Below are 60948 nucleotides of genomic sequence, written 5' to 3' on the forward strand. Positions count from 1 at the left end.
AATTTTAAGACAATTAAAGGAACTGGTATGTTTCAAAACTATTTCTTTAACCTTCAATATGTTCACAAACACTATAACTGTCTGGCTACCATTCTCTTGCTTTTTATAGTGCTGAGGATCAAATGAACCCAGGACCTCTTTATGTCAGGCAAGCAGTAGCTGCACCCCTAACCCCAACCTCCTTTTTTTGGGAGGGTGGGGAGTGGATATTGAACCCCAGAGCACTTAACCACTGAGCCACATTCCCAGCGTCCCCTTTTTAAATATTTTTTAGTTGTCAATTAATCTTTTATTTATTTATTTTTATGCGGTGCTGAGGATTGAACCCAGGGACTCATGCATGCTGGCAAGTGCTTTACCACTGAGCCACAACCCCAGCCCCCTTAGCCCTTTTTTGTATTTTATTTAAACAGTGTCTCACTGAGTTGCTCAGGGCCTTGCTAAGTTGCTGAGGCTGGCTTTGAACTCACGATTCTCCTGACTCCTTCCACTCCTCCTTCTCAAGATAAATTTACACTTTTGTGTGTGTATTTATGTGTGTGTATGTGTGTGTGGTGCTGGGAATTGAACCCAGGGCCTTGTGCATGCAAAGCAAGCACTCTACAATTAAGCTATATCCTCAGCCCAAATTTACACACTTTTGACAGATAAAAACCATAACTGCTTAAAATGAAAGGACAGAGTCAAAGAACTTTGTATACAGTTAATATGCCAACAAACCAAGGTATATCAAGAACAGGTACAAGGGGATGGGGCTGTGGCTCAGTGGTGGAACGCTTGCCTAGCCATGTGTGAGGCACTGGGTTTGATCCTCAGCACCACATAAAAAATAAATAAAATAAAGGTATTATATCAAAACTACAACTGAAAAATGTTTTTTAAAAAAGAACAGGTATTGGGCTAGGGATGTGGCTCAAGAGGTAGCGCGCTCACTTGGCATGCGGGCGGCCCGGGTTCAATCCTCAGCACCACATACAAACAAAGATGTTGTGTCCACAAAAAATTTAAAAAATAAACATTAAAAAATTCTCTCTCTCTCTCTCACACACACTCTCTCTTTAAAAAAAAAAAAAAAGAACAGGTATCATAGATTAGTGACTGCCAGGGTAAAACGGATGGGGGAATGACTGCTAAGAGATTTCTTTTGGAGATGATGAAATGTTCTGGAATTAGTGGTACAACACTATGAATACCCTAAAACCCATAGAACTGTTTTTTGTTTGTTTGTTTTAGTATTTTGTTTTTCAGTTGTAGTTGGACACAATACTTTTCATTTTTATGTGGTGCAGAGGATCGAACCCAGCACCCCACATGTGCTAGGCAAGCACTTTACCGCTGAGCCACAACCTCAGTCCCCAGAACTGTTCTCTTTAAAATGATTAATTCTATGATATGTGGATTATATCTTTGAAAAAAAAGGGGGAGGTACTGGAGATGTAGTTCGCTGGTAGAGTGATTGCCTAGCATGCACAAGGCCTGGAGATTCCCAACAATGCCCCTGCCCCCCCACCACCACCACCACCGAAAAAGGATAGCAGGCTAAACACTGGATATAAAGTTATAAGGAAAATTCAAGGAGGACTGGAGTTGTAGCTCAGGAGAGTGTTTGCCTAGCATGTGTGAGGCAGTGGGTTCAATCCTCAGCATCACATTAAAATAAAGGTGCTGTGCCCATCTACTATATATACTTATTTATATATGAAAGAAAATTCGAAGAGTAAAAGGGATAGTTCAGATGACTTAAGAGCTTTTCCAACACCCAGACTCAATGTATTCAATGAGCAGTAACTACTTTTTTGTATTCAGTGATAAATAATCATTTGATAAATATTACTACATCCACAGGAAGCATTCAGATACTTACATAACATACTTGCCTATTATACACTTACACACACACACACACACACAATCTCTGGAATGATACATGGAAAACCTAATAGTTGTTGCCTCTGGAGAAGAAAAATGGTGGCAGGAAGGTTCAAGACTCAGAGATTGATCTGCACACAAATTCTCTACTGATTAATTTTTTTTCAGTGTATGTATTGCCTATTCAATGAATTTCAAAATATAATAATGATAAAAGATCAGAACTTAAACATTTGCTGAAACTAAGAACTGCCAATCTAACCTAATGTGAAAAAGCTCAGGCTAACTAAACTTAATCTAGCCAAATCACCAAACTGCTTCAAACTATCCTGTCACATCATCAATAACCAAGAGTAATGTAAAGTGTATTAATCCCCAGAAGTGAAAACTTGATGCTCTGAGAAATCACTCAGAACCAAGTAAAAGTCTCCAGAATAAACACAAAAGGCAGACAGAGGCCAGTGTTCCTCACTGTCAACACTAAGTAGATGGCCGTAAAGGATGATTTTAACCACTGAGGCCCAAAGCGCACTAGTGGAAGTGAAATAGGGCGCAGCCACTGCACTGCAGGCACTTCACAGCCCTTTCCTCTCTGACCTGGACCACCTTCTAGAGCAGGCCAAACACAAAAGGGTGCAGAGTCGATTTCATTATAATGCTATAAGGAGGCAGCAGACTGTGGGGGTCAGAATGGAGACTTCTGTACCTACTAGATGTGTGAACTTGATCAAAGTACTTCACTTCCCTATCTCCATATGCATGTCCTTAGCACATCAGCACAGAGCTATGGCATGGGCGCTGTGCTTCTTCAAAATAGGGCAACTGTACTTTTGGGGTCAGAGTGGCTAAGAGGGTATCTGAGCTGAAACCTAAACCAGGAGGCAGCCCTGAGGTGAGGATTCCAAACAGCAAGTACAAGAGCCCGACTTGAGAGCCTGCTTATGCGGTCCAGCACCAGAACACAGAGCCCAGGAAGCCAGGGCACTGGGGAAGAGATGGGATGGGGAAGGCAGGTGGGGCGGAAGCTCAAGGATGAACCCTGTGCTTCACCTAAGACTTAATACACGGCAGCGAAAAAGGAAGGGAACGCGGCTCTCACAGCTCCCAAGTCCTTAAAATTAGGCGCCACTCCCCTGCCCCATCAACGAAACCTCCCGTTTATAGGGGGTTCCAAGGTTAAAAGAGCGGGCCCTGCGGGGGAAAATACCCATCTCAGATGTAGGACAAGGACATAAAAACCAGGGCACTGGGTCAGAGCGGCAGCGAGAGAAAACCCGTTCTTGGGAAGGAGCCGGGAGGGGAGGATTCAGCCCAGCGATGCGACAATCGCTTTATCCTGCAACAGAAGCCTCAGGAAACCCTTCGCTCCCAACTTGTGGGAAAGCGCCGCCAGCGTGGACCTCGGCCTCCGCCTTCCATTCTCCGGAGCCAGCGCTCGCCACATCCTCGGCGGAAGCGCACCGCGGCGCCGGCCCCCGGGACACTACTCGCGTTCCCGCGTCGGCTGTCAGCGGAGGCCGCGGCTGACCGAGGATCCCGCCAGAATACCGCCTCGGCCCCGGCTCCCAAACCGCCGCCGCTCTCCTCAGGCCAGGCCGCTCCCCGCCTCAACTCACGGGTTGTTATTACTCATTGTAAGTAGCAAGCTGCTGAGAAGCCGCACGTTGGAGTGTAGCCCCGCGGCCGCCATGTCCCGCACATGGTCTATCACATTCATTCTGCCCGGCAAAACCGCAGGCAGTTGCGGCTGTAGCGGCGCGAAAAGCCGGCAGACAATTTTTCCTTTCCGAAGACTCCAAAATGGCGGCGCCGCCGGGGTCCATCGGGTCCACACGCGGCACCGCCCCCAAGGAAATAGGTAACTGCGGAGGTGCCTGAGTAAAAAGCAGCTCAGCGGCTCGCTACTCCCGGGAGCTGGGGGGTAGGAGGGTTCGTTGTTTTTACGCAAAATTACATCATCGTCCTAAACTGCAAACTTTGCGGTGGGCGTACAATGGGACGAAAGGCACCTCAGTAAGGATATTGAAGTGAGTCTGGGGGAGTCTGTGTATCTCCGAAATTTAAAATATATTGGCATTTATCATAATAAAAGCAAATGGAGTGCGGGAAAACTTTGGAATAGGCGCCAAGGGCGGACCTAACTGCTTTTGCAGTCGCGCGTGCGCACCAGCCGAAGGCGCCACACCCCCTCCGCCCGCCACACCCCCGAGACTTTTGTGTGTCTGACAGTTTCAGGCTTCTCGCCTTGAATCCAGAGCCTGATACCCGGTGAAATGACTCACTGGATTAGTGTGAATAAAATATAGGCCCAAGCATGAGTTGGTAGCCCTTTTAACCAGAGTTTGTCTCGTACAGTTAACATTTCACAAAAAGTTTTGCACTAGTGATTGCATCGGATGCTCATAAACAAGCCACAGAGTTGAAACTGACATTCCGTCTTTGCAGATGAAGAAACCGAAGATGCCTGCTTGAATTTTGGGCTCAGGTTTGTAAATGGTTGGACTTGGAGTGAGATGTTCTGACTTCAGATTCCTAAATTACACAGATAAACCTACTGCATCGAAAACTCAAGTGTATATAAGGACCAAGTAGGTAATTGAATGAGGCCCCTTATTTCAATTTTTTAAAAATCGGAATTTTTTTCACTATTACTACCTGCGTTCAACTATAATGGTTTGTCACCCATTTCTTGAAGGAAACACATATCTTAGTCTATGTTTCATTTGATTCCAAAGAAACAGGTGCAAAGAAACACATATACCCATTGGGTGTGGTGGTGCACACTTATAATCCCAGAGATTCCGAGGCTGAGGCAGGAGGATCACACGTTCCAGGCCAGCATGGGCAATTTAACAAGACCCTGTCTCAAAATAAAAATAAAATGAATGTAAAGGAGTCCGGGGTGTAGCTCAGAGGTAGTATGTCACAGAGTTCAATCCCCAGTACTGTGCAAAAAGAAGAAGAAAAAGAAATACAGTGGCTGCGGTTGGGGCTCGGTGGTAGAGTACTTGCCTAGCATGTGGTAGGCACTGGGTTCTATTCTCAGTACCAAATATAAATAAATAAATAAAGGTCCATTAACAACTAAAAAAAAATTTTTTAAATACATATACAGGGCTGGGGCTGTAGCTCAGTGGCAAAGCGCTTGCCTAGCATTTGTGAGGTACTGGATTAGATCCTCAGCACCACATAAAAATTAACAAATAAAATAAAGGCATTCTGTCCATCTACAACTATAAAAATTTTTTAAAAATACATATATAGGGCTGGGGTTGTGGCTCAGTGGTAGAGTGATCGCCTCGCATGTGTGGATTCGGTCCTCAGCACCGCATAAAAAAATAAATAAAGATATTGTGTCCATCTACAACTAAAAAATAAAAATAATAAAAAAAAAACATATACAGGGATGGTGCTGAGGTTGTGGCTCAGTAGCAGAGCACTTGCCTATCATGTGTGAGGCACTGGGTTCAATTCTCAGCACCACATGTCAATGAATAAAGGTCCATCAACAACTAATAAAATATTTTTAAAAAATGAAGGTCTTGCTAAATTGCCTCAGCTGATCTTGAATTTACAATCCTCCTGCCTCAGCCCCTCAAGTAGCTGGGATTACCAGCCAGCAGGAGTATCCCTTTTCTAAAGGGGCAGCAGCAAGTCAACTTCATTTTTCAGTCTCTTGGTCTCATGTGGAAATGACCCATATCTTTTGACTTTTCAAGAGAAGTCATAATCATGGAAAAGTGTAATTTAGCTTACGTGGTGGTATGTGTCACTGGGGCTTTCGCTCAGCACCTTTTGATCTACCAGTGGCCACAGGCTACTCCATGAGGGCAGTTGGGAGAGGAAGTCAACAAAGAAACAAATAAAATTTGCTGGAGGGGCTGTAGCTGTGGCTCAGTTGAAGAACCCTCACCTAGCATGATGAGGCAGTGGGTTTGAGCCTCAGCACCATATAAAAATAAATTCAAGATATTGTGTCCATCTATAAGTAAAAAAAATAAAAATAAAAATAAAGATTCTCTGGAGAGCAGCCTAGGCCAGAATCTCCAAGTTATTCCAACCCTTTGTCCGTCCCCACACATCCAAAGGCAAACCAGGTTAGAGACACTGTAAACTCACACACAAGACACGCTCTGAGCCTTGATAGGATAATGAAAAATGGCTTTGGCAGAACCCAATATTCCTGACCCGCAGGACAGGTGATTAGGAGCCACCTAGGCTGTGAATCCTGTCACCTGAGTCCTGTAGAATGGCAGCTTGCACTAAGTGCCTTTATTTAGCTGACAGGTATCCATTATCCTCCAGAAAGAAAGAAAGAGACAAAAAGATGCATCTCAGAAAGATGTGGGTTGTGGAGGAGCACCCATCTGAAACCGGTCTTGAAAATCTGGATCAGGTCTCCATTCCCCTGGTGTTGAAGATTGAACTGAGAAACACCAAGGCAAGAGCAAAAAATTTTATATAAATAGTATGGAGAGAGGGAGGTGCAGGGAAGGGACAGAGGGAAAGAGGGAGAGTCCTCTGGAGAGGAGGGGGGTCCAGAGCTGGTGCCCCAGGGAATGGGGGTGTCCTACTCCTTTTATAGATTTTTGGTTTCCTTTCTTCTTATGTCCCAGATGGAAAAGTCCACATAATCTCTGACTCCATTTACATGAAAGATCCAGGAGAGATAAGCCCACAGGGACAGAAAGTAAATTAGTAACCATTGGCTCTTGCCATGGCTGGCTTCTGGCTTTGGCACTTCACTTTTCCTGGGGGATCCCACCAGCAGGAGGTCAGAAAGGAAAACCAGCAGCAGAGGATGAGAGGGAATAGCCAATGGTGTGGGACAAAAGGAGAGGGTGGTGTGCTGGAGGCCAAATGAAGGCTCTGGGTCCAAAAAAGGAGGAGTAGCCAGTCATGCCGCACCGGGCAGAGGTCAAGGAAGGGGAGAGTGGCCCTAGGATCTAGCAACACGGAGGTCACTGGTAACCTCGAAAATGACATTTTTGGTAGAGAGGTGGTCAAGATAGGATGGGAGGAGACACAGCTGAGACGGAACAGATGGATAACTCCTTTGAGTTTTGCTGCAGAGTGGTGCTTCTCCACTAGGGGTGATCATTTCCCCCAGGGGACATTTGACAATGTCTTGTTAACAAAATATCAATAGAGTCGCGCTGAGGCCCGAGGTGGAGGAGCCCAGAGCCCACCTATGCTGTGGGGGTAGCGCCCTGGCGGCGGGGCTGCAGGTCCCCGCTGGCGGGTCCGGGCTCGCAGGGTCCAGGAGGCAGAGAAGGGTCCTGTTCAGGATGTGGTGGCCTCAGCCTGGGACCCGGACTTCTGAGGCGAAGAGATGGCTCGACCAGCAGGCCCCCTCCAGAGTGGGAGGGCGACGGATGAGCAAAGTGTGACCTGGGGAGAGGGAGGCCGGTTTAAAAGACCTGGGATGTGGTAAAAATTGCTGTGATCATAATGGCTCTCAAAGGATGCTTCAACTTCAAAACATCAGAGGAACAAGAAATGGCCCCAGCTTAATTTTCATCCAAAAAAATTCTGAGACTTCTATTTTTGACAAAATGCTTTTGTTTCCATTTTTAAATGATATATTGTTAGAAACTTGCATGAAATATCAAAAGGCGCTAAGTCACAAAAACTGGGTTAAAAAGATCCATTGAAATAAAGCACAACAGGGGGGGCTGGGGTTGTGGCTCAGAGGAAAAGTGCTTGCCTAGCATGGGTGAGGCACTGGGTCCGATTCCTAGCACCACATAAAAATTAAATAAAGGTATTGTGTCCACCTACAACTAAAGAATAAATGTTAAAAAAAAAAAAAGAAAAGAAATAAAGCACAACAGAAACTGCATCGTGTAAGGGACTGTGAGATTCCTAAGGGAAGCACGTTGGGTTTCTTGTACATGTGTGGCAATGGTGGTCAGTAGTCTTCATAATTGACACTGGCTCCATGCCTAAAGCTATGGGGGCTCCGGGGTCCAATGGCAGAGTCTTCATCATAGTGACATTGGTAGTAATCGCCATAGTAGTCATGTCCATTTCGATCTCTATTTAACCAATAGGTGATGTCATCTCCAAATTTCTGGAGGAAAAGAGAAAGAATGATGGAGAATGGATTTAAAGACACACAGTCCCCTAAAAATCACATCTTACCAGTGGATTTTCTCGATGGTGGATTTTCTTCAATGATTAACAACCCTTACTATAAATAACTGTCTCCTTCTAATGTTCTTATACACAGATGTCAACATGACCAGATACCAAAAAGGGGTATTTTCCCTCAAAAGATTCTATGTCTACACCTTTTGTTGTACTAGTTGTAAATATACCAAGACCCAGCAATAGAAAATAGACTAAACCAAAAAAAAAATTTTTTTTCAATAAATACAGATCACTTCCCCCCCACACACTTTTTGTTGATACTGGGAATTGAACTCAGGAGGCTCTCTATCACTGAGCTACATCCCCAGCCCTCTACCTCGGCAACTTAGCAAGATTCTGTCTCAAAATTTTAAAAAAGAGTTGGGGTGTAGCTTAATAATAGAGCACTCCTGGGTTCAATCCCCTGCAATAAACAAATACATAAAAAGATCCAGTTGGTTTTTATTAGTAATTAATGAATTGAGCAGCCTCTGTTCTAAAGATTTGGAAAGGTGCTCTGCTGAGCTGAGCAGCGGAGTGTGGTTTTATCAGCAGAATAGGGATGGAGAAATAGAAATAAAGAACAAAATGTGGATTGAGAGCTGTGAGTGTAGCTACATGGTAGAGTACTTGCGTACCATTCATGAGGTCCTGCTCTGTACCAAAAAAAAAAAAAAAAAAAAAAAAAAAAACAGAGAGAGAGAGAAAGTATATAGGTCAGTTCAAAGTTTCTTTCCTTAAAATACTGGCTTAGGTAAATTGGGTCCCTTCTGGTTCATTGCTGTGAGTCTTCTGTTTTTTTTTTTTTTTAAAGTGGACCCTTTCAAAGTTCAGTCTGAATTCATGGCACCTAGCATGAGTGATTCTATTCTGATTTGATCTTATCTTTTAGACCTCGTGCAGGATTTCCATCCCAAACAATGGCTCACCATAAATTCATTTAACAATCCACAGAATGTGGGGAGTGGGGAGGTTGCTACCTGCATCCAGAGGTAGCAACAAAGAATGCTGCTAAACATCCCATAATACACAGAGAAGCCACCCTTCCACCACAACACTGGGCAGGAATTCAAATTTATAAACTTAAATGTCAAATCCAAAAAGCCAAAGTGTCAAGGTTGAGAAGCTCCTTTGCAAAAAGAAGGAGGCAATGGATGGGTGCTAGCAGGTAGGAGAAATAGGATTGTTTTTAAAGATGGGGAAAATAATATGTTTATGTGCAGATGGGAATGAAAGAAAGCAATATCACTGGCTAATGGTAGGAGAAAAGTTGATCATTCTTATACAGACAGTGTAAAACATATGGGATTGATAAACTCCCACAAAAAATGTATGATGGAAAATTATCAGAAAAGATATATAGCAGCAAGGAAGGATTCACCTCCTCTAGATATTTTTTTTATATTCACCTTGAAAATCAATTAACCAGCCAAGTGTGGTGGCTCACACCTATAATCCCAGTGGCTCAGGAGACTGAGACAGGAGAATCGAAAGTTCAGTTCAGCAAAAATGCAAAAGGCACTAAGCAACTCAGTGAGACCCTGTCTCTAAATAAAATACAAAATAGGGCTGGGATGTGGCTCAGTGGTCCAGTGCCCCTGAGTTCAATCCCCAGTACCACCCCCCCAAAAAAAAGAAAAAAAAAAGAAAAGAAAGAAAGAAAAAGAAGAATAAAGAAAATCAATTAACCAAAAAGAGGATAATGTCTATGGTTGAGTCCCACTAAGCTAAAGCAAGTCAGAGCACTCTGATTTTAGTATTATTTGAAGGGCACAAATGGCATTAAATTGACTCAGGAAATCCAAGAAAAATATCCAAGGAGACAAAGTCTCCTCTTCCTCATGAGATATCTTCTAAAATGATACTTTCAGAGCCAAGTGAAGATTTTAGGGGGCACTTCATTTTTACTCTTTTATCGTGAAGAAACTGAGGCCCTGGGATGGTCACTGACCCCGAGCTTTTAGGTAAGCCAAGTCACACATGCATAATGACATGGATCCTATGGAGTGTTGAACTATTAGAGGAACTATTTATAAATGTGAATGTTCTGCTCCACTTTGGTTCATCTCTAAATGTCCAACAGCCTCCTGAGAATGAAAAGCTTTCCCAGATGCATTAGATATTTTTTCTTAGATCTGTCTTTTGTACAAGGGGAAAAACACAACCGCTTATAAATTGCTCTAAGGGAAACATTATTAATATCCCTTAAGTGTCTCCTGGCAGTGACAGTCTTCCATAGGGGAAAAGTAACTCCAGGACAAGGAATTTGCCTGAACACCTGGGAATAAATTCTATCATCTTTCCAATCAATTCCCCCTCTTTGGAGTAAATGGGCCGGTAAGGTTCTAAGATGTCAGGAGGTTCTAAAATGTCCTGATTGGCCTCTTGCATATGATAGACTAGTAAGGCTCGCACGAAGTCTCAGACACAAATGCAAAAGCGCTTGCCCCAGCCAGAGTTCAACTGCCACAAAATACAGTGGTGGCACACATCTGTAATTCTGGTGACATGGGAGGCTGAGCCCAGAGAATTGAAAGTTTGAGGTTAGTCACAGCAATTTAGCGAGGCCCTGAACAACTTAGTGAGAACTTGTCTTAAAATAAAAACTAAAATGGACTGGGGATGTGCTTCAGTGGTTAAGCACCCCTGGGTTCAATGCCTGGTCCCTGGGTTCAATGCCTCCCCATATACATACATACATACATACATATGTATATATATGATGTACATGCATACCCATACATATATTTATATTAGATATCTCAATCTTTAGAAACTCCTCTGTGACTCACATGTTTGACTAATCAAGTTCTTATTTCTCAGACTATGCTGATTTCTTCTATCTTCCTGATTTGTTTCAGGGATCACATTCAATCTCCTAAGTCCTAGGACTTCCTGTCTCTCCAGTCCAGACTATTGAACTTGGGACCTCACACATAATAGGTAAGCACTCTCCATGAGAGCTGCATCCCTAGCCTTCACACAGATTTCTGTTTGCTTGTGGATACCATGTAGGCCATCAGTTGCCCTCTCAAACTCAATGTCATTAGCACTAAACCCTTCTCCCCTCCTCTCCCAATGGACTTCAAGCCTGGGCTGGGGCTGTAGCTCAGTGGTTCAGCACTTGCCTAGCATGTACCAGGCCCTGGGTTCAATCCCCAGTACTAGATTTAACAGCTGGGACTCCAAGCCCAAGCACTTATTTCTAGAAATTTCTTGAACAATCTCAGGGTATTCCTGCTGTCCTAACAGAACTAATGCATAATTAATCATAGAACACTCATATTCAAGAGTTTGGGTGAATGGGAAAGACCCTGAGTTTGATCCCCAGCACCTCCCCCCCCCCCGAAAAAAGAGTTTGTGTGACAGATTACATGATCACTCCACCTATTCCCAGGCACTGTCATTTTCCAAGTTAGCTTGACTCAGAACCTCAACCTAACCTTCCCCTGTTAAATCCAATGTAGTAGAATCTTTTAGATTGTCTCTCAAATCTCTTCCTTATTTTTACATTTTTAAATAACATCATCTAGGTCCTTACATCTGGATCACTAATGAAGCTCATTTCTCCCTGACACCTCTGACTCCTACCTCTCTAACCTCCAACCTGTCAGGTACACTTTATGCACCTCCATCATATGAAAAATCTTGATTTTTAGCCTGTTGCCCCTCTGCTTGAAAATATAAATGTAATAACTCAGTGAACATTTACTAGATACTGTAGTTACTAGGTAAGAAGTACTCCTTCCTAGATCTTGAAAAACTCCATCCATTCAATATCTATGAGTGCCTACTGTATGCACCTCACTGTCCAACCACGGGGGCTACCATGATCAAAACACACTACCATTTAAGCACTTTACCATGAGAGCTGCATCCCCAGCTCTCTATGTACATATCTTAACCAGCAACACAAAACACCCAGGTAATTGCTCAGGGCACATTTCAAGGGTACATGTAATGAAATGATAATAGGTGTTTTTTTTGGGGGGGGGTGGAGGGATGTGAGATTAAACCCCCCAGGGCACTTTACCACTGCATTATATCTCCAACCCCCTTTTTTTAAATTTAAAAAACAATTTATTTGGATACAAGATCTCACAAAGTTGCTGAAGCTGGCCTCAAATTTGCAATCCTCCTGCTTCTGCCTTCTAAATTGCTGGGATTACAGGCTGTGCTATCACACCCAACCAAGGGGATGGTTTTTCAAAAGCACAATGAAGGCAGAAATCGGAACAGTTACTTGTATGGCCACGTTCATTGCAGCACTGTTCAGAATGGCCAAAAGGTAGGAACAACCCAAGTGTCCATCAACAGAAGAATGGACAAAACACCCAGGTAATGTGGTCTATTCAAATGATGGGATATTATTCAGCAATAAAACTGAATGATGTTCCACTGCATGTTTCAACATGGGTGAACCTCAAAAACATGTAAAGTGAAAGAAGCCAGACACAAAGGGCAAATATTATATGATAATACTTACATGAAACATCTAGAATAGGCAAATCCATAGAGAGAATGTAGACTAGAATTTACAGAGACCAGAGGGTTTAGAGGGGCTGGGGAGTCATTTTTGTATCAGTACAGTTTCTGTTTGGGGTAAAGAAAACTTCTGAAAATAATGATGGTTGCATAATATATATAAATATATATACATATATATATTAATACCTTTATTTTGTTTATTTTTATGTGGTGCTGAGGATCAAACCCAGTGCCTCACACGTGCAAGGCAAGCACTCTACCCCTCAGCCTCAGCCCCAGCCCGCATAATATTATCAATATAACTAATTCCAACTTAATTATATGAAAAAAAATTTAAACTAGGGAGTGAACTCAGGGATACTTTACCACTGAGCTACATCTCTAGTCCATTTTTGTTATTAACTTTTCATTTTGAGATAGTGTCTAACTAAGTTGCTTCGGGCCTCACTAAGTTGCCAAGGTTGGCCTCAAAATTGTGATGCTTCTGCTTCAGCTTCCCGAGTTACAGCCCTGTGCCACCACGACTGGCCTTGAGCTTGAGGGTTTTGTTTTTTTTTTTTTTGGGGGGGGTGTGGGTGGGTGCTGTCTCTGCCACACGAGGTTAAATAGGATTTTAAAATGTAGTGTTAGTGTTGAAGGTAGAGCTCAGTGGTAGACTGCTTGTTTAGCATGCATGAGGCCCTGGGTTCAATCCCAGCACTGCAGAATGAGAAGTCACGTGTTTTGCACAGATCACCTGTAAACTGAGATGTAGAGTTAAAGCAAAGTGGAAGTCATGAAGGATGGTTCCTCTCAACATTAACACAGACCAGATGCGGTCCTAAAATTATACTCTCCTAATGGAATGGTTTTCCAAACATCTATAAACAAAAAGGAAGGGAGAAACAAACCAAATGGCTTTTGGTTTAATGGTGTTAGATCCCTTTTTGGACATAGTTTCCATTTTTTTTTTTTATTAAAGTCTTTAACACTGGCCTCAACTTTCTTTTTTATTAAGGTCTTTAGCACTAATAATTTTAGGAACAAGTAAAATTCAGAGTAAGACTGCTCACATAAATCTCATTCAAATATTTCATATACTGTAATCTTTCTACCCATGTGATAACAGTAATTAGTGGTATATTAAAATGATGAATGCAGGATGCTTGAGAAAAGAGAATAAGGTGACTGACTTTACTGGACTGTTTGGCTAATTTTATTTTTTTATAAAATTCTTTTCTACCGATCTCATTTTATTTTATTTATTTATTTATTTATTTATTTAAGGAAACCAGGGATTCCATTCAGGGGCACTCAAACACTGAGCCACATCCCCAGCCCTATTTTGTGTTTTATTTTGATACAGGGTTTTAGTGCCTTGCTTTTGCTGAGGCTGGCTTTGAACTCTCTATCCTCCTGCCTCAGCCTCTCAAGCCACTGAGATTACAGGCGTGTGCCACCGTGCCTGGCTCAATCTCATTTAAAAAAGTAGTTCTTTGTTTTGTTTTGGATGGAGAGAATTGAACCCAGGGCCTCTAGCAAGCTAAGCAAGTGCTCTTACTACTAAGCTATACCCCCAATCCACCCTGCCAAAAGCAGCCTCTTCCCCTACTATCTAGAAAATTATTGAATCTTATTGAATTATAGACATGTACAACTCAGAATATACAAGTCTTGTTAATCTCTCCTCCCCCAAGATAATCACTGTTGAAAGTTTGGGGTATGTGCTCCCAGTTTTTCCTGGAGTACAATTAAATAAACAAGAATGAGATCATACTTTAACATTGGCCTCAATTTTCTTTATTTTTTTATACATTCATATATATTTTAGTTGTAGGTGGACACAATACCTTTATTTTATTTTATTTTTTATTATTTATTTTTTTAGTTTTCGGCGGACACAACATCTTTGTTTGTATGTGGTGCTGAGGATCAAACCCAGGCCGCACACATGCCAGGTGAGCGTGCTACCGCTTGAGCCACATCCCCAGCCCCCTTTATTTTATTTTTATGTGGTGCTGAGTATCCAACCCAGTGCCTCACAATTTTCCATGACAAGACAGAAAAAGGTCATTATTATTTTTAGTGGCTGCATCATATTATCATATTAAAATTTATGGAGGTACCAAAATTTATTCAATTTCCTATTGAGAGATGAGTGGATTATTTCCAGGTGTGCATATGTTTTCTCAGCACTGAATAGAGATTAAATTGAGTTGCTGCATCTAAGAGAGTGAATATTTAAAAATCTGATAGGGACTAGAGTGTAGTTCAGTGGTAGACCTGGGTTAAATCCCAGCACATATAAAATTTTAAAAAAACTTGATAGCTATTTCTAAATTGCTTTCCCTAAAAAACTACACCTTGGGCTGGGGTTGTAGCTCAGTGGTAGAATGCTTGCCTCTCACATGTGAGGCCCTGGGTTCCATCCTCAGCACCATATAAAAATAAATAAAAATATTGTGTCCATCTACAATTAAATAAAAACTACACCTTATAATAATCTTCTTTTAATGTCAGCATTACATTTTGATTAAAGCTGTATTTCTAAACCCATAATATTATACTTCATGTAAAATCTATTCCTAATCCTTTGCAAACCCATATTAAAAAAACAACACTCAATTCAGCCCCAAAGGGGTTGCAAGGATCCAGCTTCTGTTGCCTGTGCGCCCCCTGCTGGCACTCACAGAACAGGATCGCAGTAAGTGGTTTTTCTATCACACTCCAAAAAAAAAAAAAAAAATTTTGTAAAAAAAAATTTTATTTTTTATGCCAATTGCTTTTATAAAAAAAATCTTAGATGTTGATGGACCTTTATTTTATTCATTTATTTATATGTGGTGCTGAGAATCGAACCCAGCGCCTCACACATGCTACACAAGCGCTTTACTACTGAGCCAAAACCCTGGCCTCCAAACTTTTATTCTTGAAATGAATCACTGAGCCTTTCTTTCCTTCTTTCTTTTTAACATGTCTCTGAGTCTGTAGCAGAAGTTTTGACGCAAACATCAAGAATTTGAATTTTTGGGGCAGGGGTTGTGGCTCAGAGGTAGAGCGCTGGCCTAGCACATGCAGGGCCCTGGGCTCCATCCTCAGCACCACATAAAAATAAATAAATAAAGATATTGTGTCCAACTACAACTAAAAAATAAACATTAAAAAAAAAGAATCTGAATTTTGGTAAGAATTTTATTTGGGAGGAAACAAAACAAAAAACAACTAATAACAACCCAAGAACAATACTCTTTGGATTTAAGACTGACCTTTCATGGATCTGCCCAGTAAGAGTTCTGTTGCTCCTTCTTTTTTGGTACTGGGGATTCATGCATGCTGGGGGCTTAAATTTCACCACCTCCAACCCCTGGTGTAAGTTTTATGTCTCTGTACTTTCAAGGTATGTGGAATGTGGTACTTAACTAAGTCTATAATTCAGGTCTTCAGTGAACAGATTCAAGAGCATTGAACTTGCATAATAAAATTACATATTTATCCATAAAACCAAAATGGAAATAGTCTAGTTTCTCAAGTAACAACACAAAGCTTCGTTTTGTTCTTGTTCTGCGAACTGGATTGAACCCTGGGGCACTACCTCTGATCCACATCCCCAGCCCCTTTTACAGGGTCTAAGTTGTTGCAGCTGGACTCAAACTTGTGCTCCTTCTGCCTCAGGCTCCTGAGTAGCTGGGGACACAGATGTATGCCAGCTCGGTTAAAGTTCTGGTTTTAACAAAATTTAAACTTAGTTTTGTACATATATAGTTTGTTCCTAACAGTACAACACAAATAATTAAAGCAGCAAGTTGCCTAGTTTTCTTTTCCCCTTCCCATACTCCCTTGCTGTTAGAAGCCAAGGAGACACACGTCCAAGTCTCCAGACAGGCTTTCTGGGAAGGGGGAAAGGCAATCCTCTGCTGGGGTGCCCCTCTGGCTCTGTTCCCCTGCATCCTGCCAAGACTGGAGTTACAAGAGCCACCTGGCAACTAAGGTTAAGAGCCACACGTAAAGCAAAGTGGAGCAGGAAAATATGAGGAGCTGGGGTCCACTGACATCTTCAAGTGGCTCCATTCTGGGACTAAAGGAAACGGAGATTTGTAAAATCCTCAGAGAATAAGGGAGCTCAGGAATCTGACCCATTACAATCTTACTTATCTGTCAAAATCCCCCTGCCCTCGAAAGTAAGCCCACCAAAAGTAACTGACCAACTCCTCCCATGACCTGGACCTGCTAAACTCTGTAAACTCAGACCCTTATTGTGCCCCTCAGATGCTTGCATCACTGACCCATTGAGGTCTCCCTTTCTTATTCTTTTTGTATTCTCTTTCATTTGCTTTCAGGGACTACTTCCAGACTCAAAAGAGAGGAAAAAACCCCAAGCATGACCACCTGGTTTTTCTGTACTTGTGGGCAAATATAATTCCAACATAGATACTAAAACAACTGCCACTTGAGCCAAATACTCAAAGGTATAACGTGGGTGGCAGTGCAATAACTTTATGCCCAAAAGACTCAACACACTTCCTGAACTATCTAATTTAAAACCTTGGGCTAGGGATGTGGTAGAGTGCTTGTCTTCCATGCATGAGGCCCTGGGTTAGATCCTCGGCACACATGCACACACACAAAACACCTTCATATACCAGGAAATACTGGTCCCATGAATTTTTGGAAAAACTCAAATAACTACTCCTGTCAAATAATGAAAATCTTTTAAATGAATAAAACTGGCCAAATATAAAAGTGAATGTCACTAAAGGATAGACAATCTAGACTCCAGAAATAAACCCATGTATTTATGATAATTGATTATTTGAGTAGTGGGGATTGAACCCATGAGTGCTGTACTACTGAGCTGCACCCCCAGCCCTTTTTAATTTTTTTCATGGGGTCTTGCTAAATTGCTCAGATTGGTCTCCTGCACTCCTGCCTCAGCCTCTCAAGTAGCTGGGATTATGGGTACGCACCATTGTGCCTGTCTTGGTAATTTCTTCTTCTTTTTTTTTTTTTGGCACTGGGGATTAAACTCAGGGTGCTTAATGACTGAACCATATTCCCAGCCCACATTTTGGAGAGAGGGTCTTGCTAAGTTGTTTAGGACCTCATTAGTTGCTGAGGCTGGCTTTGAACTTGAGATCCTCTTGCCTCAGGCTCCCAAGTTGGGCGTGCACCATCACGCCCACCTTGGTAACTGATTTTTGACGTGGAAGCCAAGATAATTCAATAGGGAAATAATAGTCTTTTTGACAAATGGTGCTGGGTCAATTGGATAACCTCATGCAAAAAGATGAATATAGATCCTATCTTACTTCATATACAAAAATTAACTCAAAATGGATCAAAGACCTCAATGTAAGAGTTGAAAGTATAAAATGCTTAGGAGAAAACATAAGGCTAAAAAAACATAAGTTGACACAATCAGCTAAAGAAAAAAATAGACAAATGGGACTTTACCAAAATTATTATTATTTTTTTGTACCAGGGATTGAACTCAGGGGCACTTGAACATTCAGTCACATCCCAAGTCCATTTTATTTAGAGACAGGGTCTCACCAAGTTGCTTAGCGCCTTGCTGAGGCTGGCTTTGAACCAGTGATCCTCCTGTCTCAGCCTCCCGAGCCGCTGGGATTACAGGTGTGCACCACTGTGCCCAACCAAAATTTATGTGCTTTAAAGGACACATCAAGAAAAAAAAAAAAAAGACCTCAGTGTTGAGGCAGGAGGATTTCAAGTTTGAGGCCAGCCTCGGCACCTCAAGGAGATGCTGTCTCAAAAAAAAAAAAAAAAAAAAAAAAAAAAAGCCAGGAGCGGTGGCCTGGGAGGCTGAGGCAGGAGGATCTCGAGTTCAAAGCCAGCCTCAGCAAAAGCAAGCCATTAAGCAACTCAGTGAGACTCTATCTCTAAATAAAATACAAAATAGGGCTGGGGATATGGCATAGTAGTTAAGTGCCCCTGAGTTCAATCACCGGTATCCCCCCCACCCTCCAAAAAAGTAAAAAACATCCACACAAATTCTGAAAAAATTTTTTACAAATTACATATCTGATAAAGGTCTACTGTTTTGAATATATAAAGAACTCCTAAATTATACAACAAAAAGGCAAGTCAAGTGAAATGGATAAAGGATTTGAATAAAAATTTTTTCAGAGAAGATGCAAGTGACCAGTAGTCACATGAAAAAATTTTCATTATTAGTCATTAAATACAAATCAAAACCACAATGAAGGGGTTGAGGCTGTGGCTCAGCAGTAGAGTGCTTGCCTACCATGTGTGAGGCCCTGGGTTCAATCCCCAGCACCACATAAAAATAAGTAAAATAAAGGCATTGAGTCCAACTAAAAAATAAATAAATAAATAAATAAAAACCACAATGAGGGACTGGGGTTGTGGCTCAGTGGTAGAGCACTTGCCTAGCATGTGTGAGGCACTGGGTTCGATTCTCAGCACCACGTATAAATAAATGAATAAAATAAAGGTCTAACAATATCTAAAGACATATTAAAAAAAAAACAGTGAGATTTTATTTCACATCCACTGGGGTAGGAAGGAACAAGTGTCAGTGAGGATGTGGGAAACGCAAAATAGCACAGCTGCTATGGAAAAACGGTCTGGCAGTTCTTAAGAAAGTCAAACATAGTTATGACTCAGCAATTCCACTCCTAGGGTCATAATCAAAGAGAAATTAACATGTCCATATAAAAATTTGTACATGAATGTTTTGGCAGCAGTTATAAATAGCCAAAAAATGGATACAAAGCAACTGTTCACGCACTGATGGATAAACACAATGTGTTCTATCCTCACAATGGAATATTACTGAGCCATAGAAAGGAATGGAATCCTATTATATTCTCAACATGGGTAAACTTTGAAGACATTATGCTAAGTTAAGGCAGGCAGATACAAAAGGATAAATGTTTGATTCCCCTTACATGAGTGTTACCCTCAACAGGTAAATTCAGAGACCAAAAGTAAATTAGAGGTCATGAGAGGCCTAATGGTTATAGTTTCCATTTTATGCAATGAAAGTTTTGAAAATATCCTGTGCTAGTTGTACAACACTGTAGATGTAAGTAGTGACTCTATACATACTGTGTTATATACATCTCTCTCATACACACACACAGAAAGGAAAAAAAAATGAAGCAAAAAGAAGTATTGATACATGTTATAGCACAGGTTAACTTTGAAAACATGCTGTGAAAGAAACCAGACACAAAAGGTCATATATTGGGGCTGGGACTGGGGCTGAGTGGTAAAGCACTCACCTAGCATGTGCGAGGCACTGGGTTCAATCCTTAGCACCACATAAAAATAAATAAATAAAATAAAGGCATCGTGTCCAACTATAACTAAAAAAAAAATTAAAAGGCCACATATTGTATGACTCCATTTATATGAAACATTCAGAATAAGCAAATCTAGAGACTAAGTAGATTAATTCTGGTGGAGGGTAGGAAGAGTGGTTGGGCAGAAATGAGGGAGGGTGATGGATAAAAAGTACAGGTACAACTTTTTGGGGTGATGAAATGATCTGGAGTTAGTGGCAATGGATGCAAAACTTTAGGTATCTACTATAAGCCTCTAAATTGTATACACTTTAAAAGGGTGAAGAGTATGGAACATGAATTTTATCTCAAAAATTTTTTAATTGAATGTCAAAGATAGGCAATAAAGTTTTTCTGACATGAAACGTTAGAAAGTTCTTTATTATTCATTCTTATTAAGCACCAGCTTAATACTGCATAAAATTTCAAGTTATCCTTCAACAACTCACCCCCAACCCCCAAATTTTTGATCAAGAGCTTTTCAAGTACAGTCATGCTCTTTTCTTGCTTCTGTATAAAACTTTAAGAGATAAAGGCAAAGGGTCGTATACATCTTGCTGTGAAATGCTGCCCAAGGTGCTGGAGACTGGCTGCCCAGGCGCCCTTCATTGTCCAGGTCCTGAAAGACTCTTGTTCATGAACTGTCTCTTCACAAAGCAAGTCCACCACTAACAAGGGAAGACAAGACAGAATGGACACATGACAGTGCAATTTCAAGGTAAGTCAGAATTCAAATTAATTAAATAATAAAATTTAATATTGGTCCAGTATCTCTTACATTATAAATTCCTTAAAGGCACATGTAAACTTTTCTGGTCACTCAAAATATGATGAAGTATATCAATTTGATATCGTGGATTCTGCATCCAAGGATTCAACCAACCATGGATAGAAAATATTAGGGGAAAAAAACTATACCTATACTGAACACATTAGACATTTTCCTTGTCACTTTCCCTAAGCAACAGAGTATATCGGCTACTTATATAACATTTATATTTTATTAGGGATTATAAATAACCCAGAGATGATTTAAAGCATACTGGAGGAGTGCATAGATTATATGCAAATATCATGCTATTGTATACACAAGGGACCTGAACAGGCACAGATTGTGGTCCCTGAAGGTACTGAGAGGTGACTATATATCCAAGATATCAGACAAATCAAACCTGTTCTGTGGATTTACAATGCCCCAACGTAAGAACACACAACTAAAACTTCCTTATTAGATGCAATTCATTGTTGTGGTCTAGTCAACTATTATGTACCAAGTACATACTTCGGCAACACAAAAATTACGTGTTCTTGAAATGGAAGATTTTAGTGTGTTCAGCAGAGGTAAAAGATGATTTACATTGAAACAGGCAAAAAATAGGGTCCTACCTTGCTGGGTTTATCATTCTGAGGGTCAAAAACTTTCTCACAAAGTCTCAGTCCAGTCTCTTGCCTTAGCTGCTGTAGGTAGGCTCGCATGACTTCTAAAAAAGAATTTAAAACTGGGCTGTAATTTTTGTGTGAGTGTGTGGTACTGGGGATTGAACCCACAGCCATGTACACGCTAGGCAAATGCTCTACCACTAAGCTTCAGTCCCAGCCCTCAGAATTTAAAAAAGTATTTGAAAATATGCCCAAATGTACTGGCCACTGGTCTAGATATCAACTCTGGCAATATGTTCTTTTCCTTCCCCCTTTTCTCCTTTCTCCCTCCCCCCTTCCCTCCTTCCTTTCTTTCTGTTACCAGGGACTGAACCCAGGGATGGTTTACCACTGAGCCACATCCCCAGCCCTTTTTTATATCTTATTTAGAGACAGGGTCTCACTAAATTGCTTAGGGCCTCGCCAAGTTACTGAGGCTGGCTTTGAACTCACAATCCTCCTGCCTCAGACTCCCAAGCTGCTGGGACTACAGGTGTGCGCCACTGCGCCCAGCAGCAATATATTTCTATATATTCAATATGAGATAAGAAAAATAAATGACAGTTCAAATGGCTTTGTCCTATATTAATTTTGGCTCAAAAGATTCTCTGTATGTCATATTTGTTAGCAAGAATTTTTTGTGAAAGTTACTTATAAGATAATGTACTTATGCTGAGTGCAGTGGCACATGCCTATAACCCCACTACTTAGGAAGCTGAGGCAGAAGGATTGCAAGTCTGAGGACAGCCTAGGCAACTTAGCAAGACCCTGTGTCAAAATAAAAAAGAGAAAAGGCTGGGGGTGTAGCTCAGTGATAAAGCACTGCTGGGTTCACTTTTAGTACTGTAAAAAATTAAATGAAGAAATAAATAAAAGATGGGCTAGGAGTCAGGCTTGGTGGCACACGCCTGTAATCCCAGTGGCTTGGGAGGTTGAGGCAAGAGGATCTCGAGTTCAAAGCCAGCCTTAGTAAAAGTGAGGTTGTTAAGTAACTCAGTGAGACCCTGTCTCTAAATAAAACACAAAATAGGGCCAGGGATGTGGCTCAGTGGTTGAGTGCCCCCTGAGTTCAATTGCCAGTATCTTTTTTTTTTTTTTTTAAATATTTATTTTTTTAGTTTTAGGTGGACACAATATCTTTATTTTATTTTATGGGTGTTGAGGATCGAACCCAGTGCCTTACACATACCAGGTAGGCACGCTACCACTTGAGCCATATCCCCAGCCGATTTTGCCAGTATCTTAAAAAAAAAAAAAAAAAAAAAAAGATGGCCTGGGGTTGTAGCTTAGTGGTAGAGCACTTGCCTAGCACATGTGAGGCACTGGGTTCGATCCTCAGTACCACATAAAAATAAATAAATAAAATAAAGGTAGTGTGTCCATCTGCAACTAAAATAAAAGATAATGTAAGTCCCAATGAGTCCACTCTTAATCTGTATACTGATAAAGGCAAGAGAAGGAGGAAGGTAGAATGTCAGATAGGACAGAGATCCTGTTCTTACCGTCTTCCTGTTTGTTCGCAGGTTTGGCGTAAATTGCATTAAGTGGAAAACCAGGCTCTCCAGGAATGGGAAAATTAGTGATTCCCAGGGTATACATTTCTTTCTCACCTTGGCTTTTGGAATTGCACTAAAAACAATAACAAAATCACACACACATTTAAGAAGGAATAGGATAATAATGTCCAAACTATAATTTTTTTAGTTTAAGCAGCTAAGGGAGGGGCATAATGTTTTTTGTGTCTTTTGTAGTCTGGTAAATCCTGTGGGCCCCTTCTCAGAGAAATGTTTCAAATGAACAAAACAAAGTAACATAATTAACATAAGAGAAACCAATTATTATTATTATTATTAATTTGGTACCAAAGATGGAACCCAGAGGCATTTAACCACTGAATCACATCTCCAGCCCTTTTTATTTTTTATTTTGAGACAGGATCTAAGTTGCTTAGTGCCTCACTAAACTGCTGAGGCTGGCCTTGAACTTGTAATCCTCCTGCCTCAGCCTCCCCAGCTGCTAGGATTACAGGCTTGTGCCACTATGCCCAGCTTCAAGAGAAAACAATTATAATGAAACACAATAAAATATCTAAAATCACTTTTTTTTTTTTTTTTTTTAATTTTTGGTACCAGAGACTGAACTCAGGGGTACTCGACCACTAAGCCACATCCCCATCCCTATTTAGTGTTTCATTTAGAGACAGGTTCTCACTGGGTTGCTTAGCACCTCGCCATTGCTGAGGCTGGCTTTGAACTCGCAATTCTCCTGTCTCAGCCTCCCCAGCCGCTAGGATTATAGATGTGCGCCACTGTGCCTGGCTAAAATCACACATTTTTAAAAAGTGCACAAAACAGTAAGATCTAATAGCTAAGATGAGTGAGATAAACTTTGAAATATCTTCAACACCAATATAATATGAAAATATCATGAATTCTATAGAAGAAAAAGTAATAGGCATTGCTAATACTACTGTGGATAGCCTATGTTAATAACTAAAATAAATGCTAAATTTTAGTTATAGGAAAGAAAAATGAAATTTTTGCCACTTAACCTCACAGACCTTTGTATTCTATCCTTGGACTCCAGGGTCAAGAACTCCTGAGCCAAGCGAAATTCTTTGTCAAGATTTTTGTCTTCCACGTGCAAAGCCTTTTGAAATCACCACTATCTTTTTTTTTTTTTGGGGGGGGGGTAATGTTAGTCAACCACATTATGAATTCAAAGAACTACATTCAGATTTTCCTCTTAAGTAAATGCTCTAAGTCAGAGGAAATATGATTATCCAAGTTTAATTACCTTTTGGAGTTTCTTTAGACACTCAGAAATGTAGAGGGTGATATATATCAAGGTCCTATCAGCTTCATTCTATGGGGGGAAAACAAAATCTTCAATAAAACAACAAAAAAAACATAACAACCACGTATATACAGCCTTTGCCTTTTGATTATCTACTGAAAATCCTGACAATATAGTTACCATAGCATCAAAAAGTGTCATTTTCCAAATACATGCATGGTCTTTCAAGCTCCCTTGGGCAGGAGCCACTGGCTTCCATCCTGAGCTGTGGGGCTACCCTTGTTTTTCTCAGCTGCTACGGCTGACGGCCTAGGTTCCTGAGGAGCTGTGCCAACAGCCCCTCACTCTGCGTAGGAAGGAGGATTAACAAAGCTGCCTAGAAAACCTGAGGCACACCATATGGTTGGCTAATTGTTTAAAAGCCTTTCACTTGAGGATTTCTGCCGAGGACAGAAACACTCATTACTCAAAAGAAGGAAGCAATTATTTCACATCTGACATGTTCTTGAAGAACTCCAGAAGCCTAACATCTTGACCTAACCGAGAAGAAAATGTGAAGACAACAGCTATTGATCAAATGTGGCATGTACTGTAGGCCCAACTTCACAAAGATTTATTAAAACAACAACAAGACTAAAGCTATATATTTCCCTTTTTTTAAGACCGTATATTTGATGATAAAATATGCGAAATGTGGCAGAATTACAATATTTATTCATACCTCGTAAAAATACAATACTTAGTCGTACATTAGATATAGAAAATACATCGCAATATCACAGCATGTTCAGACAATTTGTATGTAGATCAAGAGCCCATAAAAGATTCCATATCCTGTTTGATTCAAAAAGTAAAAGTTTGGCAAGAGGTTAAAGTTACATATTTTAGGACACTACCAGGAAAATTCCTCACCATTTTTTGTAACTTGCTCAGGAACTGCCCCCACCTCTGACTCTCGCCCCTGTATTGGGGATTAAACCCAGGGCCCCCTACCACTGAGCTACATCCTAGCCTTTTCTATTTCATTTTTGAGACAGGGTCTCTCTAAGTTGCCCAGGCTGGCCTCAAATCTGTAATCCTCCTGCCTCAGCCAACTGAGTGTCTGGGATTACCATGTACCATCAAGCCCAGCTATAAAATTTTTTAAAATTTCCCCTCTTCTTTTCTTCTACTCCTCTCTACCTTTTTCTTGACCATCCTCTTCATGGGAACTGAGAGCAGAAAAGGAGAGAAGAGGGGTCAGGAAAGTAGGCAAGGGTTATTCAAGTTTCTTTACTTCTCAATATCAAGTCTATGACACAAAAACCCAAGTTAAGCGTCCTTTATCAAAAATGTTTGGGCCCAGAAAAGTAGTTTCATATTCTGGAGTGTTTGGAATTTTGTAATATTTGCAGACTTTACCAGTTGAGCATTCCTAATCTAAAAACCCCAAATCTGAAATGCTCAACCTGTATATAAAAAAATAATAGGCTGTAATAACTTGTAATCTCAAGTGACTCAGGAGGCCAGAAACTTAGTGAGGCCCTAAGCAACTTAATAAGACCCTGTCTCAAAATTAAAAAAAAAATTAAAAACAGAGCTGGGGATGTAGCTCAATGGCAAAGCATCCCTGTGTTCAATCCCCAGTACCAAAAAAAAAAAAAAGCATTTAAGCATTTAAGGCCTTTTGATTGTGGATGGGTCCTACACAAATATAGGGCTGGCACATAACAGATCCTTAATTAATGATGAATAAAAAAGATAAGTCCAGACCAGGGGTTGGCAAGTCTTTTCTGAAAAGGTCAGATAGTAAACATTTTTTGCATTTTGGCCTATGCAGATTTTGTCATAACTACTCAACTGCTATTGTAGTAGGAAAATAACCACAGACTATATACATACAAATGTACATTGCTGTGTCCAATTAAATTTTATTTACCAAAAGAAGTTGTGTGTCACATTTGGCCCTAAGGTTATGGTTTGCCAACACCTGATACACACTTTGGGGAAAAAAAATGAAACTAATATTTATACATAGTCTACCATTAGGCACCATTCTGTAATTTTAAAATCACAACCTCATTTTATTTTATTTATTCCTCACAGCAATCCTAACTGCAAGGTAGATAATATGCCCATCAAAAAAGTAGGTTAAACTACAAGCACTGTAATTTACCTTAATTTCATAGTTCTTGAAGAAGACATTGGCCTTGAAGTAATAGATGGCTTCATCCACAATATCTGTGTCTTTTGCTAATCAGGAAGGGAGGAAGGCAGAGAATATCAGCAGCCAAGTGCAAACCATAACACCTATAAAAAGCTATAAAGAAACCCCCACCAAACTTAAGTCCCAAATGTCCTGAAGTTGAACAAAATAAAATGAGGTTACTGAAATTGTCTTAAAAAACTTGTTCTAGAAAAACAAGTACATAACTTTTTTGGGGGTCATTTTTGTAAAACTTATATACACTCATTAGAAAAAGAATTCAATTAAGGGGCTGGGACTGTGGCTCAGCGGTAGACCACTTGCCTAACAAATGTGGGGCCCTGGGTTCAATCCTCAGATATTTTTAATTATCACCCCAAATCCCTGCTACATAGAAACAACTACTATTAACATTTAGTGAACATCATTCAAAGCCTCTCTCAATGCATTTATAAAAAAGACTGAGATATAGGTTAACTTTAACAAAGTGTTTTTTTTTTTTAAATAAAGGGTATTCAATATAATTTTTACATAGTGTAGTTTCAGAGGAAAAAACACTCGATTATTTCAAATTTGTTGGGATTCAGACATATATCTTTCTTTTTATAAAAACTATGACTTGGGGCTGGGGATGTGGCTCAAGCGCTAGCGCGCTTGCCTGGCATGCGTGCAGCCCAGGTTCAATCCTCAGCACCACATATAAACAAAGATGTTGTGTCCGCCGAAAACTAAAAAATAAATATTAAAAAAAAAATTCTCTCTCTCTCTCTTAAATAAGATAAAATTAAAAAATAAAAATAAAAATAAAAACTATGACTTAGCTGGGCATGGTAGTGCATGCCTGTAATCCCAGCTACTCAGGAAGCTAAGGCAGAAGGATCACAATTGTGTTCAAGGCCCACCCTCAGCAATTTAGGGATACCCAGTTCCAAATTAAGAAATAAAATTTAAAAAGGTGTGGGAATGTAGCTCAGTGGTAAAGCCCCTGGGTTTAGTCCCCAGGATGGCAAAAGAAAAAAAAAAAATGATGACTTAAATGTACTTGGGGGCTAGGAGTTTTCAGAGGTAGAGCTCTTGCCTGGCATGCACAAGGCCCTGGGTTCAATCACTAGCCCTGGGGTGGAGAAAAAGCTGTTGGACAAGGCTACAGATTGAAAAAAGAAAGAAATACTGCTGTGACAGAGACAGATGTCATTACACAATTTCTCTGGCAGTTTTTGGTTCTCTTTTTTTTTAATTTTAAAAAGGTCAAAATACCAGGGTCTTGATATCCAGCAGCTGGTTTCAGTAATGCCAAGACACTTATTTATACTTCTTGTCCATGATTGTTATCCCTCATAAACAGAAATGCAAAGTAACCTCAAAGCTTTAATTCTCTATAATTCAGCTATCTTTATCCCCGTTTATTCCTCTGTTGAAAACTTTCAATGGAATTCTAACTCTAGACTTATATTCCCTGCAATCTATCAGCTAGTTCTTCTAAACACAATGATAGGAGGTGGTGGAAGTGAAAATGATTCAGAATCTAGACGAGTGCTTGGCATATAAAAGGCACTCCAAAGCTATCTGCTGAATATAAAGGAATCTGTGTGTATGTGGGATGCTAGGGATTGAATCCAGGGCCTTGCATATGCTAAATACATGCTCTAACACTGGGATAGGACCCCAGCCTCACAATTAATTAATGCTAAATTACTTAGCTCACAACACAGGCTTTCACTCTAATTTAGTATTAATCTAGTCCTTTTAGGAAGAGAAACAAGGTCACCCCTCAATTTATCTGGTTTCTTAGGGTCTCAATCTCCCTTGAGGGCCCAAGAATTGCAAAGGTGGTAGATTTATTCCATCCTTGTTCTATTGTACCTTCTGATATACTATACGGTATTTGTAACCATGTAGAAAGTGTTCTTCTCAAGACATCTGGGCCAACATTGATTCTTATGCTTTCTTTGGAGTGTAATTTTTTTTTTATATTATTAGTCTTCTTCTTGTGTATTTTTCCATCTGTTCTTTTTTTTCTCAGACTCAAACAAAAACCATGGTGACTCACCAAATTTATTAAGTTTACTTAGCTTTCAACTGGTGTTGAAAACAGAATTAAATTAAGAGGCGGTCAAGTCAAATAGTCTGGCAGAGGAATGGAGATGGGATCAGTACAAAACTTGTAGTTATAACTATGGTCTTAGAAACCATGAGTGGAACTCAATCCAGACCCTTGCTGGGTGTAGGGAAACCATGTCTAACATAATTCAAATTATACTGTTGGCAGAACATCTCAGAATGTGTCAGAAGAATCTGTGTCTGAAAACAGAATAAGGCTTTTTTTTAAATATTTTTTTTTTTTTAGTTGTAGATGAGCACAATACCTTTATTTATTTATTTATTTGTGGGTGCTAAGGATTGAATCCAATACCTCACATGTGCTAGTCAGGTGCTCCACCACTGAGCTATAACCCCAGCCCTAGAATGAGGCTTTCTGAACAGCAGAAATGTTTCAAAAAGCAGAGTGATGTGGGATGGGGAATGTAGTTCAGTGGGTGAGTTTATGCTTAGCATGCACAAAGCACTGGGTTCAATTCCCAGTACCCAAAAACAACTTAAAAAACCAAACAGCTACCAAAGAAAGAAAATTTTTTTTAAAAAAAAGAGGGCTTGTGGCTCAGTGGAAAAGCATTTGCCTTACAAGTGTGAGGTACTGGGTTCCATCCTAGTACCACATAAAAACAAATAGAGACACTAAGTCCATACACAACTAAAAATAATATTAAAACAAACAAACAAAAAAGAGTAGATACAACGGGCTGTGGCTCAGTGGTAAAGCGCTCGCCTGGCATGCATGAGGCACTGGGATCAATCTTCAGCACCACATAAAAATAAAGATATTGTGTCCGAAAAAAATAAAAAAGATATTGTGTCCGCATACAACTGAAAAAATACACTTAAAAAAAAAAAAAAAGAATAGGGGCTGGGGCTGTGGCTCAGTGGTAGAGCACTTACCTAGAATGTGTGGGGCGCTAGGTGCAGTCCTCAGCACCACATAAAAATAAATAAATAAAGATATTGTGTCCAACTACAACTAAAATAAATAACTAAATAAAAAAGAGTAGACACAGTAATGTTATGGAGCATATTTAAGATTTTAGAGTAAAGGGCTGGGGATGTGGCTCAAGTGGTAGCGCACTCGCCTGGCATGCGTGCGGCCCAGGTTCAATCCTCAGCACCACATACAAACAAAGATGTTATGTCTGCCAAAAACTAAAAAATAAACATTAAAAAAAAAAATATTTTCGAGTAGCAAGCAGATCAGGGGAGGGAGGAGAAGAAGGAAAGGGAATGTATTGGAAAATGTGATTAATCACTTATGTGCATGTACAAATATGGCATAATGAATTCCACTACTATGTATAATTACAATGCACCAATTGAAAAAAAGTAAAAAAAGATATAAGAATGAGGTAGTGTTAAAAATGAAGATCCTGAAGAATGAACAAAGGAAAAATATTTAGATGGGGAAGAGGTTAAAATACTTTTTGTTGTTTGTTTTTCCCACTGTGATGACAGAGAAAGGATGAGGACATGGCGTTCAACACAGATAGCAGCATTAGATTAGTTTAAAAGGCTGATAGTGAGCCAGGTGCAGTGGCACACGGCTGTAATCCCAGAGGCTCGAAAGGCTGAGGCAGGAGGATAGTGAGTTCAAAGCCAGCCTCAGCAATAGTGAGGCACTAAGCAATTCAGAGAGACCCTGTCTCTAAATAAAATACAAAATCGGGTTGGGGATGTGGCTCAGTGGTTGAGTGTTCTTGAATTCAATCCCCAGTTACCCCACCTCCTTACCCAAATAAAAAGACTGACAGTGATTGCAGGAACAGTTCCCAAAATTAAGCACATTTTCTCTCAACAAAATATTCCAGAGAAATTAGAATAACATAGTTTCCTATTAAATGCAACATACAACCTCAGTCTTGAAAAATATAACACCCACCAAGCAAACAGAAGGAAGAGAACAATCTGAGGTAGGACTAGGTTCTGAATTTCCCAGATTTAATGTCAGAAGTATAGGCATTTCATAGCAAAATTTGAAAATAATGGTTTAGACTTACTCTCTCTAGGGGCAGGTCCTTTGAACTGACTTCTGATAGGCAACAGGGCCATGTTTCCAATGAGTTTGGTGTCGGGGTCCATGAGGGAAGAGTGGTAAGCCTGTAGTGGCAAGCCAGGTAAGAAAACAGAAACAGAAAGATAGCAAAGTCACTGGGATGACAAATACATTCTTCCAAAGGAAAAGAAGAAGGGATGGCAGCAGCAATGTGCTGGAGCTGGCTCTTACTGACTGAAAACCAATTGTTAAATTCTGAGGAATTATGCAAGTAGTTATTAAACACAGTCAAAAATTAAATTTGTAAATTTATAATTAATTATATTTTAAAAACAAAAACAATAAGTATTCAACCACTTCCCAATTTTAAAAAATTACATTTTACTATTGTCTATGTTCTCAGGGTTTTTTAGGCCTTTTCTATCTTTGTAGTAGAAATACTGTATGATAGGATGCTACTGAGTATGTCTTCCAATTTTTTATTCAGTGACATCACAGTGATAACTGCTGGAAATATTTTCATTAGAGAAAGAGGCAAATAGAATATATCAGGGTACCCACCCTCCAGTTAAACCAGGACCCAGTACTACCTTTTCAGTTTTGCTACTTCGTGGCTTTATGACTTCAATAAAAACATCACTTTTCTTCCCTTAGCCTGTTTCCAAATTTGTAAAATGTGTATGATGAGTGATATGCACCACCTTTAGTGGGGAGGTGTGAGTTAAAGGAGAGGGAAAAAGAGTACCTGTGAGAGCAATTTGAATGCTGACTCCTACTTCTGCTTTTTAAAGATGTCTGGCTTTTTAAAAGACAACATACCCATTCATAGATTCATTAATTCACCAAATGATTACTAAGCATCTTCTATGTGCAAGGGACAGTGATACAGTTGATATAAGACCAGTGTGGTACTCGTTCTTAAAGAACTTTCAGGCTAATGGAGAAAGCAGATACAAAATAAATAACACAGAGAAATCCAGGATGCTTTATGCATAACTGGAATGAGCCCAGAGCTTTACAGTTCTGGCTTAAAATCTTGCTTTACCACTAGTGTGAAAGTTATTTAATTTCTGTGGACCTCAGTCTCCTCTTCTGCAAAATAAACAATAATGGTATCTACTTCATAAGGTCACTTTGATATTTATTATTTAAAAATTTTTATTGGTGTATTATAATTACACATAATAGAAGGGAGTCATTATGACATATTCATACAGGCACATAACATAATTTAGTCTATTTCATTCCCCAGTATTTCCTCTTTCCCCTTCTCTCCTCCCTTCCCCTTAACTTTGAGTCTGGCTTATTTTGCTTAATATAATGCTTTCAAGTTCCATCCATTTTCCTGCAAATTATATAACTTTTGTTCTTCTTTTTAAAAAATATTTATTTTTAGTTGTAGTTGGTCACAATACCTTTATTTTATTCATTTATTTTTATGTGGTGCTGAGGATGGAATCCAGCACCTTGCACGTGCTAGGCAAGTGCTCTACCACTGAGCCACAACCCCAGCCCCAACTTTGTTCTTCTTTATGACTAAATAAAACTCCATCGTGTTCAATTAAGAATTAAACAGAAACCCAATTACTATATATAACCACTAAGTAATAATAACAATAATAATAATAATAGAGCAAAAAGAATACTTTATGAAGTGTGTAGCTCTGGTCCGGGAGTCAAATGATAATTATGGAATTTGTGAAATACATAGCTGTAAGTATGGCCTGCTCCTTTTCATCACAGGTATGCTTTACATAAAGCAAGCCCTCCCGTCCCATTCACCAGTAACTGTCTTGTTATCCACCTATTTCTTCCATTGCATCTGTCACTATCTGAAACTCCGCTATTTGTCTAAATTTTTTTTATTGTCTGTCTCCCTATCAGACTATCAACTCCTTAAAAGTGGAGATTTGTTGGCCTCACTCATTGCTGTAGAAGTGTTCAGCCTACAGCATATGCTCAGCAGATGCATTTGTTGTAATGCATGTCACTGAATCACCTTTTTCCTAATCTGCAAAACTGAAACCACAATGGCGACAAATCCCTCAGACCCTCAGGACAACGGGGCCATCATCAATTTTCACTCCTATCCTCATGCACACGAAAAAAGAAACACCTGGAAACCAAAGCCGACCCCGAGGCGAAGGATTTCTCAACCCAGCTGGATCGGAGTTGGCCGCCACGCGGGGGCGATAGGGTAGTCCGGGAAGTGGGGTCTGACAGATGACAAGCAGCAGGCGGGACCCGCCCCCTAAGGCGGAGGAGGAACTGGCGCTGGCAGAAAAAAGAAGCTGGACTCTGGGCTTGAAAAATGAAAAATAAAAAGCGTAGTCTTTTTATTCGCGGCCGCAGTGAGTCTTCCGGACCCAGCTGGCCTCAGGGGGAGCAGAGGGGCGAGGGAAGGGGCAGGGACTGGAGAGAAGGGGCCGGGAAGGGTGCAGGCGGCCTCCTCCCTCGCCCGGCCGCCAGGCCACACTGCCGCGCCCCGCGCCCCCCCACGCCAACACCCCCGGCCGCCCCAACACTAAAGAGACTGGTCCCATTCCTCGCCTCTCCCCTTCTCAGGCTCCCGCTTTTCTCAGCACGCGCACGACTTCCCGTCGCTTTCCCCAACACCCACTGTGTCCCCACAACTCGGGATCGAACCCTTACCGGCATTTTGGCGGCGCCGGGGTTTGGACTCAGAGGAGCAAGATCTAGTTAAAGCGCGGCGCTTCCGGTCTGGGGACCAGGGCGGAGTAGGCGGAAGTGAGCCGGAAGGGGAGGGCAAGAGGAGGACGTGACGTTTCCGGCCTTGCCCTCCCGCCGCCGACTGCTGCGGCTGTACGGATCAGAAGGTGCGTCAGGGGGCGTCCGAACTCTGGGCAGGGGCTCTGAGTACCGCGCATGTGTAAAGCGCGTGCCGACCAGGGAGGTGTTTGAGGCTTACGGTATCCCTGGGACTAATCACCTTTGTTTTTCCTTAAAGCTCACCTTTTCAGTGAAGAATTAATTCCCTAATCACACTTTCAAATTCAACCCCACTCCAACCCCCTGCTTTAAGTGAGAAAACCTTTTCCCCTCAGTTTTATGATTCTGCGTTTCCTTTTGATGTCGTCTGTTGCCCCACCCTTGTAAATGTTAAAAAGGCAGGGCTCTTGTCTGCTTTGTTCACTGGTATCCCCCGCCCCGGTGACAGTCACTGTACATTGTAAGCATCGGTGAATATTTGTTGAGTGAATGAACTCCACCGACTGCCTTCAAAAAAGGGAAGTTGGGGAGGGAAAGAGGAAGAGCTTGGCGACTGAAATGAAGCAAGCTAAATTATATCAGAACAAATCCCCACTATTATGTGTTAAGTATAATGCACTAATAAAAACTTTCTTTTCTTTTCTTCTTCTTTTTCTTTCTTTCTTTCTTTTTTTTGGTACCAAGGATTGAACCCAGGGGCGCTTAACCCCTGAGCCACATCCCCATCCCGTTTTTATATTTTATTTAGAGACAGAGTCTCCATAAGTTGCTTAGGGCCTCGCTAGATTGCTGAGGCTGGCTTTGAACTCAGGATCCTCTTGCTTCAGCCTCCCAAGCCACTGGGAATACAGGTGTGCACCATCGCGCCTGGCTTAATAAAAACATTTTTAAAATGGGGAAATTGAAGAGCATAGCGAAGAAGGGATTTGTGTATAGTTTCTGCCATTCTTTGTGTGATGGTTGAGAAGTGGACACTGGTTTTAAAGTCCCAGTTCCAACATGTACTAGCTAATTCTGGGCAAGTTAATTCACCTCTCTGTGCCTTTGTTCTTCACTTGAAAATGGAGACAGTATTTCTCATTGTTTTGTGAGAATGAAATAACCTGAAAAATGCTTAGAATTTACATGCCTGGAGCATAGTGAAAACTCATTACTAGAAAGCACTTGTGAAAAGCAAAATTCATTGCTGTCTGGGAACCATTTTTTCTACCAGCCCCTAAGATTGAAATATTCTGTCTCTTATTCCCACATCTGATTTCTCATTTGGGTCTCTAGCCAAATAGTATTTTTAGAAGTGTCCTATTAATCACTCATTTGTTACTTTCTCCACTCTCCCATCCCTTAGCAGTTTTCCTTTTTTCAGGTATAGTCTTACTGGCCAGCACGGCAGACCCATTCAAGTTAGGCCTTGTCTGCCCTCAGCATTGCCATTTTATTCAGTGTCAGGTACCCACAGAACCTCATTAAATTTGTGCAGAGTCATATTATGCTCCCCTGAGACAGTAAAATCCCTGAGGCCTGGAAAATCAGATTCTTTCAACCCCAATATTCAGAGAGGAACACAACAGAATTTAGCCTCTCATTTTCTTCCCCATGGATATATTAGAATCTCCAGAAGCTAAACCAGGGAGGTATAGCAAGAAGAAGGCAAATAAAAGGTTCTTTCTTCCCCTCCCAAGGGGCAAAATTTCTAAGAATTAGTAGCCCCGAGAGATAAGAGTGTTTTCACCTTTCCACACTCCAGGGGCTACAGCAAAGTCCCCAAGCATACCCCATGTTGCCCATTCATCATGTTCTTCACAAATAGGTCTTTTTTTTAAACTGGGGATGGAACCCAAGGCTTTCTGCATGTGAGGTGAGTGCTTTACCACTAAGCTACATACATCCCAGTCCTCAAATTCATCTTTTGAAAATAACTCACATGGTCAGTCTATGATTCAGACACCTGACTCCCTAGCTGGCCGCCAAGAGCAAACTAACACTGATACCTATGTCTTCTCATTTTGGTTCTTTAATTAAAATGGATCAAATTTGACACTGCAGGTATACTTTTGCTATCCAGAACAAAGAATAATAAAAATATAACCTGAGTTGCAAGTCTTAATTTGAATTAGCTGGCAGATCAGTTGCCAAATGACTAATGGAACGCTGGGCCTGTTGATGAAATGAAAGAGATCCTGGCCTATACTAGGTGCTAAAGAAATATCTATTGGCCGATTTGCCATTCCCAGAGCCTGCACTCACACCTAATACAAATTAACTTAGAAATACTGAAAAAAAGGCTGGGGATGTAGCTCAGTTGGTAGAGTGCTAGCCTTGCATGCACTAAGGCCTTGGGTTCAATCCCCAGCACCACCAAAAAAAAAAAAAAAAAACTGAAAACAAATGAATGTGCCAAGAAGTTATGTCGTCTGCACTTTGGTGAATGCTTATTACTCAAGGAATGTATAAACTTTGAAGTGCTCAAAAACTATAAACTAAATTTCTAAAAACAATCCCTGCCTTCATTGACACTTGGGAAAATTCACTCATTTAAAAATTTGCTTGGCTGTGAATTTCAAGTTCCACCTGGAAAACAAGAGTGTAATGAAAGGTTAGTGCTACCTTTCTGTTTCTTTCCTACATACACATATATGCCTCAAAACACAGATACTTTTAAGTGAAAAAATCTTATTAAACAAAATATATATCCAAGAATTAATTAAGCTGAAACTGGGAATTTAGCAACATATATGATTAGTGAAAGATTAGCATTTAGACTATATGTTGTTTCTGAACATAAGAATGAACACATAGTTAAGGAAAACATGACTTGTGACACACATGGAAAGCTGTAAAACTAAGCAGTGAGCAGGAATTTAAAATTAAGAGTACAATAAAATACTATTTAACAAACAGTAGATAGCTCAAAACTAAGAAGTTCAAAAACATAAGATAATGTTGATGATGTAGAAATTATTCCCACTATTAAATTCTAATTGGTTTTTTTTTTAATTTTTTAATATTTATTTTTTAGTTCTTGGCAGACACAACATCTTTGTTTGTATGTGGTGCTGAGGATCGAACCCGGGCCGCACGCATGCCAGGCGAGCGCACTACCACTTGAGCCACATCCCCAGCCCACTATTAAATTCTAAATGGTACAATATTTTTAAAAAAAAATTTTTTAGTTATACATGAACACAATATCTTTGTTTATTTTTTGTTTTTTTAATGTGTGCTGAGGATCAAACCCAGTGCCTCACACATGCCAGGCAAGTGCTCTACCACTGAGCCCCTAAATGGTACAATATTTTGAGAAGCTGTTTGGCATTATATAAAGTTGAAGTCAATGATGAAGTTTATTCTCATGGCTGTCCCTTGGAGAAACTCATGTATATATGATACAAGAAATATATTTATTGCAGAATTGTTTTCAAATCAAAACAGCTTGAAATAAAAGTATCAAAAATTATGATCTACTAACATAACAACATATTAACAGCAGTGAAGTGAAAGAGCTCCAAGTACATACCACATTTAATTTTTAATTATACAAATAACACATATTCAATGTAGGAAAATAAGAACATACAGATAATCAATGGCATTATCTATACCCTATAACCTTGTGGATTTTTCCTTTGGATATACAAATGTATATTTTGTTACAGTAATTCATGCCCCTGAAGAACACGCCCCCCCCCCTTAACAAAAATCCAAGCAAAAAATAAAGTTAGAATGTCCTTAATTATATATATCCCAGGTGCAAATGTATATTATGTACAAATCTATGTGCATTCATCCCCCCCCCCCCTTTATTTTTTGAGTGCTGGGGTTTGAACCCAAGGCTTTGTGCATGCTAGGCAAATACTCCTCCACCGTGCTACATCCCCAACCCTCTTTACAATTCTGACATTTAAAATCTCAGCTGATGCTGGGCGTGGTGGCACATGCCTGTAATCCCAATAACTCATGAGGCGATGACAGGAAGATTGCAAGTTTGAGTCCAGCTACAAGGCCAATCTCAGCAACTTAGTGAGAACTTGTCCCCCTCAAAATAAAAAGGGGTGGAGATGTAGCTCAGTGGCCAAGTGCCCCTGGGTTTAATATCCATTAACAACAAAAACAAAAAACAAAAAAAAACCCCAAACTACAACAACAAAAACTCAACTGATGCTGTTAGAATACCACTAAAAGATTCCTTTTTTTTTTTTTTGCAGTGATGGGGCTCACACTCAGGGCTTTGCTCATGTTACCACTAAGCTTCACTCCAGCCCTGAAAAGACTGGCCTTGAACTTTCCATCCTCCCATCTCAGCCTTCCCAGCTATTGGGGTTAAAGGGTGTGTACCACTGTGTCTGGCAAGATTTCACTTTTAACTCAGGACTTGACTCAGGCATGCTCCTGATAAAGGGCCAAGTATTCTTTTTTTTTTTTTCCTTCATTAAAAAAAGCAGCTGTCTACTACTGCATCCTTTGAAGATTTGCATTCTCTGCTGATTTGGCCACAAGCTCTTCACATACAGTTACTTTTTAGTAAATTCTTCATTCATTTTGGCGTTCCTGAAAATATTCATCAAACAAAGAGGAAGACTCATCTTCATGTTCCTGACACAAAGGAAAAACAAAATAGAAAATACATTCATTTATTTCCCTCACATGTGTTTACATATTATTCAGGTAATGCTCAATATGGAACTAAGAACCAGGAAGGACCAGCTCCAGGTGTTGCTCATAGGTAATCATCAATGGTTAAGAAAAGGCATAATTGATAGAATTTTCCCAGATATGTGGTAAGCTGATGTGCTTATATCTCATCAGAAGCATTTCTCACTTAAATTTATATTCACAATGATTCTCAGCTAATTTGCTGAGATAGTGTTCTGCTGACGACTATCATTAGTCTCTTCACTGATGTGTGAGAGCAGCCCAAGTTCAAATGGATTTCATCTCCTCTTTGTACATACCCCCAAGCTCTGAGTTCAAAGACTTAATTCAATAACAATGCCTCAATAAAAGGCAGAATAAGGGCTGGGGTTGTGGCTCAGTGGTAAAGCGCCTGCCTAGCATGTGTGAGGTACTGGGTTCAATCCTCAGCACCACATAAAAATAAAAAAAGATTTAAAAAATTAAATAAAAGGCAGAATAAAATTGACATCACTTGCTGAGCACAGATGTCAATTTTGGAGATTATCCAGAAAAGCTCAGGCATCTGCTACCACTAAGACAAAACCCTAAGGAGTTGCCTGGGTTATGTAAGGGGTCAATGAGTGCTGGCAAATATTTTCACCAAAAAAAAAAAATCAGAAATTACCTTGGGTTCTTTAAATTCTAAGTCTTCTCCATACTGAATGGCAAAATCAATATGCTGTAATACAATGTTCATGCTTTCTTCATCTGACTGATCGTAAGGTAAAAATCGAACCATGCTGTAGTCATCAATCTACAAATAGGAGATTTCAAAAAAGGTTCATTCTGAAGTTGGGCAAAATATGTAACTTTCAACTTAGATATGAGTTTTTATAACTATTTGTACTTCTGATTAAAAATATTTATATTTCAGATATAGAGGAGGGACAGCCAGAGACAAGAGTAACAAATTGTTACTGGTTCTCCTGAGCTCTGACCAGCGAGCACACATACTGGCTCATCACTTCATTGCATACTGTTTCAGGGGATTTATCTGAACTCAACACCCGCTGAAATGTCAAAAAGAAAACAAAGAGTTCTCAACTGTCAAATGGCTTGAAATAGTAGGCATATTTTGTTAATTTATTGACCACTGATAGTAACTATTTCTAAATTAAACTGCTGACAGGCCTGCCCATACTCCCTCCCACCCTTCTTCTCTATGCAGGAAGTAGTGTTGGTCTGTGCTTCCCAGAAAGGAGGTCACTGACTAGATGTGGGCAAACACATGGAAAGGTGGAAGAAACCCAAAGCCCTACACTTCAAAAGCTTACCAGTCCACAAATTGCTTTCGTCAACTTTTTGAATTTTTTGCTTCTAAAATCACTTGTCGAATCTTTTAAGAAGGAGTACATGTCTGGGTCTAGAAACCTTTAAAAGGTGAGGAAGAAGTCTGATGAATAAAAGGAAGAATAAATCAGGAAACTAGATTTACAGACTGACAGAACCTCTCATTTCCATAAAACAGAAGGTCTGTCTCTTCAACTGAAATCTGATGGGAACAGAAGAACAATGAACTCACTTCTCAATTTCCTTTTTAGCTTTCTTACTCAGCAGATCCATTTTCGTCATGATGTTAACTTGTGGAATTTCTAGAGATATCATAGCACTCAGGGCTGCCAAGATGCCAGAAATAAACTGGAGGAGGAAACAGAAAAGGGAAGATGAATCAACTGCTCCCAACAAGTCTCCAAATAGACAGGCTTCTACTCCTCCCTCCCAGGGAGAAAACTGGCCCTAGTAAAAGATGTGCTAATATTAAAGAGAAAGACCACTCAATCAGATGATTGAACCTCAGCTCCCAAAGGTGAGGATACTAAGGGAAGATGTGGCTTTAATCTACAGTGATCACATATCTCAATTTAGACAGTATTATCAACCTCCTTACTCATCTAATACTCAAGAGCTATTAATGATAAATAAATCTTGATTTAGTTCATAAACTGAACAAGAGATCCTCAGAAAATTTTAAAAAGGCTATTTTGTTGTTTCTTATTTATTTTTTTGTAGTTGTAAATAGACATCATGCCTTTATTGTATTTGTTTATTTTTATGTGGTGCTGAGGATTGAACCCAGTGCCTCACAAGTGCTAGGCAAGCACCCTGCCACTGAGTTACAGCCTCAGCCCCTATTTTATTATTTTTAAAAATACATTATTGAACTGTGGTTGTGGCTCACTGGTAGAGCACTTGCCTAGCATGCATGAGGCACTGGGTTCAATTCTCAGCACGACATATAAATAAACGAATAAAATAAAGGTTCATCAACAACTAAAAAATAGAGTATTAAAAAAAAGTACATTATTTCACTGCTTCTTGGTCTTCTGGCTAAGATCAAGTGTAATTAGTATAGTAGCTTTCTTTTTTAATCAGTTTACTATCTGACACGTTCTCTATCAGATAATACATGAAATGGATTTTTGGAGCAGGGAGATGGAATAGGAGCTTTCTCCATCCACTCCAGGCATCAACACAGTACGTCCAGGAATGGTGCACTCTACCCTATTCTTGCAGTTATTAAAAGCAGGTTGCTGTTGGTTTCTCTTAAAAACAACAACAACAAAAAAAAACATTATTTAAAAAAATAACCCATCTGTCTCAATTTTCTTTAATAAACAGTTCCCTAAAATCTCTGAATCATCATTTACTATTTTTGAGTTTAAATATATCAGCATAATAATTTAACAAATATTAAGTGACTCTGAAATAGTCTGTGAAATATCCAGAATCATACAATAATCAAAAGGGATAGTCATCCGTTTACACTCGTGATTGAAAAATTCTCAACAGATTTATCCTCAGACCTTAAATGACTCCACCATGAACTGAGAATCAACAAGAAAAACTCCACACACTCGGAATTCCCACTGCTCCAGTTGCTGGACCAGCTGTTTCATCACAGGCAGGTGAGTGTACAGCTCAATCTGACCTACAGGAAGAACACCATGAGAACAGTACAACCTACAGGAAGAACACCATGAGAACAGTACAATCTACAGGAAGAACACCATGAGAACAGTACAATCAGGAATAGGGTAATTCATCACAGAGAGAACATAAATTGTCCCCAAAGATGGGGAAGTCAGTCCTGAGTAACAATACATTCAATTTTTAAGAGGTCTTATAGTCTTTCAGAGTAGTCACAAAACTTAAGATGAATTTTAGCAAATTTCAAACAGACTACCCAGTTTTATGTAGAAAATAAAATTCTTCACACTTTGGTATGTGAGTATGCATGAGGTGGGTACTAGATAGAGATTGAACCCAGTGGCACTCTACCACTAAACCGCCCCCCAGCCCCCTCCCTTTTTTTTTTTTTTGAACTGGGGACTCAACTCAGGAGCACTCAGCCACTGAGCCACATCCTCAACTCTATTTTGTATTTTATTTAAAGACATGATCTCACTGAGATGCTTGGCACCTCGCTTTTGCTGAAGCTGGCTTTAAACTCAAAATCCTCCTGCCGCAGCCTCCCCAGCCACTGGGATTACAGGCCACAATGCCCAACTCAGCCCTTCTTATTTTGAAATAGGGTCTTATTAAATTGCCTAGGCTGGTCTCAATACTCCTGAGTAGCTGGGAGTATAGGCATGCACCACCACACCCAGGCACACTTCAGTTTTTTTGCCAATCAAAAAAGTGAGTTCAATTCACAGTAGCTGAGCCATGGAACCAACCTAGATGCCCTTCAACAGATGAATGGATAAAGAAAATGTGGTACATATACACAGTGGAATATTACTCAGCCATAAAGAATAATGAAATTGTCCTAGGTTCAATCCTCAGCACCACATATAAATAAACAAAGATACTGTGTCCATCTACAACTAAAAAAATTTAAAAAATAATGAAATTAGGGCATTTGCTAGTAAATGGATAGAACTGGAGACTATTATGCTAAATGCAACAAGCCAATCCCAAAAAAACCAAAGGCCAAATATTCTCTCTGATATGTGGATGCTGACTCACAATAGGTGGGGTGATTCTGGTTACACTGTCTTACACTCCACTGGACTGTGACTCCATGAGAGCAGAGCCCATGGCTCCCTTGCTGTCTATGACATTCTGGGCATACAAAGCAAGCACTTGATGAACTTGATGAATAATGACAGACAACAAGAGATTGGTAACTTATTTTTTAGTTTTTTTCTTTCTTTTTTTTAGTTGTAGATGGTCACAATATCTTTATTTATTTATTTTAATGGAGTGCTGAGGTTCGAACCCAGTAGCTCACCTGTGGAGGCAAGCGTCTACCACTGAGCTACAGCCCCAGCCCGAGCTTGGGTACAGTCTGTAGCTACAAATACTATACTATACTATACCTCTGCTGAGGTCACAATTATCACAGCCTCAAGAAAACAACACATTCAAATTGCTGACTTACCTGGGCAATCAAAAAGAATGTAGTCGTCCTCTACATGGCCCAGACAGTTCTCTAGCCAGTCAAAATTATTGGCAAAGTACTCCATGCAAAATACCAATCCTCCATTGGGACCAAACCTTAGAGAATCATCCTCCATCACATCATCCACCTCGATCAGTTCCCGGATGTCTAAAAAAGGCAGACAAGCCCTAAATCTAAGCATCCACTCAAAAATGATTGCCCACCACCATAATAATGATTAATTTTCAAAATCATACATATAAAGTTATTTATGTACATGGTTTTGTACTGCAGAAGTGTCCATCAATAGGGAACTGAGCAAATAAATTAAGGTATAGCTAGACATGGCACAGTGAAATATTATGCAGCTCTTTAAGTACTAATATAATTTCTTAGGTATGTTATTAAGTGAAAAATGCAAGACACAGAACTCTGTGCAAGAATATCATCAATGCTGGGCGCAGTGGCACACGCCTGTAATCCCAGAGACTCAGGAGGCTGCGGTGGTAGGACTGTGACTTTAAAGATAGCCTCAGCAAAAGCGAGGTGCTAAGCAACTCAGTGAGACCCTGTCTCTAAATAAAATACAAAATAGGGCTGGGGATGTGGCTCAGTGTTTGAGTGCTACTGAGTTCAATCCCCAGTACCCCACCCCACCTCAGCCCACCCCGAACAAAAAAAAAAGAATATCATCAAGCTGGGGATGTGCACTTGTCATCCCAGTGACTCAGGAAGCTGAAGAAGAAGAATCGCAAGTAAGGGGAGAGCCTCTGCAACTTAGTGAGACCCTGTCTCAAAAAATAAAAAGGGGGCTGGGGATGTGGCTCAAGCTGTAGCGCGCTTGCCTGGCATGTGTGCGGCCAGGGTTCGATCCTCAGCACCACATACAAACAAAGATGTTGTGTCCGCCGAAAACTAAAAAATAAATAAATATTAAAAAAAAAAAAAAAAAAAAAACTTTAAAAAAAATAAAAAATAAAAAGGGCTGGGGAATGTAGCTATAGTGGTAAAGTGCCCTTTTTTCAATCCTTAATTCTGAAAAAAAAAAAAAAGGAAAAAAATACATACATAGACTATTTATGGAAGGGTACAACGGAAACTGAAAATATTGGTTTTCTCCAGGGAGGGGGTTTTGGTTGCTGGGACAGAGCTGGGAGGGAGATATTTTCAAATTTGTACGCTTATTCTTTTGTACCTTTTGTATTTTGAATCATGTAAATATGTTATTACCTACTTCAAAAAAAGTAAAACAAAAAAAACCCAACAGTCTCTTAACATGATGACCCTAGGCAAGCTACCCAACCTCCCTGAGCCTCATTTTCCTTTTGCTGAGATGGGATAGGAATCACACATCCTGGGATAGAAGGATGAGAATTATATGAAATAAATCACCTATAGGAAGGACTTAAAAATTCTGGTATATGTATGTTATCTTAAGTTTCAGAAATCAATATCCATAATTTTCTACCTTAGGTTTTTACTTATTTATGTGCTCAAACCTATAATTTCTGTTCACAGTTCTCTTGAACAGATATTTCATCCACAAGCACAGTTTTTTTTTTGGTACTGGGACTAAATCCAGAGGCACTTGCTTAACCACTGAGCCAGATCCTCAGCCCTTTTATGTATTTTACTAGAGACAAAGTCTCAATGAGTTGCTTAGGACCTCGCTTAATTGCTGATACTGGCTTTGAACTTGCAATCCTCCTGCCTCAGTGTCCTGATCTGCTGGGAATATAGGTGTGTGCCACTGAGTCCAGCTCACAAGCACATTTATAGTGATAACACCTTCCTAACTGCTACTTCAGGAATAAACAGCCAACCTAAGACTGGACAATAAAACTGATCTTCTAGGAAGATAAACTAAGGAGACACTAGTCAGTCAGTAAAACACTTGGACCAGAGAGTGATGTGAACTTGGGGACCTCTTTGGGCAACATGCATCCTGATGCAGAGAAAGCTGGTCCATAAGGAAGAGAAAATATATCAGAAACAGCCAGAAAGCTGGCCTTGGTTGAGTTTTGGGTTCTAACTTGTCATAAAATCTTATTCTTGGGTTTTGTGAGTGGCCCCCTAAGTCTCCTAACACATTTTTTTACTTAAGCTAGCTTGAGAGCTTAACCAAATGATCCCAAAGTAACGCAATGCCTTTTTCTCAAGGAAGAGGATTATCCCACATCCCTTTTCTCTTCAAACTGCCTTCCCCAACTGTACCTGCAGCCACTCTCAAGGATCAAACATGTCATTATGAGAAATAAGAATGAAAAAGAATTTTCATTTCAGCTACTTTTCACAGCAAAACCTCCTCAATAAGTTTCTCCTCTCAGAGTCTGCACAGGTCACCTGCATTTCACTTGAGACCAGTCCAGTCTGCTTTCATCCCTGCCACTCCACTGAAATAATTTATCGAAGTCACCAAAATGTGTGTTCCCAAATATAACAGCCATTGCTGTGTCCTCACCTTACACAGCTTCTCAGCTGTACCTGACACTACCAACCACCTTCTCTTGAAACATTCTCTCCTGGCTGTTATAAAGTCATATTTCCCTCCTGCCTTACTGACATCAACTGCCTCTACTGGACCTCTGAAAAGACAATGTCAAGGCTGAGTGTTGGATCCTTGTCTCCCTCCCAACATGAGCTCATCCAGTCCTGGGCTTTATGAATCCAAATGCTGCTTACCCAAATATCTGTACCTCCAGTATAAGTGAGAAGTTTTTACTTAAGGTTGACCTCTTTATTTAAGCTAGCTTGAGTTCCTTTTGTTGGCTACAACCTAATAAGCTTTACTGTAGATTTACCATAACAGGTCTAGCCAAGCGGGGACAGAAGGGAAGAAATAAGAGAGAAGTCCACTCACTTTTAAGTCTTAACTAAGGACCAAAAAAGGCTACCATCACACACATCACCATGAACACATGTTGCCAAATGACAGCCTCATGTTGTTCACTCGAAAGCAGTTTCTGTGCTAAGCAGCCAGCACCCTTACTGTTCCTGAAGGAAGGGAAGGCTGTGCTAGGACTTACCAGCCATCACAGGGTAGTTGAAGTGTTCTGCTGCTGGATCTAGGTTGACCACCTGGACAGACCGGTTGAGGGCTTCACAGTGTTGGACCATGGTGGCACAGTAGGTGCTCTGCAGTGTCACAGGATACAATGGGTTAGAGCAACAGGCAATGCAGCGATACCCTCCACACCCATAAAAGGTTTCTCCAGACTCTCTGGGACAAGATCCACTAAGGTCAAACCTATGCTTTCATCAACCCTGATTATAGCTAGAAACAAAAGAAAAGGCACTGGACTAGGAATCAGGACACCTGTGTGGGCTGCAGATCCAAACCTGGTCTTGATTCTCTGGTAACCCTGGGAAACACTTCACTCTGCCCCTCAATTTTCTCATCTCTAAGATGTTTTCCATGATCACTAAGACTCCTTACTGATCTAACATGCAACAAGTAGAATTTTTATTTTTTGGTAGTGGTGGTAGTGCTGGGGATTGAACCCATGGCCCTGTGCATGCAAGGCAAGCATTCTACCAACTGAGCTATATCTCCAGCCCAACAAGTGGAATTTAAGGGAAGATTTCTGATTACATGGTGCGGCATCTAACACATAGTATCTCTTCTAGGACTCATACAGTCCAAATGAAGCTTTGGGGTAGGATGGTCAAGGATGATGTCTCTGAGTAGGGGATATCTGAGCACAGAGGAATGAGCCTGCCAACCCACGAGAACATTCCAAGAGGAGGGAACATCAAGATTTCAATGGCTCAGAACATGTTAATTAAAGCCTGAAGCCACACAACACCTCCAAGATTCTAGTGTTTTTCCCACTTATGTTATTTGATCGACACCATGTCTACTATATTTTAGTGCCCTTAACATTATTGCTTAAATCTGTTTACAAGGAAAAATTGTGCTATTATTATAAATGGAAACCAATTATATTTATCATAAGGATGAAGGTATAAAATTACATACAACTTTTCTTCTGCCCCCCACAGTACTAGGGATTGACCCCAGAGCCTTGCACATGCTACAGCCCCATCCCTTTTTATTTACTGAGACGGATTCTTACTGCTACAGGTTGGCCTGAAACCTGTAATCTTCCTGCCTGTCTCCTCAGTAGCTGAGATTACAGGCATGTGGTACCTTACCTGGTTTAGATTCAGAGCTTTTACTGGGAAACAGTATTTGGCTAAGATTGTAAGCATTGAAGTTGTATGTAAATGGGCCGTGGGGGTACATGCTTGTAATCTCAGTTACTTGGGAGGCTGAGACATGGGGATGGCAAGCTCAAGCTTTTCTTGGGCAAAGAACTTAACCTTTCTGTGTCTTCGTTTTCTCTTACCTGTAAAGTCGGGGGGTGGGGGGTAGGGAGGGTTATAGGATCTATCTACCTGGTTCTTATTTTGACACAAGGAGTCCTCAAATTGCCCTGGCTGGCCTTGAGCTTGCCATCCCCATGTCTCAGCCTCCCAAGCAACTGAGTTTACAAGCATGTACCCCCACGGCCCATTTACATACAACTTTTCAATGCTTACAATCTTAGCCAAATACTGTTTCCTAGTAAAAGCTCTGAATCTAAAATCTGCCCTTTCCCCAAGACTGAGGGATTAGGGGTAGGGGCTGTAGATCGCTTGCCTAGCACGTGTAAGGCACTAGGTTCAATCCTCAGCACCACATAAAAATATAAATAAATCAATAAAATAAAGGTGTGTGACCATCTACAACTAAAAAAATACTTTAAAAAAAGACTGAGATTAAGTGAGAGTTGAAGCTACACTAGGGCCAAATACAAACTCACCTCACTACAAAGTGAAGAACTGAAAGAATTGAAAAGGGAACAACTTTCCCAGTATATGACCCAACGCTCCCTAATATGCAGTCCTCACACCACCTGATATCACCAAAAGTCCATGTTCCGACAGTAAAGAACAGTAAAGACCCTGTTTTAACCTCGGTGGCTCTGAGACAAGGCCAGATTCTGGCGTTTGACAGCACTGGATTTAAATTCTGGCCACAACTTACTAGCTGAGCGACCTTGGGCAAAGAACTTAACCTTTCTGTGTCTTCGTTTTCCCTTACCTGTAAAGTGGGTGGGGGGTAGGGAGGGCTATAGGATCTATCTCACCGGGTTTCCGTGAAAATAAACGAGGTGGCTAGTGCAAAAGTATCCAGTAAAGATTAACAACTACCATCTTTTCCCAACAAAACCAAAACGGACACTGAAGCAGAGAAGCGGGGCACCCAGGGTCTCAGGGTCCTTAGTACGCACACCCGCCGACGGCTCCATCGCTTCCCGAATCCCTGGCCACCCACGAACGACGACTTCTCTCTCCTCACCTTCCCGCTGCCTGCGGGGCCCATGACCAGCTGCGCATACCGAGGCATGGCGGCTCTCGGGTTTCTCGGGACCCTCCGCCACACTCCCTTCAGCCTTCGCGCGACGCCCACTGAGTTCCGGGAACACGAAGCGCCCACCAATAGCAATCAACAGTCCGTTTACGCCTTTTGTTCCGCCACACTTCTGACTACGGAGAGTTCCGCGGACCAAATACCAAGAGGAACGCGTCCTGAAGAAACGCGGCGAGGGCATTGCGCATGCGCAGAAGCAGTGGGCAGAAATCGGCGGTTGGGAAACTTGCCAACCCTGGTTGCCTGGGGGATAACGGATAACGGATATCACTTAGCATCCCTCCGCCTGATGCCGTGGTCCATGATTTTACTTACATGGTGACACCCAAGATTTGCAAATTTGCTGAGGGTCTGGAACGCTGACGTGGAGGACACCTTTTGTTTTAAGGAGCAATTAAGTTTCCTCCCTGTGACGCGTCCCTTCCATAAAAAGATGCTAACTTGCAGACGCTCGATCAGCTAAAGGACTCCCGCCCCTCCCCCAGTTGAACTCCGGAGTTGTGGATCTGCCCTCCTCGCTCTCTCCCGACGCTACTCGGGCCGCGTCCGCACGGCGTCGGAGGGGCTAGAATTCGGCGTCGTCCTCTTTTTCACCCCAATATCTCCCGGCCTGACGCACGCGTGCCGACGGGGGAGGGGAGAGAGGGAAGCTTGCTCCCGCACTTTGCTCGCGGTCGCGGCACCGCGGAGATGCCGGGCCGGGGTCCCGGGTCCCACTGGACCGAGTGCAGCAATTCCGCAAAGCCGCCCGCTGTGCCCGGGACCGGGGGTGGCGGCAGCGGGTGAGGCTGCGGGCCCCGAGGGTTGGGGGTTCGGCTCCGAGCGTTAGCCCCTGCAGGGGACGGGTGGGGGCTGGCAGCTCTGCTCTTGTACTGGTCCTCTGCGCAGTGAAGTGAGGGGAGGGGAGAAGCTTTGTTAAAGTGGCCAGGATGGAAAATAATGGTGGCTGATTCGCTGTTTAGGGGAGGGGCTTTGTGCAGTGACTGAACGCTGATCACTGCGACAGTCGCCTGCGTGCGTGCATCTTTCTGCCCCGAGAGGGCGCTGCAAAACTTTCTGGGAAAATTGCGGGGAGCTGAGTAGGCAGTAAACGTCCGGAGGGCTTTCAAGTCAATAAGCCAGTTCCTTGACATTAAGCACCATTCTGTTAGATGGGAGCTTGTAATAACCAATGATGATGAAGATAGTTGAGATACTGAAGTCACTGCTGGAGGCTATCCTTATCCCATCCTTCCTTTGTTCCCTAAAAGCGAGAGCTGCTCGCGGTTTACAGTACAGTTCAGCCCATGGTCCAGGCTCCAGCTGCACCCTTAGCCACGGGTTGCTCCTCCTCACCCGCGCGGCGCTGGGAATGGAATCCTAGGCCTCGTGCTTCCTGGGTAATCGCTCTGACTCTGAGCTATATCCACAGCTTTTTTTATTATTTCGAGACAGAGTCACGCTAATTTGTGCTGGTCTGGAATTTGCAGTCCTACCTCTGCCGCTGGCTTAGCTAGGATTACAGGTGTGCGCCACCGTGACTGGCATTATTATTATTATTTAAATATCTGGTGCTATTTAAAGACTTCTTAGAGGTGGGATGAGGTTGTGTGCTTTCCTCTTCTTCACAGTGCTTGGCTGAGTGCTGAATCCTAAGTATGTTAGATCAGTAAACTCATGGTCATTGAATAAATTGCAGGAAGTAGGAAGGGAGCAGGTTTTGTCTTAATTTGAGAAAAAGTCAAAAAGAGTTCTTACGAAATTAGAAACATTACAGACTAATTTATCAGTTCCAGCACACCTTACTCTTCAAAGGACAGTCTTTTCAGTAACCAAATTACCTTATTAAAGAGCAAGGAAATGGGATGAATAACAGAAAAATCCAAACTACTTAATTGAGCTCACTGTAGGAATTAGAATAAGAAACTATAAGAGACCAAATCTAGCTTAAAACAAGTCCTTTAAAGTACGGTAGAAATTTCTGATAATTCACTTTGGAAAAAGCTTGGAGCCATTAGGTTTTAAGCAGACTTGCAAGAGAAAATTTTGCAAGATAGTCTGAGGGAAACATGAAAAGCAAAAAGCATATATAATACTATCCTTTTCATTTGAAATACATTCTTTACATTCTTTAGTGCTTATAAAGCTAATATTACATATTATTTATATCCTTTTTTAACAGATCAGCTGGACTTTATTATCAGAATTCCAAAGGTACTGGTGAGTAGTGCATACAGAGCAGATGACACAAATAACAGGGTTCAGAGAAACCAGTTTGCCTGTAACTACTTAGGCAATGGAATTTTTAAAATAAGACTTTGCTAGCATCTTTGGTAAACTGTCTTTAAGATTTTTCAAGGCAATCCTTACCTGGGGTTCCCTCTTACCCCTTCAAGAGTTCTGTTTCAGTCATCTCACTTGAAAAAATCCTACTCCTTTCATTCTTGAAAAAAAAAAATTTAAAAGCTATCTGACATCAAATATTTTAAAAATTAACCATAAACTCTAAAAGGGCTGTGTTCAGAACTGATGGTTGCAGAGCACAGCCTGGGTTTTATACATGGATGGAAAGAAGAAGTTCTAAACTGAACAGCTTCAAAGTCCACAAAATATTTCTTGTCTGGGGATATTTTATTCATTTATTTAAATGTGGTGCTGAGAATTGAACCCAGGGCCTCACACATGCTAGGCAAGTGCTCTACTATTGAGCCACAACTCCAGCCCCAATACAATATCTTTTTATTTATTTATTTTTATGTGGTGCTGAGAATCCAACCCAGTGCCTCACACATGCCAGACAAGCACTCTACTGCTATGCTATAATCCCAGCCCCAGTTTTTAAATTTTTGATTTAAATTCAATGATGTGTAAACCTGGATTCTCTTTGCTTTTCCTTGGCATAGTCCCTGTATAGTCCTTACAACTACCTAGGGAAAAAAATTCACACCCATATATGTATATGTATATACATAATGTAAATATATAATATGGTTGTGTATATATTTTACTTTGTGGGTTTCCCTCCACCAACTGGAAATTGAATTCAGGGGCACTCCACCACTGAGCTCCTTTCTTCCTTCCTTCCTTCCTTCCTCCCTTCCTCCCTTCCTCCCTTCCTTCCTTCCTTCCTTCCGTTTTGAGACAAGGTCTAACTAAGTTGTCCAGGAAGGCCTTGAATTTGTGAGCCTCCTATTTCAACCTCCAGAGTAGCTGGGATTACAGGTATATGCCACCGTGCCTAGCCTCATCAAAATTCTTACTGAATTATAGTAAAATGTAAAAAATAAACAAAAGTAATAAGATTAAAACAACCCAGACGTGGAGGGAAATAATTTAAAAAATTTTAATTATTGGTATATTTGATAGATTGACAATATTTAAAAAGAAGCTGGGTACCCTCTTCAGTAATACACATACTAGAACCGGAATGATACAGAGAAGATTAGCATGACCCCTGTGCAAGAATGACATGCAAATTCACAAAGCATTCCATATTTTAAAAAAATTAAACCATAAAAAATAATTTAAAAGAAATTAAAAGCATCCAGGTACAGTGGCATGTGATGTTATGACTGAGGAGGTTGAGGCAAGAGGATTGCAAGTTTGAGGACAACTGAGAAACTTAGGGAGACCCTGTCTCAATAAAAAAAAAAAATTAAATGGGCTGGAGATGTAGCTCAGTAGTTGAGTGTCTCTGGATTCAATCCCTGATACAAAAAAAAAAAAAAAAAAAAAGCAAATTTCTAAACAAATACCAAAATAATAATGAAAGGTTTTTATAGTGTAGGATTTTTCTATTCAAATAAACAACAAATATATGCCTAGTAAAAACTCTGAAAAGGCAGGGTGTGGTGGTACAAGCCTGTGATCCCAGCAGCTCTAGAGGCTATGGCAGGAGAATTGCAAGTTAGAAGCCAGCCTCTGCAATTTAGCAAGACCCTAAGCAATTTAGTGAGTCTCTGTCTTAAAATAAAAAGGGCTAGAGAGGTTTCTTTATCATTCAGCCACATACCCAGCCATTTTTATTTTGGGACAGGGTCATACTAATTTCCCAAGCTGGCCTCAAATTTGTGATCCTCCTGATTCAGCCTCCCAAGTCACTGGGATTACAGGTGTGTGCCATCATGCCTTGCTACAGATGTTATTTTAATCTGATTTACCACAACTAAAATTTGGTAGTCTTCAAAGCAATGAGTAAAATCCATCTTTCTTTCTCTTTTTATGTTGTAATGCTGAGGATCTCAACCCTGCTCATGCCACTGAGTCACAACCCAGGCCCTAAAGCCCATTTTTTCAACAAGTTATTTACTACTAACACTTTACTATTTACCTTAGGAATAAATTACATTTCTGAAATTTTGACTTTGAGACTTACAGAAAATTTGTGAGAATAATACATGAAAGTTTAGGCTCTTCATTCAGATTCCCCCAAAGTTAACTCTATCTAGTTTTTTGTTTGTTTGTTTGTTTTTATTTTTAGTTGTAGATGGACACAATACCTTTATTTTATTAATTTTTTTAATGTTTATTTTTTTGTAAGTTGTATACAATACTTTTATTTTTATATGGTGCTGAGGATCGAATCCAGGCCCTTGCACATGAGAGGCAAGCGCTCTACCGCTGAGCCATAACCCCAGCCCCAATTTATTAATTTTTTTTTTGTAGTGTTGAGGATCAAACCCAGTACCTCACATGTGCTAGGCAAACACTCTACAACTGAGCCACAACCCCAGCCTTCGATCTTGTTTTTTTTTTTTTTTTTGGTACCAGGGATTGAATTTAGGGGCACATGACCACTGAGCCATATCCCCAGCCCCATTTTGTTTTTTATTTAGAGACAGGGTCTCACTGAGTTGCTTATCACCTCACTTTTGCTGAGGCTGACTTTGAACTCGAAATTGTCCTGCCTGAGCCTGCTGAGCCACTGGGATTACAGGTGTGCATCACCATGCCTAGTATCATATACAAGGTCTTGCTGAGTTACTTATGGCCTCACTAAGTTGCTGAGGCTGGCTTTGAACTCAAGATCTTCTGCTTCAGCCTCCCAAGCTGCTGGGATTACAGGCATTACTATGCCCAGCAGAGATGTATTTCTTGACATTGACATTTGTGAAGAACACAGGCCATTTCTTTTGTAGACTATCCCTCAACTTGAGTTTGTTTGATCTTTCCTCCTGAGGAGATTTAGCTTTTCACATTTCTCACAGGAATACAGCAGAATGATGCTGAGTTCACCTTGGTTCATTACATTAGGAGACACTTGCTGTGGGTTAATCTTTTTTTTTGTTGTTGTTGTTATAGAGATAGAACTCAAGGACACTCAACCACTGAGTCATATTCCCAGCCCTGTTTTTGTATTGTATTTCAAAACAGGGTTGCACTGAGTTGTCCAGCACTTTGCCCTTGCTGAGGCTGGCTTTGAAATCAGATCCTCCTACCGAAGCCTCCTGAGCTACTGGGATTACAGGTGTGCGCCATAACACCCAGCACTAAATTCATTATTATTATGATGGCTAGAAACAGATGATGTTTCTAATTCTACCGCTCATTCTACATTTTTTTTAAAGAAAGAGAGAGAGAGAGAGAATTTTTTTTTTGAGAGAATTTTTTAATATTTTATTTTTTAGTTTTTGGCGGACACAGCATCTTTGTTTGTATGTGGTGCTGAGGATCGAACCCGGGCCACTCGCATGCCAGGCGAGTACGCCACCGCCTGAGCCACATCCCCAGCCCCTCATTCTACATTTTTTCAATTGGTTTCCTGTTATAAGGAATAGTTTTCCTTTCTCTACCAACTGTTTATGTATTTATTGTATCATTTATTTATGAATTTATTTATTGGGCTGGGGATGTGGCTTAAAAACTGGAAAATAAATATTAAAATTCTCTCTCTCTCCCTCTCCTCTCTCTCTCTCCTCTCTCTCTCTCTCTCTTCAAAAAATGAATTTATTTATGTATTTATTTATGAATGTATGGATTCTTATTTTATTCAATAAGTTAAATCCTTCACTGTCATTGTTTTTCTGCTCAGATTATTTGAGATTTAACCAGTGTAAACCCTTTACAAATGGCTTTTATGCTGTTTTAAATTGTCTCTATTATCCTTTGAGCACTTTGTTATCCCCTTTTCCTCTCTGTGGTGCTGGGATCAAATCCAGGGCTTTGTGCATGCTAGGCAAACACTTCATCACTGAACTAAAATTCCAACCCTCCCATTTTACTTTTTGCTATAAAATAGTGCACTGTTGTTTCCGCCATTTCTCCAAGGAGCCCGTGGGAGCAGAATGGTCCCCAAGTCCCCACCCTAACTTGTTAGTTACATGGCACACATATATCTATTTCTGTATTTTTACTTAATAGTTCATTCTGTGCCCTCCTCTTTCCTTATTCGTGGGTAACTTTTTCTCCAACAGTATGAAACCTGGCTACCATTAACTATGATATAATTATTCGTTAGTCCTAAAATACATAAGAAGTAGCTTCAGAATTGTTAATCTACACCTCTACAAAAAAAGAAGCCTAGTAATTAAAGATTAGTATTTGCTTAGAGTACTTTTTGTTTGAGGGCATACAGTCCAAGCAATGTATTCAGAAACTGTTGGGTTAGGTAACAATTTATTTACTTATTTGCACAGGAAATAAACTTAACATTTTAATTGTTTTAGGTATATAGTTCACTGGCATTAAATTGTTGTGCAGCCATCTTCCTAAATTAAAATTTCACATATCAAATTATGGTAAATCCCTATTTCTCCTTTTTTCCAGCCCCTGATACCCATCATTTCTTTTTTTTTAAAAAATAACTTTTAGTTGTAGGTGGACACAATACCTTTATTTTATTTTTATGTGGTGCTGAGGATTGAACCCAGTGCCTCATGCATGCTAGGTGAGTGCTCTTCCACTGAGCCACGACTCCAGCCAGACCCCCATCATTTCTATGAATTTGTCTTTTCTAGGTATCTCATATATGTGAAATCATATAGTATTAATCTTATGACTGGCTTATTTCACTTAATGTTCCCAGGGTACCATACAGTAGCATATGTCAGAATTCCCTTTTTTTAAAAAAAATTATTTATTTATGTATCATTAGTTTTAGGTGGATACATTAGTTTGTTTTGGCTGCCTAATATTTCACTGGATGGATATACTATATTTTGTTTATCTGTTAATCCATTGATGGACTCAGGTTTCTTCCCTCTCTTGGCTGCTATGAACGTAAGTGTGTCCAAATATGTTTATGTCCTTGCTTTCTTTTGGAATTGCTAGATCAAAAGTGGAATTGCTCAATCACATGGCAATTCAATTTATTTTCCAGTTTCTACACCATTTTACATTCCCACCAATGATGCACAAGGTTATTGATTTCTTCCTATCCTTAATCAACACTTGCTGTTTTTCTGTTTTGTATTTGGTTCTTTGTGTGTGTGTGTGTGTGTGTGTGTGTGTGCGCGCGCGCGCGCGCACCAGGATTGAAACCAGGAGTGCTTAACCACTGAGCTACATCCCCAGCTCGTTTTATTTTTTGAGACAGAGTCTCACTAAGTTGCTTAGGGCCTCCATAAATTGCTGAGGCTGGCCTTGAACTTGTGACCCTCCTGTGTCAACCTCCTGAGTCACTGGGATTATAGGTATGTGTCACTGTTCCCTGTGGTTTATTATGTTTTTTGATGATAGTTATCCTAATGGGTATGAAATGGTATTTCACTGTTTTTGATTTGTGTTTCCCAAATGATTAGGGATAATGAGTATATTTTAATGTGTTTATTGACTATTAGAGTCTCTTTTTTGGAGACATGTCCATTCAAGATGTTTGTGTTCTAAAACCAAATCTTAAAAATTACCCGATATAAAATACTCACATTACTACTCCATAATAATACATGTAAATAACTAGATATTATTAAATTTGTTGGATTTTTGCTTCTGAAATTCATAATATCCTTGTTTACAGTTAGAATCAGATGGACATAGAGTGAACTCTCACATAGCCAAGCTGCAAGAGTTATGGAAAATGCCTCAAATTCAAACAATTCACATCCCTAAATCAATGAAGGATGCATCTTTTTTAAAGGTAAACTTTGAGGGAAATTTATTTATTGTGGTGCTGAGGATCAACTAGAGGGTTTTGCACATGCTAGGCAAGCACTCTACCACTGAGCTATACTCAGTCCCAGAAAAACATTTAAATATCAATACTATTTGAAGTCAGAGCTGAACTTTTTCTTTCCTCACTACTGGTGATTGAATGCAAGATTTGCTCATACTAGGTAAGCACTTTACCACTAGCTACATGCCTAGCCCCAGAGCTGAACTTTTTATCAAAAATACTAGTTACCAAGAGGTTAAGGCATTGCACATTACAAAGTTTACCCAGCATATTGTCTGGGAATCAATAAATATCTCTTGGGTAAACTCATGAATGAATGCAAGGATGATAGATTTCCTATCACAAGATCTAATGTGGGTTGGGGTTGTGGCTCAGTGGTACCAGCATGCATGAGGCACTGGGTTTGATCTTTAGCACCATATAAAAATAAAATATTGTGTCCACCTAAAAGTAAAAAATAAATATTAATTTAAAAATTTATCATGTATAACTAATTAGAACAAAAAATTTTAAAACATTTAATGCATCTTTACTTAGGAAGCTCAAACACAAAGATACTCAAGGAAAGTTCCATTCTACTGGCTGCATGCCTGTAATCCCAGTGTCTTAGGAGGCTGAGGCTGGAGGATCACAAATTTGAGACCAGCCTCAGCAACTTAGTGAAGCCCTGTCTCAAAATTTAAAAAATAAATACAAATGACTGGGGATGTAGCTCAGTGACACAGCACCTCTGGGTTCAATCCCTAGTACTACCCCCTGCCCCCCCAAAAAGTCATTCTAGAGTTAAAAGTTGAAAACCCAACCTTATAAAGATTTAACTCAAGAACTACAAAATTAGAAGCAGCAGGTAAAGGAAATGGCATTAAGGGTTTTACAATTATTTACTTGTACGCTCACTAAAGACCAGTTCTAAGAGCTGGGTGTGGTGGTGCACCTGTATTCCTAGTTACTTAGAAGGCTGATCTTTTGAACTTAGGAGTTCAAGGTTAGCCTGGGCTACATAGCTAGACTACATTAAAAGAGAGATTGTAAAGTAAATTCTGTGTGTGTATATATATACATATAGTAGACTCTTGAATTGAGCATGTACTTCAAAATCAGAAGTATACTCGTTCAGAATTACTTAACTGGAGATTTTAACTGTCCCTCAGTATGTTCAATACTGATAGTTATTCTGGTACTGGAAAAAAGACTTTAGTTAAAAATAAGTAGAGTCATTGGGTTAATTTTAGGTACTATGTTATACTTCAAAAATCATATTGAAATGGGCTGGCATTGTGGTTCAGTGGTAGAGTGCTCGCCTGGCATGCACAAGGCACTGGGTTTGATCCTCAGCACCACATAAATGTAAAATAAAGATGTTGTGTCCACCTAAAACTAAAAAATGAATATTTAAAAAAATATCGAGAAGGTAAAATGCAGTATATACAAAGTAAAAATTACTGGCAGAACAGCAGATTCACTCCCTTATTCCTCTAGGGCAGGGGATACTCAAAGCTCAAAGGACATCTGGATTATTTGAGTGGAATGTCAAAATCACTTGCATTCTTTATTCATGTGTGTGTGTGTGTGTGTGTGTGTGTGTGTGTGTGTGTTGCTGGGGATTGAACCCAGGGCAGCAAGAACTCTACCAACTGAGCTAATCCCCAGATCACTTGCACTTTTTTAAAAAAAAAAATTTTAAAATTGTCAATGGACCTTTATTTTACTTATTTATATGTGGTGCTGAGAATCAAACCCAGCCTCACACATGCCAGGCAAGTACTCTACTCTAGAGATACGACCCCAACCCCCACTTGCACTCTTTAAATGGCCATTTCTTTTTCTTTTGGCCACGTTAACATAGTTTAATTTGTTTAAGTCAAATGTACAAATGGCACAGCTCTCCTAAATATCCACTCTTTCACATAAGGGAGACTGTCAACCTCTGTTCTATAATGCTGATCATAAATTCTTTTATTCTTTTAGCATCCAGACCTCACCATAGGCCAGAAGTGTTATCTGTGCAGCATTGCTAAGATCTATAATGTAAACTACCTGAGGACCTTGATGAAGAGGCAGTACATGTATGTGATTCAACGCAGCTTACAAAAGCCAGGCAGGTACACTTCCAGTTGGTGTCTCACTAGTTCAAGTGAGAGGGCCATCTAACTGTGGTGATTTATATGACAGGTGTCCTCACTCATCATAAGAGCCGCCTCTGCTCTCCTTACTCACAGAAACAGCATTACTCCTGCACTATATGGCGACACCAACTGGAGAGGGAGGAGTCTTCCAACATTGCAGCCATATCTGCACCTGAAATGATCATACATCATTCCCTTTGGCGACCAGTGAGAAACAAAGAAGGGTCTGTTTCTTGAGGTTTAAGTGGGAGAGAATGTGCCCAATTTTATCTGAAGGGTAGCTCATACTAGTTTGTGTTCCCTAGTATGTTCACTTTACTAAACTCAGACTAGGTGGACAGAAAGCACAAAAGGATCTTTCTCTTTACTGAGCTGATTGAAATAGCCACTTTTTTAAGAACATATTTTGTGGAATTGTAAAAAACTTGGTCAGACAGATCATTTCATTATATTCCCATTCAAATTTTTAAAAATGCAAATATTTGCAAAAGGAGAGTTATGGTTGCTTCTGCACTGGAGAGTATTTCAAAACAAAAAAAAAAAAAAAAAAAAAGAAGGAAAAAAGAGATTAGAAAGCCCCAGTATTCAAACTGCACTTCAATAATTAACTTTGCATTTCAGGATTAATAAATCACAGGAGTATTTAGGGACTTAAGCGGTCTCTTTGGTAATTCCAGTAGCTAAAAAAATAATTTGTGTAGATTTCCATGTGCATTAAGCAGCTGTTCACTTTGTTGGCTCCAGTTAAGATACTTCCTTTTATTATAGGTTAAAAACTGGGTATGCATCTAAAATAAGATGTAAGTCACTGAAGATTTTTAGAAGACCTGGCAGACTATTCATGCAACCAGGTAAATTTGGAATTTAAAAAATATGCATTTTTTAAGATCTTAGGTTTAAAAATATTAAACTAAATGTAGTTTCACTTTTATTATGAAGACATTACAAGTTTTGGAATGTGATCTCTGCCTTAATTGTTCCAAATAAAAAACTAAACATGAGGGGGCTGAGACTGTAACTCTGGTAGAGCGTTCACCTAGCATGTGTGAGGCACTAGGTTTGATCCTCAGCACCACATAAAGATAAATAAAGGTATTGTGTCCATCTTCAACTAAAAAATATTTTAAAAAGCCCTAAACATGAAATAGTTTATGCTCTCAATTAAAAGAATACACAGCTCAAGGGAATGAGGTTCAAATTATTTCTTTTTCTTCTTTTGGGGATGCTGGGAATCAAACCTAGGGCTCATACATGCTGAGCACATGCTGGGCTACTTCCCCAGCCCACAGTATTTCTAGTTCTCAATATATTTACAATATCAAGGTCCAAAACTCAACAGAAAATAAATTTGTCAGAACCCTGATCCACAAATATCTTTTTGAACCATCACACTTCTTTAATAAGAGAGTGCCGTTTTTGTTTTTTAGTTGTAGACTGACCCAATACCCTCATTTTATCCACTTATTTCCATGTAGTGCCAAGGATCAAACCCAATGCCTCACACGTGCTAGGCAAGTAATCCACCACTGAGTCACAATCCTGGCCCAGATAGTGCCATTTTTACATGGACAGCATATTTTCTATAGCACTTAGTAATTTACAAAGGGCTATATCATTCATACTATCTTGTCTGATATTCAACAAACCAGTGAAAGCATGCCAAGCAGGTGATATTATCAACGTTTTATAGATGCAACTCAGTCAAATCCAGACTTTAAAGGATCTGCATGAAGGATCCTTCTACCACGAGTATAGAACACTGCAGAATTAAAAAGGAAAAACTGGAAGACAAATTGAGTGATCAGAAATTCTCAGAATTATAATGGAGTTATAAGTGGAAATGAAATAATTCTCTAGTTAGTGCCATACTGGCTAGGAAGTAGGGAAGTAAAGCCTTCTGAATTGATATTCCATTGCTGTACAACAGCATCAACCCAGCTCTGCTGTAAAAACCATACTATACCTACCCAAGAAATTAGAGAAAGGGGAAAAAGTAAGTCTGGTTCCAAAAAGAACAGTTAGGGAAACCCTGGGGAGGGGAAAAGGCACTGTGGCCCCCCAGAGAAAGAACCAAAGGAAAATGGAAAGACACTGAAGATATAACTGACCACTTTTTCTCCCTGACCAAAAGATTCTGAAAACCAATGGGAGAGGGCTTGGATTGTAGCTCCATGGTAGAGTACTTGCCTAGCATGTGTGAGGCACTGGATTCAATTATTGACACTGCATATAAAGAGAGAGGAGGGGGAGGGGGAGGAGAGGGAGAGGAGAGGGAGAGGGAGAGGGAAGAAAGAAAAGAAAACCAATGGGAATACTTAGTAACAAAGAATTTGTTATACAGTAACTTGTTTAGAATATAGTACTGTGTATCTTATTTTTAAGAGTAAGAGGACTAAGGTGATTATCTCTGCTAAAAGTTAATTAATGAGCTAGGTCATTTTGAAAATGTTTCAAAGCAGACATTATAAATTCTTATTATTCCTTCAGTTTCTTCAAATGATTCTGAATCATACATGAATGAAGAAAAAAAGGAAGAAGATTTACTAAATAAGTGTATGCAATCAATGTCAATTGAAGAAAGGGGAGGACATCTGATGTTAACTTGACAATCGTGTGTTGTGGACTAAATTCAGACACCACCTAACATCAAGATATTGTGTCCCAAAGGGGAAGGCAAGGGACTGTGAATTGTGTCCTTTATGTTTAGGATGGTGTTATTCACCATTAAGTCATGAATTTTAGTTTGTTCAAAAACTTTACAACAATATGATTGGTCTGATATGGTTCTATGTACCATTGATATTAGTGTAATAAAATTTACATGTAATACATGCTTGTGTTTCTAGCTAGGTACAATTAAAATTTTTCTTGTCACTTAAAAATGAATTATTTTTCTTTAAACCTGACAAATGCATTATGAATATAATTCCTTTATCTACTTATGCTAAATTCTAAAATAGCAATATTCTAATATCCTTCAAGTTTGGAATAAGGAAAACTCCAAAATACTCAGATATATAATAGCATTTGAAAGACTATCATTGGGGCTGGGGATGTGGCTCAAGCGGTAGTGTGCTTGCCTAGCATGCGTGCGGCCTGGGTTTGATCCTCAGCACCACATACAAATAAAGATGTTGTGTCCGCCGAAAACTAAAAAAAAAATAAATATTAAAATATTCTCTCTCTTTAAAAAAAAAAAGAAAAAATGAAAAAAAAAAAGACTATCATTACTTGCAAAGT

General features: G+C 40.1%; 4 protein-coding genes, 1 long non-coding RNA gene and 2 other non-coding genes across 8 annotated transcripts in view; 4 read left to right on the forward strand and 3 right to left on the reverse strand.

The window, feature by feature from the left end:
- The window catches only part of Anapc7 (anaphase promoting complex subunit 7), a 25054-nt gene extending 21381 nt beyond the window's left edge, over positions 1 to 3673 (reverse strand). Inside the window, exon 1 of the mRNA XM_027949132.2 lies at positions 3486 to 3673. Within this exon, the coding sequence (XP_027804933.2) occupies positions 3486 to 3586 (101 nt within the window). The 5' untranslated portion in view covers positions 3587 to 3673. The remainder of the gene's footprint in view (positions 1 to 3485) is intronic.
- A 16480-nt stretch (positions 3674 to 20153) lies between these two features.
- Arpc3 (actin related protein 2/3 complex subunit 3) lies at positions 20154 to 33034 on the reverse strand. The gene is made up of 7 exons (XM_027949126.2): positions 32945 to 33034; positions 30297 to 30396; positions 26164 to 26240; positions 24009 to 24077; positions 22715 to 22841; positions 21180 to 21274; positions 20154 to 20461 (listed from the first exon to the last, which is right to left on the reverse strand). The coding sequence occupies exons 1-7, from the start codon at positions 32948 to 32950 to the stop codon at positions 20399 to 20401; spliced, it is 537 nt and encodes a 178-aa protein (XP_027804927.1). The 5' UTR covers positions 32951 to 33034; the 3' UTR covers positions 20154 to 20398.
- LOC117794861 (uncharacterized) lies at positions 32543 to 37298 on the forward strand. The gene is made up of 3 exons (XR_004618736.2): positions 32543 to 32643; positions 32858 to 33129; positions 37225 to 37298. It is a non-coding gene; the product is annotated as an uncharacterized lncRNA (long non-coding RNA).
- Gpn3 (GPN-loop GTPase 3) lies at positions 36402 to 47843 on the reverse strand. Of its 2 annotated transcripts, none has more exons than XM_027949124.2 (8): positions 47462 to 47843; positions 45104 to 45212; positions 42078 to 42245; positions 40498 to 40622; positions 39216 to 39331; positions 38968 to 39064; positions 38319 to 38447; positions 36402 to 37612 (listed from the first exon to the last, which is right to left on the reverse strand). In XM_027949124.2, exons 1-8 carry the CDS (start codon positions 47672 to 47674, stop codon positions 37550 to 37552), a joined length of 1020 nt encoding a protein of 339 aa, XP_027804925.2. In that variant the 5' UTR covers positions 47675 to 47843; the 3' UTR covers positions 36402 to 37549. The 2 variants fall into 2 exon arrangements, with proteins under 2 accessions (XP_027804925.2, XP_027804926.1); XM_027949125.2 differs by having other exon boundaries at positions 47422 to 47543.
- LOC114103485 (U2 spliceosomal RNA) lies at positions 40002 to 40194 on the forward strand. The gene has a single exon (XR_003584680.1). It is a non-coding gene; the product is annotated as a U2 spliceosomal RNA (small nuclear RNA).
- A 229-nt stretch (positions 47844 to 48072) lies between the features above and the next one.
- Fam216a (family with sequence similarity 216 member A) lies at positions 48073 to 60547 on the forward strand. Its single transcript, XM_027949165.2, has 7 exons — positions 48073 to 48275; positions 49655 to 49692; positions 55431 to 55546; positions 57551 to 57680; positions 57755 to 57932; positions 58477 to 58559; positions 60196 to 60547. The coding sequence occupies exons 1-7, from the start codon at positions 48184 to 48186 to the stop codon at positions 60312 to 60314; spliced, it is 756 nt and encodes a 251-aa protein (XP_027804966.2). The 5' UTR covers positions 48073 to 48183; the 3' UTR covers positions 60315 to 60547.
- On the forward strand, positions 50865 to 50971 carry LOC114103487 (U6 spliceosomal RNA). The gene has a single exon (XR_003584682.1). It is a non-coding gene; the product is annotated as a U6 spliceosomal RNA (small nuclear RNA).
- Positions 60548 to 60948: the final 401 nt, after the last annotated feature.

Source organism: Marmota flaviventris, chromosome 1 (genome assembly GCF_047511675.1).
Source record: "Marmota flaviventris isolate mMarFla1 chromosome 1, mMarFla1.hap1, whole genome shotgun sequence".
NCBI lineage: Eukaryota > Metazoa > Chordata > Mammalia > Rodentia > Sciuridae > Marmota > Marmota flaviventris.

What these genes read in the sequence shown, in the direction of transcription:
- Arpc3 (XM_027949126.2), bottom strand. An exon ending in TGCGAACAAACAGGAAGACG is followed by an intron (nt 21,275 to 22,714) that starts GTAAGAACAGGA and finishes ATTCTTTTTTAG; the next exon opens with AAGTCATGCGAGCCTACCTA. An exon ending in AGAATGATAAACCCAGCAAG is followed by an intron (nt 20,462 to 21,179) that starts GTAGGACCCTAT and finishes TTCCCTTGTTAG; the next exon opens with TGGTGGACTTGCTTTGTGAA.
- Gpn3 (XM_027949124.2), bottom strand. Translation starts at nt 47,674, where the DNA reads ATGCCCTCGCCGCGTTTCTTCAGGACGCGTTCCTCTTGGTATTTGGTC. An exon ending in CCGAGAGCCGCCATGCCTCG is followed by an intron (nt 45,213 to 47,461) that starts GTATGCGCAGCT and finishes GTGACACTGCAG; the next exon opens with AGCACCTACTGTGCCACCAT. An exon ending in CGAAAGCAATTTGTGGACTG is followed by an intron (nt 38,448 to 38,967) that starts GTAAGCTTTTGA and finishes TCCTATTTGTAG; the next exon opens with ATTGATGACTACAGCATGGT.
- Fam216a (XM_027949165.2), top strand. Translation starts at nt 48,184, where the DNA reads ATGCCGGGCCGGGGTCCCGGGTCCCACTGGACCGAGTGCAGCAATTCC. An exon ending in TCAGAATTCCAAAGGTACTG is followed by an intron (nt 49,693 to 55,430) that starts GTGAGTAGTGCA and finishes GTTTACAGTTAG; the next exon opens with AATCAGATGGACATAGAGTG. An exon ending in CAGACTATTCATGCAACCAG is followed by an intron (nt 58,560 to 60,195) that starts GTAAATTTGGAA and finishes TTATTCCTTCAG; the next exon opens with TTTCTTCAAATGATTCTGAA.